The sequence below is a fragment of the Cannabis sativa genome, chromosome 2, assembly GCF_029168945.1.
Source record: "Cannabis sativa cultivar Pink pepper isolate KNU-18-1 chromosome 2, ASM2916894v1, whole genome shotgun sequence".
Classification (NCBI taxonomy): domain Eukaryota; kingdom Viridiplantae; phylum Streptophyta; class Magnoliopsida; order Rosales; family Cannabaceae; genus Cannabis; species Cannabis sativa.
This window is the reverse complement of record NC_083602.1, coordinates 65,462,916-65,535,004: the sequence shown is the minus strand read 5'-3', so window position 1 is coordinate 65,535,004 and position 72,089 is coordinate 65,462,916. Positions and strand designations below refer to the sequence as shown.

The 72,089-nt window shown below is 32.8% G+C and overlaps 3 protein-coding genes and 1 pseudogene across 3 annotated transcripts in view; 2 read left to right on the top strand and 2 right to left on the bottom strand.

Moving 5' to 3' along the window:
- The window catches only part of LOC115721364 (uncharacterized), a 3,664-nt gene extending 2,587 nt beyond the window's left edge, over nt 1-1,077 (bottom strand). The window contains exon 1 of the mRNA XM_030650649.2: nt 412-1,077. Within this exon, the coding sequence (XP_030506509.2) occupies nt 412-957 (546 nt within the window). The 5' untranslated portion in view covers nt 958-1,077. The remainder of the gene's footprint in view (nt 1-411) is intronic.
- A 38,558-nt stretch (nt 1,078-39,635) lies between these two features.
- On the bottom strand, nt 39,636-43,393 carry LOC133035079 (putative vesicle-associated membrane protein 726; annotated as a pseudogene).
- A 4,171-nt stretch (nt 43,394-47,564) lies between these two features.
- Nucleotides 47,565-48,506, top strand: LOC115703749 (protein ALP1-like). The gene is made up of 3 exons (XM_030630983.2): nt 47,565-47,648; nt 47,730-47,955; nt 48,058-48,506. Exons 1-3 carry the CDS (start codon nt 47,565-47,567, stop codon nt 48,504-48,506), a joined length of 759 nt encoding a protein of 252 aa, XP_030486843.2.
- Nucleotides 48,507-48,737: 231 nt separating this feature from the next.
- On the top strand, nt 48,738-49,912 carry LOC133034450 (uncharacterized). Its single transcript, XM_061109538.1, has 2 exons — nt 48,738-48,985; nt 49,119-49,912. Exons 1-2 carry the CDS (start codon nt 48,738-48,740, stop codon nt 49,777-49,779), a joined length of 909 nt encoding a protein of 302 aa, XP_060965521.1. The 3' UTR covers nt 49,780-49,912.
- The last annotated feature ends 22,177 nt before the right edge of the window (nt 49,913-72,089 follow it).

The window sequence follows — 72,089 nt, the reverse complement described above, 5'->3', positions numbered from 1 at the left end:
TTGATATCAGTTATAGTTTTTTTTTTTAAAAACATGCAATATATAATTAATTAAATCTGTTAATTAATAACATAACGTATATATATATATATTTTTGAAAATAAACGTTTATCTTTTTAATACATGACGTCTAATTTTTATTTTAACCATATCTATAATTAATGAGCGTTGTGCATCTCGTGAGTGATTATATATTTCAACAGTTATACTACCTCTTATTATAAATCTATATATATATATATTCTCAAGGAATATTCAGATATATAGCCCCATAAATCACGAGGAAAAAGTTTCTAGTTAATGTACATGGATGAACGTGCATAACTATAGTGTTCATCTAAACTTTAATAATTTTTCATATAATTCAGATTGGAAAGAAAAAATATCAAATTAATCAATATATAAACGTACCTCCTTGAAAGCTAGTCTAGGAAAAGGAAGCAGCAAAGCCAAGACACAAGCGGAGAGGCCAACTCCAGTGCTAGCCGCCACGCGGAGGGGGTGCATAACAGCCTCGTCTAGCTCACCATTAATAAACCCAACAACGTACACAATCACAATCTGGCCCAGCGCTATTCGCTTCGAGATCAGATGAGTCGATTCAGGCAGGGCCACAACGAAAGCTCCAAGCGCAACGGCCAGGGCAGTCACGCTTTCTGAGAAACGAGATGGACCTATCAGCCAGAGGCTGAGCATGGCCGGCCCAAGGCTCTGGACCGTGGCATGGAGACCTAGCCAGCAGCCGCGCAACGTGTCACCCAGAGTGGCGTCTGTCACGACAAGGATCACCGTCACGTAAGAGAATGCTGGGAAGCGTACCACGCTGCGGAAGGATTCTGGGCCGTACAGAGTTGTACAAGCCACTATGGAGCAAGCGATTGCGGTTCTGAAGGCTGCGGCTAGGCATGTTAACAAGGTGGCTCGGGCTCGGTCGGTGTGGTCGAAAAAAGAAACCATATTAATTATTTACTTATCGTTAGAATGAATATATGGTTTTTCTTCTTGGGGATGAGAGAGAGGAGAGTGTGAGTATTACAGTACTGCTATGAAATTAATAGAGATGGGGGTTGAGGAGTGTTTATATAAGAGGCAATTATAATGTGAGGTCGTAATCGAAACTATGTGGAAGGCTCCAGTGGGCCCACGTTTTGTTTATAATGGAATACTCGACCATATATATATATATATGGTACTTTATTAATTAATTTAATTTAGTTTAATTGTTAGTTATCATTACATATGAAGAGAAGTTCTTTATACAAAATTGAATAAGAAATATATTGTAATTAATAAGTGTGATTTTATTTGGAGAAATGGTAATTGGGCACCAATGGTACCTAGTACCTTTTTATATGTCAATATTGATATTGGTCCAACTAAGTATCGAATCTCATATAATTTAATATAATAGCTTTTAGGGAGTATCGCTAATCAATCGCAACGCGACATGTCGAGAGGTGCTAGGCACACCATCGTGCTTAATAACGATGCTCTTTTATTTGTTTTGGAAAGAATACTGTTAAAGTGTGAAATTTATAGATATGCATCTAATTATATATTTTTTATGTATTAATATGCGCGCGGTGACGTTACGTAATGTTTATACATGCATTTTAACAATATTAACGTGTAATAAGTAATAGTGGTGATGAATACATCATGTTGATGAATTTCATTGGCAATTAAAATGGCTTATTTCCATCCAAAATTGTTCCATGTGCTACACGTATTTAGGTGGTGTTTGGTAACACTTTTTTAATCAGTTTTTTGTTTTTAAAAGTAGAAAAGTAAAAATATTTTTCAAAAACATGTTCTATAAAACTGTTTTTACTTTTCAATTTTATAATTAGAATCAAAATTTTAAAAACAACAAAAATCACTTTCAATATTTTTTTAAACAGTTTTTTTTTTCTTAATCAATCTTTTGGATTACGACCAGACCCGGACCCAAATCCCCTCCCCACGGCCCTGGCGCTGAACCCGGCTTTTGACTTGAACCCGAATCCGACCCCGGACCTAGACCCGACTTAAATAAAATCAAAAAATAAAAATAAAAATGAACTTTACAGAACACACTTTTGTTTTCTGTTTTTAAAATTGAAAAACAAAAGTAGTTACAGAACGCATTTTTGTTTTTCAAAAATAAATTTTTTAAAAATAAAAATTTTACTTTCATTTTTTGATTAAAAAATTAAAAAACAAAAGTGTTACCAAACGGCACCTTAATATAATTAAATTTAGTAGTAGTAATGCTGATTACTAGTATTTTCATCCTCATTGATCTGTTCATCGTTATTATTATTATTTATTTATTGTGTGCTTCAATATTGGATGAAAATATAGATATTGCAGGTTTAAGTTTTGTTTTATAAATATTGTGAAATACACGTCAAAAAAGAAAAATATATTGTGAAATATAATCATAAAGGAATTAGTGCGTTTTACAAAGTAGAACATTTAATTCACTAAAAAGATTAGAATATACATTAATAATCATCTGTATATTACGTAAATATAATGCTGACGTACGTTAAAAAAAATCAAGTTGATGAATGTATCTAACACATTGGATATGCATACAAATATATATTTCTTTTGAATATGTATTTATCTATACATGGTTTTTGCATGATAGGTATATATTTATTCTACTAAGAGGATATGTAAAGGTATATATATATACAGGATAACTCTTTCATATATTTTTTTACTTTGGCACTTTCTATTACCATCTAAGTGGACCGCGCGGCGCCGCCACGCGCGGGGATGTACTTATCGATAAAGGAATTTAATGAATATTAGACCAAGTTCCTATATTACTCTTACTCAGAATAGTAGGCTTTTTCCCTTTCTTTATTGGACATAACTTTTCGATCGTCGGTTTTATGTTAATTGTTTATCAATTTATTTCCCCCTATATATATCCTTTAATAAGAAAATAGTAAACCAATATTCAGCAATATTTAGGTCAAATTACTTCCTTTTCCTTTGTCTTTTTCTTTAATTTTCTAATAATTTCTTATTAGCTAGTGCAGAGCATGGATTAAGGATGATGAGATATGCATACATTTAGTGCAAGTTCTTTTTGACTTAATTATTATTTTTATTTTTATGCATATGCACTAAAATGATACATTGTTGATACTGTACGTCTTGTAGTTATAATATTCTGGTCTGTATTATCGTTTTAATGCATGGTGCTTCCGCAAGTGGAAGAAATTTAACCACTTGGGTTACATTGATGAAGAATACACACATGACACATATATATTTATGTTTATATATAGATATATATTTATATATATCCAATTAACGTGTCATGTGATGGTCATAAAAACAGTTGTAAACTAAACCAAGTGTGTGCCTTTGGCATTATATATTTAGAGAGATAAAAAGACACACATGCATGCACACACTTTACAACATTTAAGCCAGCCTCCATGTTTTTTGGCGTCGTTATATAGTAATGATCTATTCATTAATGTCAGTCAACCTTACAAAGACAGACTATACATTATAGTTTAAATTAAAGCAGCAAAATTAATTAAAGATTATTATAACCCAATTACTGTAAAGTCTTTGTAGGAGCTTTTATGTGGCCAAGTTGTGCATGCGCAAAAAAGAAAAAGAGAAAAAAAAGAAATGTTCCAATTCCGAAAGATATAGATAATATGATTATTAAAAATATATGATGCAATTTTTATTTTAATAATAATAATATTAAATATATCAAACTTAATGTGGATATAATTTTTATTTTTAATTTTTTTGGGTGATATATATAAATGTAAGCATGTATGTATATTTATATTAAATTTTCTTTAATTAATTAAAAAAATACTTTTTAAAAATGTTTAAAAGTATTTATGGTGTACTAGTAATATTATTATTGAGGTAATTTAATAATAAATAATACACATATTTTACTTTAATAAAATTTTATTGGTGTTAACAATGCTCCTAAAATATAGAAGAAAAAGAAATTAATAGAGAATGGTGACTCCTAGACTAGTATTACTATTGAACGGATGATCCAATCCGGAAAACCAAATAAGATTGATAATATACTATTAGTGGAGATTAAAAACAATTAAATACTATATATACTAAAGTTATTCATCTTATTTGCAATTGTTTTTTTGAAAAGGATCTTATTTGAAATTTAATGTTACATGAAGTAATTAAAAAGCTAATAAATTAAATGACGAATAGGGTGTTTCAGATTATATATATAATAGAATCTAAGTGGAATTTTCCTAGATTTCCACCCATTAATGTTTATGTCCTAATATTTGTACGAATGTGTGTTCCTTCAACCGATGGAAGGGTCAAGTGAGAAGTGAGAAGCGATTCAGATGTTCTAACTCAGCTACATGAGTTTATATTGCGCTTATCAATAATATATAATATAGTTCGAAAAAAGGTTAGTTGAAAAGCAAGAATATCGATCCCTCTGTGTCCCCTTTCTCTTTCATTTAATTCGTTCGACAAAAATTAAGGAAGAAAAAAAAAATATTTCCAATATATTCAAATCAAATCATTGTTTAAAATTCTACTGTACATTTTTTTTTTTAAAAAAAAAAACGGAAGTGTACCGTGCACTCTCATTCATAGGCGGATGTTTTTTTTTTCTTTTCCTTTTCTATTCTAGAAATAGAAGAATCATGTATCCCTATATTTTATGTAAGATTTCACTTTATACTTTAACTGTAATCTTAGATAATTTTCTGTAGTTATACAATTTTATTGTATTTTACTTATTTAAAATATTTTATAAATTTTTCTAAATCCTTAATTAGCCGCTTGAGGTTGTTTTTTTCTACGTCTCTTTCTTTGTTTAGACGTGCCTTGTTCGGGATTTATATTTTTGCTACTGCAATTATTCTTATCTCAACGACATACTTTTGAGTATCTTTTGTTTAGATTACTATGATTAGTCTTGTTCTCTGTGACATGCATGGTTTTGTTTTATTTTATAATTCGTGGTTGGTTTGTCTTTTTATTTTTCGATGCTTTGCGATTAAATTGCTGTTAGTAGTTGAGAATAACGAGTTTTCTGCGAGTAAAGAGATTATTAGTGGTGCAGTTACGTACCTTGCATAGTAGTCACGAATACAGGTTGAATGAACCTATTGCAACATATCTACTGTTGTGTTTTTTGAGAGGTAATATAGGTGTTTTTAAGATTAACTATGATGCTGCAATCTTTTTCATTTGATTTTATTCTAGTTTTTTTTTTTTTTTTTTTGTAAAACGATTTGGGAAATCAATCGCTCGATCAGTTTGCTTGTTTTTCTGATTCTCATTCTAGTTGTATTTTCAACAGGAGAAATGCACACCGATTGTTTTGCTGATTACTATTAATAAAATTGCATTATTTTTTCAAAAAATAAATATATATCTATTTTGTATTTATTTTTAAAAGAATACATGTATAATTTACTAAAGAAAAAGATCCATATAGCATTTGTTAATTCTTATTTTTATTTTATACGAGATAATTTGTTTGAAGTCTATCTACAGTATAGTAAATTATTCATATATTTTGAAAACATTTACGAAATATTTTAAATAAAATAAAATTACATTGTAAGCTAAGGAGCACAATGTCACGAGAGAGGTGGGGTTTATTACTATTAGTACCTAATTTGCTTACGTAGTTGAAGTAGCACAATGTCACGAGAGAGCTCATCCTCTCTAGTGCTTAATTTGGGAAAAAACAATAAGTAATTGGGGTTCCACATGCACCCGGAAACCCACTTTTCATATTGTATGTGCGCTGACATCAAAAGAAGCCTTAAGAAATTGAAACCTTTTTTTCTTGTTCTCGTGAGAATTTGAAGCAGCCCTACGACACACATCATAGGCCTCATATGGTGGGATCCTATGCATGAAATTGATCTTTATTTGTCGGGATAGTGTGAAAATATATAGTTTCATCAGTGGTGCCTTATGCATTAACTAAATGTGATATATCCCATTTTTAATTTGTTTCTCCCATTTCGGTAGCATTATTTGTTATATCAACATTTCATATTGTCCGGCATTTTAATTTTCTGATTGAATTATATATATGGTACGTCCGTATGTTTTATATATACAAACTAGTAAATATGCCGTACTTAACGTGCAATTGTTTATAAAAATTTGAAATTATATGTATAAATATTAATTGAATAATAAAATTATATGAAATAATTTCAAACATATTTTTATGTATAATTTTTTTAAAAAAATAATAAATCTATATAAAATACTCTAAAGATTTTTTTTTATTAAAAAAAATCATCATACAATTTCTTTTATATGAAGAAAGCATACAAAAAAATATCTTCAAAATAACTGTCATCACCATATCTCATTTGTAGTCACCACTACATTTAAAATCGACATCATCACTGTATCTCACATGTAGTCATCATTAATATCATTTCCAGTAGATTTGTTCTGTAAATAAATCAAATAATGATCGGTAAGTATTTATTTTTATACATAACGTGAACCATTAGTTATCATATACAGTTATATATTTCGTTTAATTTTTATTTAATTAATAATTTTAATTTTTTGATAAAATTAGTGATCTTTAATTGAATAAAGTTAAATAAAAAATAATTAATTAATGATCTCTAAATAAATAAAAAAGAATAAAAATAGAAAAATGAAAGGAGAGAATTTAAAGTAGAATAAAAAAATTAGAAAAATAAGAGAATTAAGGAGAAATTGATAGAATTATTTGAAAAAAAAATATATTGTATATATATTATTCAAAATAATTAGTTATTAGAAAATATCTAATTTATGTTTTAAATCTATAAATAATTTTATTACAATACCCATCAGGTTCAAGGGCTTTGTTTCCAGGAATCTTAAATAAGACCTGCCTCACTCCCTCCTTAGTGAATTTCTGTATTAGTATAGTAGCTTGAGACTTAGATAGAGCAGGGCCTCTATTGATTGTTTTAGTTGAAATTGTTCTCCTTCCTTCCATCTAGGACCCCAATAAGGACTTATAGTAAGTAACAAAAGCTTCAGTAATCTAATGTGTTTCATGTACTCTGGTCCCATCTTATTGTTCTATCGAAAAAATTTGGTTTTGCCTTATTCTTTGCTTAATGCTTGCGTGGAACAAGGTAGTATTGGAATCACCATTTTGAATCCAGGATGCCTTAGCTTTTTGCTGCAGAAAAGATGAATAATCTTGCTTCCTGTTCAGCAGCAATCAAATCATGGTTCAAAGGGTCATGCTGCAATTTCTCCTGAATATCTTTAAGATCAAGTTTGGTTTTCAAATCAGCAGAATGTAGGTTAGAAAAACCTTTCTTATTGACCTCCTTGAAAACTAACTTTAGAGCTTTAAGCTTGCTAATTGCCTGATACATTTTTGTTCAAGGAATTCGCTGTGACCAAATCTCCCTGAGTTTGTTTCATACTCAAGATGATTTTTCCACATCCTGAAATACTTGAAGAGTTTCTTCCCCCCTTTCCATTGAGGATATAAAGTAAAAATCACATGAGAGTTATCAAAAAGCCCTTCATTAAGAAAAGCAGCTTCAACAGTGGGAAAATCATCAAGCCAGGATTGATTGGCCATAATCCTGTCAATCTTGGAAAAGATACGATCATCCCCTTGCTGCTTATTTATCCATGTGAAGAAATTACCAGTTGCTTTAACATCCTCCAATTAGCAGTGTTGAACACAATCAATGAAATCTGTATCAGGATGATACTTTACTTTGTGTCCGATTCTTTCTTCATTGGCCAATATATCATTAAAATTACCCATCAATAACCAACTATCCTTTGTTGCAATCTCACATAAGTCTTTCCATAATTCCACTCTTCCAATTCGATCATTATATGCATACACCACTATGAGATAGCTACTATAATGAGAATCATTACTTTTAAATGCATAAATTGACTTGTGCATTTAATAATGTCAACGTTGTAACTTAGAGGGTTCCAAGCCATTACTATTCTTCCACCTTTATGCCAAGCGATGTTAGATGAAAACACCACCCATCAAAAATATTTAGGTACAAGGCTCCATGTTTATGAGCCTTGACCCTTGTATCAAGGAGACCAACAAACCCAACCCCTTGTGAGTTAGTAAATTGCTTTATTAGTCTTTGTTTTGTTGGTTTTTGGCTCCTTGAATGTTCCAACAAAGAAACTTATCCATTGGCAAGAGAGGGAACTCTCCCTCTCTTGTTTTGGACCTATTACTACTAAAAGGCTCAACCTATTCCTTAGCATGTTCACCAGTTGTACTAGTATCAGAAGTACTAGCATCTGCAAGCATACTGAATGCATTCTCTATTTTTGTTTCAGCAAGTTTCTCCTTGTTGGAAATTATTTTACCAGGATCTTAGATCTACTCACAAGTATGTTGATTAACACCCTAAATATGAACTTTCTAAAACGATGAAATAAACACATATAAAGTTTAGGAAACCTTACATTGGGTGCAGCGAAACATAATGACTCCTTCCGTTCAGATATCTAGCCATTGATTCCTTTCTGTAGCAGAGCATTATCAATATCTGAACCTGGATCTCTTTCTCTGAATCTTTGATGCTGAAACTCCTTTGCTGATGATCTTTCTTCACGATCTTCCTCACTATGATTGAGGTATGACTTGTTGTGTGTGGGCACTACTCATACACTAAGGATTTCGAAATTCAAGAGGGAAGAGAAAGAAGAAGTGGCAGCTAAAGATAGGGAGAGAGAAAGGCTCAGGTTTTTTCTGAATCAGAAGTGTAGAAAATTTAGTGTAATTTTCCTGAAGCCTTCACTATCTATTTATAGTATTCCACTAGGGTTAGGTTTGAATTATTTGGCATTAAAATAATGAAAATATCAGTTTAAATTTCCTACAAAAGTGGCTGGCCCTATACTAGTGGATTTGGGCCTCACTTTTTGCAATTTTGCAGTTTTACCTTTTCTGCATATGATTTTCTCAAAAACGCCAATTTTCTAATTCAACCATTTAAATGTCAATTCTAACTATTTAATAACTATAAATAATTATTAAATAATATTGTCATTTATCATATTTATTAATTGAACCATACAAAGTATCATAATTAACAAATATGCCCCTATAAACTATTTCTTTACAATTTCGCCCTTACTTAGTGAAAAATTCACAAATAGACATAGTCTAATTTGAGAATTATAATTGATTAATCAAAACCAATTACATGAGTCTTACAAGCAATATTATCTCAACTAGTGGGGGGACCATGGGTCTATATAACCGAGCTTCCAATAAGTAGATCAAGAATTTAGCACTAAAATTCACTAACTTATTAATTCTTTGTTGAATCCACGCATAAAACTTAGAATTGCACTCTCAGTATATAGAATGCTCTATATGTTCCACCATATAGACACATCATTAGTTATCCATTGTTATAATCCTAATGTGATCAATGATCCTCTATATGAATGATCTACACTGTAAAGGGATTAGATTACCGTTACACCCTACAATGTATTTATTCCTTAAAACACTTGACCCCATATAAATGATATTTCAGCTTATGTGAAATGAGTACTCCACCATTTATGTTCGTTTGGTCAAGCTCGAAGGAGATCATCCTTTGCTTACTATTCGCCAGATAGAAGCTATAGATTCCATGTTTATGATAGCACTCCCACTCAATTGCACTACCGTGTTCCCAAAATGTACGTATCACCCTGACCTAAAAGTAGGCTTAACTAACAAATCAAAGAACACGAATAACCTTTCAAGATTGAGCCTAATCATAAAAGGATTAAGAACATTTGATCTAGGATCAACTAGGCGATATTGACTTGAATAGATTTTACGGTAAGTTTAATAAATCTAAGTCAAAGTTCAATATCGGTCCCTTCTGATGCATACTCCATGCATCCAACCTGAGCTTTACTTTAACAAATGCTCTGGAAAGAACATAGCACTTCTCCAAATGCAAGTAAACTCTGTTGTAGATTATCGTATCAGTAAAACCCTATGTCTGATAAATCTAGGAAACTTTATTCACATAGTCATGTTTACTTTCCAATGTGTTGACGGCACAATAAACAGGATCAAGTATGTGAAAAGTGTTTCAGATGAATTTATACATTATGTACATATAATCATGAAATAAATCATGTGAACCATGCAACATTAAATGTTATTTCTGATCTATATTAATAAGTAAATCTGATTATATTGAAATGAGTTTTATTTAGGGCATAAAACCCAACAAACTCCCACTTGCACTAATATAAAACAAAAAGTGCGTTTCAAATAATCTCAACACCTTGATATACAAATCAAGTGTAGTAGTAGTAAACTCCTCGTAATAGGATCTGAAAGGTTGAATTAACCACAACCTTTTCTCCACCATTACTCTTCCTTAATCACAAAATCATTGATAATGTGAAATTCCTCTCTATATGTCTACTCTCTTGGGATACTGGATTCTATATCTTTGGCAACTACTTTTGGTTAATCAGGAAATTAACACTAGTAGTTTAAGGCAATTTGGAATGGTGCCAAAGATGTATAGAACTTTCCTTAGGCTGAATAAGTACCTTTCCTGCAGCTTTAACATTCAGTCTCTCTCTGGTAGACCTAGAGAATTCAGATAGGTTTTTACACTTCTCCAAAATCACTATTCCACCCCCAGAGTAACCACCATCTTATCAGAAAGATTTACTAGCACAAAGGCAAATTTCGAAATCTGATATGGTGTAGTCTAAGAGTTTTAAACATACCCTTATAGACTAACATATAGTTCCTCTTCTTAATCTTAGAATTTACTTGATTGTCTTCCAATGTTCTTCTCCTGGATTAATCTGATACCTACTCATTACTCCCACTCAACAGCAGGTGTCTGGTCTAAGGCATACAAAAGCATATCCAAGACCTCTCACTGTTGATATAAGAAATTCTTTCATGGCTTTATCTTTTCCGGAATAGTTAAGACTTTTCCTTAGATAAATAAAATCTATGCCTAAGAAGTTGTGAAACTTCTATAGATTTCCATTAGAAAGAAAATGCTTCAGCATCTTACTAAAATAAGTTGCTTGCATTAGAGTAAGTAATTACCAGGTATACCACAAGCCATAGGTTTAGATAAACTCAAACCTATAATACTAGGAACAGGAAGTTTTGTTAAGTCCATTGAATAGACTTATTAACTAAAATTTCCTTTTATGTCCTTGTAATAGAAAACTTTAGGTTATTCCATGTGAATGGATTAAATTATAGTTCTATTGGCTTTTCTTCTTAGTTTCTTATCTTGACAATCCATTACTTGTTTAAACTCACAATGGATTTTAATCACTAGTGTCTCCCAAGTCATGAGAAGGTGAGTTCCTAGAAACTCTCCCACTACGACAAGGTACCGTGAATTATGTCGAAGAAAACTAAATGGTATTAATCTCTTCGGTTGTGACAAGACAACAGAGGCAGTGGGATCATCATATATCAAATAAGATGATAGAACACTTTTGGAATCAAGAATTAAATATCTCCTTTATTTGCTACTTGTTTTCAGACTTAGTCATTATCTTAGAAAAGTAGTATTTGTTTGAACAAACACTTTCTTATCTATTGACAATGGGATGGTCCACCCCTAATCACTTAGAATAGCTAACAAACCATGGTTAACAGTTCTAGCTTTTCTTAAGATTTTGATTAGGTCATCCATGAATCTAGTAATGATTTACATTAAGTATACAACCATTACATCATTCTGAAATTGTATTACCATAGAAGGAATTAGGCAACGACTAGTAACTAATCATCAACTTGCAACTCGAAATTTCTGGGGAGGTAAGTTTGGATATAATTCAAAAATCAATTAATGATCTTTGAACTGCATATCTACTAACTATTTCTCCACCCCTATCAGTTCGCAAGATCTTTAGCCACTTACCTTAATGGTTTTAACCATTGCTAGAAATTAATGAAATTTTTCAAACATTTCAAATTTCTTTGCATAAGGTATAATCTGGAGTTATCGTTTTAAGAATACAACAAAAAACTCATATCCACCCCTGAGTGTACATCCATCTGCGAATGAGATGAACTACTTTCAGTGGATATAGGCATATTAACTCTTTGCAGAGATTGATCTTGTCAAATCCACTATGAACAAGATACAAATGCCATAGATTAAAAAAAATGTGGTAGTGTCTTTTGATGACTTAGGTTTATAAAAGAATTCTTAGAATAGTGCAAGTGGATTCTGGTCACAGAATACCTAACTCATATTCCATACAGTTTGAATCCATTAATAAAAGATGGATATTAAACACTTGAGAAAGTGTAACTGTATTGTATCTGGAATTAGAAATATAAGAAAATTTCTGTTTGGATTCTAAAATTAAAGTCAAAGACTTAAATTCAACCAAATATAATGAGTAATTCTTTCTTGGACCACCACTACTATTTAAACTCTAAGTCAGATTTGCCCATACAAGTAGGAGATTTCTAAGATTGAGGATTTATATCAATTGGGAATAGAATTTCGGGATTATAATCATATGCGTCATATAAAATGACATGAAATGATTTATAGACTATTCATCCAATGATATGTTTTTAAAGCTAATTCGAAATGAATAAGCTAAGAGGAATTAGGATAATTTCGTTTAAAATAAGAATCCAACGATGCTTCGATTATCGAAAGTCAAAGTAATCTTATTTATACGATCTTCTTGTTTCATATCGTAAAAATACTAGTCTAAGGTGTCATCAATTGATGAACAGCTAGAAGTCGCATATACATTATTTATCTTTCGAGATCTAACACTATTATGTATGTCTAATGGTGAAAATCCACTAGGAATTTATTTCATTAGATAAACAAGCCAAGTTAGACCAACAATGAAGATTCGAAATTAAACTACAACTTAATAACAGAAAATAACATGGTTCAATATAAATTCATACACAATTCAGAAATTATAAGCATATAGCAAGTAGGAATGACAAGTGAAAATACTAAAACATACAATCCTAAATAATTTCCAAGGTTTTCAACAAACTGATATCAGTGTCCCGTTTAGGCGAGAGTCAAAGCTACCATTCATTGAATAGAGTTGTCAGCTCGTCTAAAATGTTAAACATTCTAGCAACCTTTTATTCAATCAAGATTGGAATCCAGCGTTGTCCCGTTTAGGCGAGAGTCAAGGCAATTCTATCTTATGAGCTTCCACCATTGTTTCGCAATTTGCAAGTCAAGTATGGTCGCCACCATTAGGGTGATCCATACCATACAAAACACTTACAAACTACTTATCATGCGAGGTTAAACGGTGCGAAATTGCTAATGAACGTTCCTCCATTAGGGAGGATTACTCACTAAAACAAACGCGGTGTAAAACCCACAATGGAGATCGAATATCTTAATAATAAAGCTCATTATTTAAAAGAGTTGTATTTTCTTTGATTCTCTTTATTTATTCTATTTATTTTAAATATATATTTATTTAATTAAAATTTCCAATTTAGAATGAAAAATTCTAAATATAAATTTTAATTTAATATTTATAAATTTTACTTAGATGGATATGAAATAATATGAATTATTTCCATCTTAGTAATAATTTCCAATAAATATTTAGAAAAATATTCAATTTAAGTTGTTACAAAATTAATTTAAATTAATTTACAACTCAAATTGATTTTCTATAAATATATATTGCATTTCGAAAAATTAAAGTATTTAAGAATACAATTTTCGAAAAATGCATGTTAAAATAAAAAATAAATCCTGGAAAAATTATTCTAATTTAATGTTGGCCCAAAATTAATTAATAAAATTAATTTACAACAAAAAATATAATTTTCCTATTTAATTAAATATATATAAGAAAAATTTCAAATATTTAAGTATGATGATGAAAATCAACTTAAATATTAATTTTCTATTTAATTATATACATTAGAAAAATACTTCAAGCAAAAATATCACCTATCTAGATTTTCCTTTGACTAATTAATTCAATTTCTAATAATATACTTTAATTCAATTTACTTTAAATTAATCAATAAATGAAAAAAATCATTGATTTAAGTTGATCCAAGAATTAATTAAAATAAATAATTAGTTTACAACTTAATCTATTTTTCAAATAAAATTTGAAATTCCAGCATTTAAGAAATGCAATTTCGAAATTTGATTAATAAAATAAAGAAAAAATATATTTTGAAAATTATTTAAATTTAGTTGAAAAAATAAATTTCAACTAAAAATAATTTTCTATTTAATTAAATGTCATGAAAAAAAAATATTTAAGTATGATGATAAAAATCAACTTAGATATTTAATTTTCAAATTAATTAAATGTATTAAATTCAAGAAATAAATAATTAAGTGTAGAGAAGGCTTAATTATTAATCTCTAGTTTAATAATAGGAAAAATATACTTAAAATAAATTGTACCAAAATTAATTAATAAATAATTAATTTCACAATGTATATTAGAAATAATAAGTAGTCTAGAAATAACTATCTAGAAAATATCTTATTTGACTAAGTATCTTTTCCACAAAATTTGAAAAAATATCTAATTTAAGTTGTATTAGAAAAAAATCTAGAACTTAAATATTTTCAAATTTAAATTTAATTAAATATCAAAAATTAAGTTGTAACCACTTAATTCTAAAATATTCCATTTTAAGTTAATATTCGAAAAGATATTAACCTAAAAAATATCTAAAATATTCCATTTTAAGTTAATTTTCGAAAAGATATTAACTTAAAAAATATCTAAAGAATCTTAATAACCAATACTTAAAATTCCTCAACTTAATTTTGAAATTTGAAATTCAAAAGATATTCAGATTTAAGTTGGTTAGTTGTAGATAACTAAATATCAACTTAAATAGGAATATTTAATGAAAAATTTAAATTAAGCTCCAAAAAGAATCAAGATGGTTATAATTCTATATTTAATTAAATACAAGAAAATACATATAGTTTAGCTTAGAATAAAAAATTCTTTAAACTATAATTTTCTTAAATTAATTTCAAAATAAATGAAATTAATTATGTTGCTAATCAATTTTATTAGGTTAAACTAGTTTAATTAACCTAGTACAGTTGTTCAAATCAGGCAAATGGGCCTTCACAATTGGGGTGGTTCATGTGAGGGGGTGTTGGGTTCAGTATGTCGTACCCACTACTATGGCTCCCAACTCTCACACAAGGCCCAAAAGAGAGGAATTTAACCTTAATAAGAACAACTGTTATTAATTGAATAGGCCCAAAAACTAAATGAGCCTAAATAAATTCTATCAAAAACTATGATAATTTATTTTAGCAACAAGAACCTATATGCATCTACAATGAAATTAAACACATAGGCTCACACAGGCACACTTTGGATGGGTCCTATCATGTTGCTAGGTCATACACAGATGAAAGAAGATTGTAAATATACCTGTTACAAATTATTAACTTGACCAAGGGAGTCATCAGATCATTAGATCTGGCAAAAAAGTAACCATGGCTATTTGCAATCAAGTAATAATAGGTTTTGAAAACTTACACACAAGCTAAAACACATACTCCTGCAACAAGGTTAGCTGGATAGTTGGATGTAGGATTTATTTAATTTTAAATTAAATTATTAATTTCGAAAATAATTAATTAAATAATAAAAAAAAATTCGAAAAATTTAAAAAAAATTTGAAAAATTCGAAATTTTTAAAAAATTTAAATTTAAAATTAAACCTACAATTTTTGAAAAATTAGGTTTCAACCAACCTAAATATCATTTCAAAAATTTGCTAACTACTTTTAAATTTTAAATGTTATTTTATAAATAAAAATTAAATAAAAAATTAGAAAAGATAAATAAATATCTTTTTCAAATTTTAAATGTAATTTAAATAAATAAAATAACAAAATTTTAAAAATTAGCAAAATATCTTATATCATTTAAAAATTACATGATTATAAATATCTTATTTTTAAATTTAAAATAAGATAAGATATAATCAAATTTTAAAATAAGATAGATTTTTAAGCAAGAAGATAGATACTAATTCTATTCAAATTCAAATTACACTAATATCTTGAATTAAATTTAAAAAATATTAAATTAATTCAAAAAGATAATTAGAATTGAATTAGGAATAGTAATAGTATAAATACAAAACTATACCAAAAATCGGAAGTTAATTCCATGAAAAAGCATGAAAAATCGAAGAAAAACAAAAAAATTGTGAACTGTACGGACAGTTTCGCGATCGCAGGAAAATTTCAGCACAGCCTTGATTTTTTAAAATCTTCAAAAATTCATAACTAATTCAAATAAAATCGAAATTGAGTTCTGTAAAAGGCTAACTTGCTTAATTTTTCCCATACTATCCAATAAAAATAATTCCAGAAATAAAATCGCAATTATTTTTCACGAAAATTTATAAACATCAATCAATCATCAAATAACACTCAATACAACATGATACCATCCAAAGAACATACAAACAATCGTTTTAAAGTCCAAATTTCTTGCAAGTAAATCAATTACCATGGCTCTGAGGCCAGTTGTTGGAAATTATTTTACCAGGATCTTAGATCTACTCACAAGTATGTTGATTAACACCCTAAATATGAACTTTCTAAAACGATGAAATAAACACATATAAAGTTTAGGAAACCTTACATTGGGTGCAGCGGAACATAATGACTCCTTCCGTTCAGATATCTAGCCCTTGATTCCTTTCTGTAGCAGAGCATTATCAATATCTGAACCTGGATCTCTTTCTCTGAATCTTTGATGCTGAAACTCTTTTGCTGATGATCTTTCTTCACGATCTTCCTCACTATGATTGAGGTATCACTTGCTGTGTGTGGGCACTACTCATACACTAAGGATTTCGAAATTCAAGAGGGAAGAGAAAGAAGAAGTGGCAACTAAAGATAGCGAGAGAGAAAGGCTCAGGTTTTTTTTGAATCAGAAGTGTAGAAAATTTAGTGTAATTTTCCTGAAGCCTTCACTATCTATTTATAGTATTCCACTAGGGTTAGGTTTGAATTATTTGGCATTAAAATAATGAAAATATCAGTTTAAATTTCCTACAAAAGTGGCTGGCCCTATACTAGTGGATTTGGGCCTCACTTTTTGCAATTTTGCAGTTTTACCTTTTCTGCATCTGATTTTCTCAAAAACGCCAATTTTCTAATTCAACCATTTAAATGTCAATTCTAACTATTTAATAACTATAAATAATTATTAAATAATATTGTCATTTATCATATTTATTAATTGAACCATACAAAGTATCATAATTAACAAATATGCCCCTATAAACTCTTTCTTTACAATTTCGCCCTTACTTAGTGAAAAATTCACAAATAGACATAGTCTAATTTGAGAATTATAATTGATTAATCAAAACCAATTACATGAGTCTTATAAGAAATATTATCTCAACTAGTGGGGGGACCATGGGTCTATATAACCGAGCTTCCAATAAGTAGATCAAGAATTTAGCACTAAAATTCACTAACTTATTAATTCTTCGTTAAATCCACGCATAGAACTTAGAATTGCACTCTCAGTATATAGAATGCTCTATATGTTCCACCATATAGACACATCATTAGTTATCCATTGTTATAATCCTAATGTGATCAATGATCCTCTATATGAATGATCTACACTGTAAAGGGATTAGATTACCGTTACACCCTACAATGTATTTATTCCTTAAAACACTTGACCCCGTATAAATGATATTTCAGCTTATGTGAAATGAGTACTCCACCATTTATGTTCGTTTGGTCAAGCTCGAAGGAGATCATCCTTTGCTTACTATTCGCCAGATAGAAGCTATAGATTCCATGTTTATGATAGCACTCCCACTTAATTGCACTACCGTGTTCCCAAAATGTACGTATCACCCTGACCTAAAAGTAGGCTTAACTAACAAATCAAAGAACACGAATAGCCTTTCAAGATTGAGCCTAATCATAACAGGATTAAGAACATTTGATCTAGGATCAACTAGGCGATATTGACTTGAATAGATTTTACGGTAAGTTTAATAAATCTAAGTCAAAGTTCAATATCGGTCCCTTCCGATGCATACTCCATGCATCCAACCTGAGCTTTACTTTAACCAATGCTCTGGAAAGAACATAGCACTTCTCCAAATGCAAGTAAACTCTGTTGTAGATTATCGTATCATTAAAACCCTATGTCTGATAAATCTAGGAAACTTTATTCACATAGTCATGTTTACTTTCCAATGTGTTGACGCCACAATAAACAGGATCAAGTATGTGAAAAGGGTTTCAGATGAATTTATACATTATGTACATATAATCATGAAATAAATCATGTGAACCATGCAACATTAAATGTTATTTCTGATCTATATTAATAAGTAAATCTGATTATATTGAAATGAGTTTTATTTAGGGCATAAAACCCAACAAACTCCCACTTGCACTAATATAAAACAAAAAGTGCGTTTCAAATAATCTCAACACCTTGATATACAAATCAAGTGTAGTAGTAGTACACTCCTCGTAATAGGATCTGAAAGGTTGAATTAACCACAACCTTTTCTCCACCATTACTCTTCCTTAATCACAAAATCATTGATAATGTGAAATTCCTCTCTATATGTCTACTCTCTTGGGATACTGGATTCTATATCTTTTGGCAACTACTTTTGGTTAATCAGGAAATTAACACTAGTAGTTTAAGGCAATTTGGAATGGTGCCAAAGATGTATAGAACTTTCCTTAGACTGAATAAGTACATTTCCTGCAGCTTTAACATTCAGTCTCTCTCTGGTAGACCTAGAGAATTCAGATAGGTTTTTACACTTCTCCAAAATCACTATTCCACCCCCAGAGTAACCACCATCTTATCAGAAAGATTTACTAGCACAAAGGCAAATTTCGAAATCTGATATGGTGTAGTCTAAGAGTTTTAAACATACCCTTATAGACTAACATATAGTTCCTCTTCTTAATCTTAGAATTTACTTGATTGTCTTCCAATGTTCTTCTCCTGGATTAATCTGATACCTACTCATTACTCCCACTCAACAGCAGGTGTCTGGTCTAAGGCATACGAAAGCATATCCAAGACCTCTCACTGTTGATATAAGAAATTCTTTCATGGCTTTATCTTTTCCGGAATAGTTAAGACTTTTCCTTAGATAAATAAAATCTATGCCTAAGAAGTTGTGAAACTTCTATAGATTTCCATTAGAAAGAAAATGCTTCAGCATCTTGCTAAAATAAGTTGCTTGCATTAGAGTAAGTAATTACCAGGTATACCACAAGCCATAGGTTTAGATAAACTCAAACCTATAATACTAGGAACAGGAAGTTTTGTTAAGTCCATTGAATAGACTTATTAACTAAAATTTCCTTTTATGTCCTTGTAATAGAAAACTTTAGGTTATTCCATGTGAATGGATTAAATTATAGTTCTATTGGCTTTTCTTCTTAGTTTCTTATCTTGACAATCCATTACTTGTTTAAACTCACAATGGATTTTAATCACTAGTGTCTCCCAAGTCATGAGAAGGTGAGTTCCTAGAAACTCTCCCACTACGACAAGGTACCGTGAATTATGTCGAAGAAAACTAAATGGTATTAATCTCTTCGGTTGTGACAAGACAACAGAGGCAGTGGGATCATCATATATCAAATAAGATGATAGAACACTTTTGGAATCAAGAATTAAATATCTCCTTTATTTGCTACTTGTTTTCAGACTTAGTCATTATCTTAGAAAAGTAGTATTTGTTTGAACAAACACTTTCTTATCTATTGACAATGGGATGGTCCACCCCTAATCACTTAGAATAGCTAACAAACCATGGTTAACAGTTCTAGCTTTTCTTAAGATTTTGATTAGGTCATCCATGAATCTAGTAATGATTTACATTAAGTATACAACCATTACATCATTCTGAAATTGTATTACCATAGAAGGAATTAGGCAACGACTAGTAACTAATCATCAACTTGCAACTCGAAATTTCTGGGGAGGTAAGTTTGGATATAATTCAAAAATCAATTAATGATCTTTGAACTGCATATCTACTAACTATTTCTCCACCCCTATCAGTTCGCAAGATCTTTAGCCACTTACCTTAATGGTTTTAACCATTGCTAGAAATTAATGAAATTTTTCAAACATTTCAAATTTCTTTGCATAAGGTATAATCTGGAGTTATCGTTTTAAGAATACAACAAAAAACTCATATCCACCCCTGAGTGTACATCCATCTGCGAATGAGATGAACTACTTTCAGTGGATATAGGCATATTAACTCTTTGCAGAGATTGATCTTGTCAAATCCACTATGAACAAGATACAAATGCCATAGATTAAAAAAATGTGGTAGTGTCTTTTGATGACTTAGGTTTATAAAAGAATTCTTAGAATAGTGCAAGTGGATTCTGGTCACAGAATACCTAACTCATATTCCATACAGTTTGAATCCATTAATAAAAGATGGATATTAAACACTTGAGAAAGTGTAACTGTATTGTATCTGGAATTAGAAATATAAGAAAATTTCTGTTTGGATTCTAAAATTAAAGTCAAAGACTTAAATTCAAACAAATATAATGAGTAATTCTTTCTTGGACCACCACTACTATTTAAACTCTAAGTCAGATTTGCCCATACAAGTAGGAGATTTCTAAGATTGAGGATTTATATCAATTGGGAATAGAATTTCGGGATTATAATCATATGCGTCATATAAAATGACATGAAATGATTTATAGACCATTCATCCAATGATATGTTTTTAAAGCTAATTCGAAATGAATAAGCTAAGAGGAATTAGGATAATTTCGTTTAAAATAAGAATCCAACGATGCTTCGATTAGCGAAAGTCAAAGTAATCTTATTTATACAATCTTCTTGTTTCATATCGTAAAAATACTAGTCTAAGGTGTCATCAATTGATGAACAGCTAGATGTCGCATATACAATATTTATCTTTCGAGATCTAACACTATTATGTATGTCTAATGGTGAAAATCCACTAGGAATTTATCTCATTAGATAAACAAGCCAAGTTAGACCAACAATGAAGATTCGAAATTAAACTACAACTTAATAACAGAAAATAACATGGTGCAATATAAATTCATACACAATTCAGAAATTATAAGCATATAGCAAGTAGGAATGACAAGTGAAAATACTAAAACATACAATCCTAAATAATTTCCAAGGTTTTCAACAAACTGATATCAGTGTCCCGTTTAGACGAGAGTCAAAGCTACCATTCATTGAATAGAGTTGTCAGCTCGTCTAAAATGTTAAACATTCTAGCAACCTTTTATTCGATCAAGATTGGAATCCAGCGTTGTCCCGTTTAGGCGAGAGTCAAGGCAATTCTATCTTATGAGCTTCCACCATTGTTTCGCAATTTGCAAGTCAAGTATGGTCGCCACCATTAGGGTGATCCATACCATACAAAACACTTACAAACTACTTATCATGCGAGGTTAAACGGTGCGAAATTGCTAATGAACGTTCCTCCATTAGGGAGGATTACTCACTAAAACAAACGCGGTGTAAAACCCACAATGGAGATCGAATATCTTAATAATAAAGCTCATTATTTAAAAGAGTTGTATTTTCTTTGATTCTCTTTATTTATTCTATTTATTTTAAATATATATTTATTTAATTAAAATTTCCAATTTAGAATGAAAAATTCTAAATATAAATTTTAATTTAATATTTATAAATTTTACTTAGATGGATATGAAATAATATGAATTATTTCCATCTTAGTAATAATTTCCAATAAATATTTAGAAAAATATTCAATTTAAGTTGTTACAAAATTAATTTAAATTAATTTACAACTCAAATTGATTTTCTATAAATATATATTGCATTTCGAAAAATTAAAGTATTTAAGAATACAATTTTCGAAAAATGCATGTTAAAATAAAAAATAAATCCTGGAAAAATTATTCTAATTTAATGTTGGCCCAAAATTAATTAGTAAAATTAATTTACAACAAAAAATATAATTTTCCTATTTAATTAAATATATATAAGAAAAATATCAAATATTTAAGTATGATGATGAAAATCAACTTAAATATTAATTTTCTATTTAATTAAATACATTAGAAAAATACTTCAAGCAAAAATATCACCTATCTAGATTTTCCTTTGACTAATTAATTCAATTTCTAATAATATACTTTAATTCAATTTATTTTAAATTAATCAATAAATGAAAAAATCATTGATTTAAGTTGATCCAAGAATTAATTAAAATAAATAATTAATTTACAACTTAATCTATTTTTCAAATAAAATTTGAAATTCCAGCATTTAAGAAATGCAATTTCGAAATTTGATTAATAAAATAAAGAAAAAATATATTTTGAAAATTATTTAAATTTAGTTGAAAAAATAAATTTCAACTAAAAATAATTTTCTATTTAATTAAATGTCATGAAAAAAAAAATATTTAAGTATGATGATAAAAATCAACTTAGATATTTAATTTTCAAATTAATTAAATGTATTAAATTCAAGAAATAAATAATTAAGTGTAGAGAAGGCTTAATTATTAATCTCTAGTTTAATACTAGGAAAAATATACTTAAAATAAATTGTACCAAAATTAATTAATAAATAATTAATTTCACAATGTATATTAGAAATAATAAGTAGTCTAGAAATAACTATCTAGAAAATATCTTATTTGACTAAGTATCTTTTCCACAAAATTTGAAAAAATATCTAATTTAAGTTGTATTAGAAAAAAATCTAGAACTTAAATATTTTCAAATTTAAATTTAATTAAATATCAAAAATTAAGTTGTAACCACTTAATTCTAAAATATTCCATTTTAAGTTAATATTCGAAAAGATATTAACCTAAAAAATATCTAAAATATTCCATTTTATGTTAATTTTCGAAAAGATATTAACTTAAAAAATATCTAAAGAATCTTAATAACCAATACTTAAAATTCCTCAACTTAATTTTGAAATTTGAAATTCAAAAGATATTCAGATTTAAGTTGGTTAGTTGTAGATAACTAAATATCAACTTAAATAGGAATATTTAATGAAAAATTTAAATTAAGCTCCAGAAAGAATCAAGATGGTTATAATTCTATATTTAATTAAATACAAGAAAATACATATAGTTTAGCTTAGAATAAAAAATTCTTTAAACTATAATTTTCTTAAATTAATTTCAAAATAAATGAAATTAATTATGTTGCTAATCAATTTTATTAGGTTAAACTAGTTTAATTAACCTAGTACAGTTGTTCAAATCAGGCAAATGGGCCTTCACAATTGGGGTGGTTCATGTGAGGGGGTGTTGGGTTCAGTATGTCGTACCCACTACTATGGCTCCCAACTCTCACACAAGGCCCAAAAGTGAGGAATTTAACCTTAATAAGAACAATTGTTATTAATTGAATAGGCCCAAAAACTAAATGGGCCTAAATAAATTCTATCAAAAACTATGATAATTTATTTTAGCAACAAGAACCTATATGCATCTACAATGAAATTAAACACATAGGCTCACACAGGCACACTTTGGATGGGTCCTATCATGTTGCTAGGTCATACACAGATGAAAGAAGATTGTAAATATACCTGTTACAAATTATTAACTTGACCAAGGGAGCCATCAGATCATTAGATCTGGCAAAAAAGTAACCATGGCTATTTGCAATCAAGTAATAATAGGTTTTGAAAACTTACACACAAGCTAAAACACATACTCCTGCAACAAGGTTAGCTGGATAGTTGGATGTAGGATTTATTTAATTTTAAATTAAATTATTAATTTCGAAAATAATTAATTAATTAATAAAAAAAATTCGAAAAATTTAAAAAAAATTTGAAAAATTCGAAATTTTTAAAAAATTTAAATTTAAAATTAAACCTACAATTTTTGAAAAATTAGGTTTCAACCAACCTAAATATCATTTCAAAAATTTGCTAACTACTTTTAAATTTTAAATGTTATTTTATAAATAAAAATTAAATAAAAAATTAGAAAAGATAAATAAATATCTTTTTCAAATTTTAAATGTAATTTAAATAAATAAAATAACAAAATTTTAAAAATTAGCAAAATATCTTATATCATTTAAAAATTACATGATTATAAATATCTTATTTTTAAATTTAAAATAAGATAAGATATAATCAAATTTTAAAATAAGATAGATTTTTAAGCAAGAAGATAGATACTAATTCTATTCAAATTCAAATTACACTAATATCTTGAATTAAATTTAAAAAATATTAAATTAATTCAAAAAGATAATTAGAATTGAATTAGGAATAGTAATAGTATAAATACAAAACTATACCAAAAATCGGAAGTTAATTCCATGAAAAAGCATGAAAAATCGAAGAAAAACAAAAAAATTGTGAACTGTACGGACAGTTTCGCGATCGCAGGAAAATTTCAAGACAAATTTCCGATTTTTTTAAAATCTTCAAAAATTCATAACTAATTCAAATAAAATCGAAATTGAGTTCTGTAAAAGGCTAACTTGCTTAATTTTTCCCATACTATCCAATAAAAATAATTCCAGAAACAAAATCGCAATTATTTTTCACGAAAATTTATAAACATCAATCAATCATCAAATAACACTCAATACAACATGATACCATCCAAAGAACATACAAATAATCGTTTTAAAGTCCAAATTTCTTGCAAGTAAATCAATTACCATGGCTCTGAGGCCAGTTGTTGGAAATTATTTTACCAGGATCTTAGATCTACTCACAAGTATGTTGATTAACACCCTAAATATGAACTTTCTAAAACGATGAAATAAACACATATAAAGTTTAGGAAACCTTACATTGGGTGCAGCGGAACATAATGACTCCTTCCGTTCAGATATCTAGCCCTTGATTCCTTTCTGTAGCAGAGCATTATCAATATCTGAACCTGGATCTCTTTCTCTGAATCTTTGATGCTGAAACTCTTTTGCTGATGATCTTTCTTCACGATCTTCCTCACTATGATTGAGGTATCACTTGCTGTGTGTGGGCACTACTCATACACTAAGGATTTCGAAATTCAAGAGGGAAGAGAAAGAAGAAGTGGCAGCTAAAGATAGCGAGAGAGAAAGGCTCAGGTTTTTTTTGAATCAGAAGTGTAGAAAATTTAGTGTAATTTTCCTGAAGCCTTCACTATCTATTTATAGTATTCCACTAGGGTTAGGTTTGAATTATTTGGCATTAAAATAATGAAAATATCAGTTTAAATTTCCTACAAAAGTGGCTGGCCCTATACTAGTGGATTTGGGCCTCACTTTTTGCAATTTTGCAGTTTTACCTTTTCTGCATATGATTTTCTCAAAAACGCCAATTTTCTAATTCAACCATTTAAATGTCAATTCTAACTATTTAATAACTATAAATAATTATTAAATAATATTGTCATTTATCATATTTATTAATTGAACCATACAAAGTATCATAATTAACAAATATGCCCCTATAAACTCTTTCTTTACAATTTCGCCCTTACTTAGTGAAAAATTCACAAATAGACATAGTCTAATTTGAGAATTATAATTGATTAATCAAAACCAATTACATGAGTCTTATAAGCAATATTATCTCAACTAGTGGGGGGACCATGGGTCTATATAACCGAGCTTCCAATAAGTAGATCAAGAATTTAGCACTAAAATTCACTAACTTATTAATTCTTCGTTGAATCCACGCATAGAACTTAGAATTGCACTCTCAGTATATAGAATGCTCTATATGTTCCACCATATAGACACATCATTAGTTATCCATTGTTATAATCCTAATGTGATCAATGATCCTCTATATGAATGATCTACACTGTAAAGGGATTAGATTACCGTTACACCCTACAATGTATTTATTCCTTAAAACACTTGACTCCGTATAAATGATATTTCAGCTTATGTGAAATGAGTACTCCACCATTTATGTTCGTTTGGTCAAGCTCGAAGGAGATCATCCTTTGCTTACTATTCGCCAGATAGAAGCTATAGATTCCATGTTTATGATAGCACTCCCACTCAATTGCACTACCGTGTTCCCAAAATGTACGTATCACCCTGACCTAAAAGTAGGCTTAACTAACAAATCAAAGAACACGAATAGCCTTTCAAGATTGAGCCTAATCATAACAGGATTAAGAACATTTGATCTAAGATCAACTAGGCGATATTGACTTGAATAGATTTTACGGTAAGTTTAATAAATCTAAGTCAAAGTTCAATATCGGTCCCTTCCGATGCATACTCCATGCATCCAACCTTAGCTTTACTTTAACCAATGCTCTGGAAAGAACATAGCACTTCTCCAAATGCAAGTAAACTCTGTTGTAGATTATCGTATCAGTAAAACCCTATGTCTGATAAATCTAGGAAACTTTATTCACATAGTCATGTTTACTTTCCAATGTGTTGACGGCACAATAAACAGGATCAAGTATGTGAAAAGGGTTTCAGATGAATTTATACATTATGTACATATAATCATGAAATAAATCATGTGAACCATGCAACATTAAATGTTATTTCTGATCTATATTAAGAAGTAAATCTGATTATATTGAAATGAGTTTTATTTAGGGCATAAAACCCAACACTCCTGTTCCATTACTTTCTTTCCTTTTGTGACCTTCTAGAAACCCTCATCATTAATTAGTACCACATCGGTAGTCTTCCTTTTGTCTTCTTTAATAATCCATTCTTGCTTGGGTTTTGAATTCTTCTTATAATCAGCAACCAAATGTCCCATACCAGAACAAGTAGAGCATGTTGTTGGCTTCCATTCATACTTAACTCCCACATGAGTGTTCGATCCGAATTCATTTTCAAATTCCAACATACATGGAAACTCCTGATTCATCTTAGCTTCAACCAGGATTCAAGTGTAGTTAAGTCTATCTCTTTCTTTGGTGAAAGATCATCAACCATGATGGGATTGCCCAATTGACCTACTATCTTGAATAGGGATTTCTGCCGGCAGTATTTGAGATCAAGATCTTCAAGTTGTATCCATATTGGAATGACCTTGACATCCTTCTTCTTAAAATTTGTATTAGGGTCCCATGACTTCATAATAACAGGTCGCCTGTTGAAGAAGATGTAACTTCCATTCAAGACAGAGTCTCTATCATCAATAGAGTTAAACCTGATATTGAAAATACTATAGGCAAGCATTCGAACCTTATCCACTTTATCTTTCCAGATTCTCTTTGTAAAACCCTCTAAGATATGCAATGGGGGGTTCGATCCCAGAACATAACATACAATAGAAGGCTTCCATAAGTTCACTTCCTCCTCTATGTCTTCCAGCTCAATTTTTACTTTGCTACCCTTACTAGAACATTTAAAAGAGTTCTCCAGGTTACGAAGTACAGAAGCAGAATGAAGAATTGGGGGAGTCGAGTTCATAACCTGAGCAAGTGCACTGTTACATTGCTCATTAGCTCGGATGAACATCTTGAAGTTTTGTTGTGCATCCTTTTTAGAAACAAGTAAAATACTCAAAGAAATAAATTCCACGGTATTAACTATAGTGCCTAAAATAAAATGTCCTAATATTGTTTAGAATTTTAGACTAATAGCTTGTTCTAATGTTGTTTACAAAGTTGCAACTAAGCTTTTGTGTTCTAGAATCAAGGCTATTTTACCTGGTTTAGTCTCTCAGAACCAGGGGGATTCATCAAAGGGAGATTTATTGGACATAACATTATGATATGCTAAGATCTAGTTAGACACTATAGTAAGAAGTCTAACAAAGCTAGTTGCATGATTAAGCTCGACCTTCAAAAAGCTTATGACACTATTGAGTGGGATTTCATTGAAGAAATGCTTCATGGCTTATAATTTCTTAGTGCTTTCATTAATCTGGTGATGAATTGTGTTCGCACTCCTAAATTCTCACTTATGTTCAATGGAGCTTTACATGAATTTTTTGAATCTAAAAGGGGCCTTAGGTAAGGGGATCCCATGTCCCCTTTGCTCTTTATTTTAGGCATGAAATATCTCTCAAGAATAATGGGGAAAATTGGAGAGAAACAAGGCTTTAAATTCCATGACAGATGTGTTGGAATCAAGCTCAATCATCTTGCCTTTGTAGATGATGTGCTCTTGTTTTGCAATGGAGATTTCAAAAGTGCTTATTACATATTGCAAGGCCTTAAATTATTCTCATTAACTTCTAGTTTGCAGCCTAATCCATCCAAATCCGCCATATATATCAGTAACATGTCTAGGACTGAACTTGACAGGATTGTTGCGGCCTCTAGTTTTTCTGTTCAACAGATGCTATTTACCTACCTTGGGATACCTATATGCCCAAAGAGAATTTTAGGGAAAGAGTGTGCTATTTCGGCTGACAAAATGACAGTCACGATCAAGGTTTGGAGCTCTAAAAACCTATCATTTACTGGCAGGGTTGTACTCATCAACTTAGTGTTGATGTCCTTCCATGCCTATTGGAGTCAAATCATCATTTTGCCAAAGAAAGTGATTCAGAACATAGAGGCTATTTGCAGGAATTATCTATGGAAGGGTCAAGTAGTATATTAAGGGCCAAGGGCTATTGCATGGGAAGATATCAGTCAGCCTAAGTCAGCTGGAGGTATAGGTTTCAAAAAAATTACAGCTTAGAACAAGGCTGCAATAGGGAAATACATATGGTTATGGCAAACAAAGAAGATAGTCTGTGGTTGAGATGGATCAATAATGTCTATCTACAGAATGAGGACTAGTGGAATTACAAAGTGACAAGTCAAGTTAGCTGGTATTGGGGTTGTCTAGTTAAGCTCAACGACTAATCTAAAGCTACTCTGAATGGCAACATGGTTCTGCAGAAAAAATACAATGTATCTCATGGATACAAGCTGTTCTGTCCATGCCAAACAAAGGCTCACTGGAGTAAATAGGTATGGGGGAGATTAACACACCAAAGCACAGTTTCTTGTTTTTGTTGGCTATACAATAAAAATTTAAAATAAGAGATAGGTTATTCATGATGGGGATTATAAATGATCAGACTGTCTGTTGTGCAGCTCACATAGTGAATCTGCTACACTTATTTTTCGAATGTGCAATATCCAGCAGTGCTTGCAAAATATTAAAGACTGGCTTCATTGGAATGCTGGAAGTATCTCTCTGTCTGGTCTTGTTCGATGGATTGGAAGAGCAAAATTGAGCAGCTTTAGGAAACTGGTTCTTGCTGCTGCTATGGCAAGTCTAGTTTACCATCTTTGCGGAATGAGGAATAGATGTCTTTGGGACAAAGAGCTACAAAATACATCTTATGTGTGTAAAGAAATCAAGGCTGGAGTTATTCTAAGAGTTGAATTATTTTGGCCAAAAAATATTAAGAATGATGATAAAGCTTGGTTTTTTACCTTGTAATTCAGCATTATAATTTTCATATTGTACAGAATACAAATGTGTAGTTACATAATTTAGGCCCGAAATTGGGTGCTTTTAGGATGTAACAAGTTTGTGAGCTAATACACTTTCTTAATTCATCAAAAAAAAAAAAAAAAATCTTACAGTAGATATCTTAATTGATATTTATAATATTTTAAAATTTAAATTCAAATAAAATTTATATAATAAATTTTGTTGTTATAAATATTTTTAATTTAGTGTTAGTACATCTTGCAAAATAAATTCATGATCACAACAAATTAATTTAAATATTTAAGTTTGACATTATTAATTTATTTAAAAAAATTATTAAGGATTGATACATAATTTAGTAATAGTTATTTTACTTTTTCTCCTTTTATAATAATAAAAATTGAAATTAATAGATATATTAGTTTTTATTTATGTATTTATTAATGTATATATATAACGAAGAGACATAAGTAATAAAACAAAATTAGTAGAAATTATCATTCATGAATTACAAAATATTAAACTCAAATAAGAATTTAGATTAACATACACGGCTAAATTAAACTAAAGAATTACACACACTTATTAAAAATTTGTTCATAAAAAAATATTTATTACGGTGTACTTTCTTACTTTTGTTACAACTTTGTTATATAACAGAAATGCTAGAACAATTATTTATAATTTAGTTAATAACCGCTATCGATAGTTCTCCCTACAACATCAAAAGATTATTTTTCTGACAAATTTGTCCTCACCAAATATAGTTCTTCCCTAATTGGCTCCATCTACAAACAACATGTCTTTGTTTTCTTTGAATTGCATGCATGAGAATGTGAAAAATAATATTAACAATATCATGGCATATATACATAAGAGTTACTAAGAAATTTTTTAATAAAAAAATACTACTTAGATCACGAATTGAAACTTTAACAGTGCATTCTTAAATATAACCTCTCATGTTAAATTATATTTTTATTTAGGGCACAAAGCCCAACAATTAGGGGTTCAATTTTTGTTTGAGTTTGGTTCAATTGAAGATTATAGAGTGATTATATGTGAATATTGGATGTTTGCCACAATTGGGAAAAGTTTAGTGTGCAAGAACATTATAGTCAAATTTTTGGATTTTTGTGCGCATCGAGTGTTCGATAAAAAGCCTCAACAAAATTTGGTTGGAATTTGGGAGTGAATTTTAGTTGGAAAGCCTTGAGAGTTATTATTGGGGTTGTGTAAGTCTTTGTTTAGGGTGTATTGTTGAAAGAAATACTGAAATTAAACCATTCCATGATATTGAAGCGAAGTAGAAAAGATAAAAGGTCATCATCTTCCCAACCCTCCTATGATGCTAGTATTTTCAATTCAGAAGAGGATTTTAAAAGCTATCAGAATGCCATCGCTCGGGATAGGAAGATGAATGCAGAACGAGGATTTGATTATGACAATCTTTCAACTTCCTTCTTCCAATTTACAACAATTATTAGTGATCGAGATTGGTTTAAATTTTGTACTCAACCCGATGCTGCAGTTATTCCCGTGGTCATGGAGTTTTATGCCAATGTTGTCAACCATGTTAACCATGAAGTAAAAGTTCAGGGCAAACAGGTATCTTTTTCAAGCTGGGAGATCAACAAGTTCTATGGCCTCAAAGACATTGAGGATGATGATTATGCGAAGATAGTTCAAGAGCCTGATTATGATCTTATCATCAAAAGCCTTTGCAAATCGATCGCTCAATGGGTTCAAACTGAAGATGGGAAATTACGGTACTTTCATCAGAGTGACATGGAGTGTGAAGGTCGTGTTTGGCTCCAGTTTATTGGAGCTAAGTTACTCCCAACAAAACATTTTTTTTACTTTTGACACCACAATGGCCAAACTCCTATATGCCATTCTTCATAAGAAGTCCATTGATGTGGGCAGTATCATCCAACACTCGATTATGGATAATGTTCGAAACATCAGAAAGGGATTTGCTCATATGAATCTAATTACATCGCTGTGTGCTAAAGCTGGGGTACAATACTCTACTTCAAAACAAAGTCTGCAATCTAGCACATTTTTGACAAAAATGTAGTGGCTCAACTTATGGATCCAAAAACAAAGAAGACATTAGCATCCTCATCTAGGGAAAAGCCACCAAAGGAAGAGGAACCTAGTCAAATGATTACGCCACAACGCCTTGAGCGAATAGAGAATAAATTGGCCTCTGTTACTGAAGACATGAGGCAACACTGACTAGAGATGCAAGAGTGGGTAATGTACCAGGATGCCTGTGCTAGGATGAATGCCATGCACTTTGGGGGTTGACATGACGATTTATCTCCAGCCAGTACCACAATGGATAGTACAACCCGTATGCAACTCAGGGGACTAATGATGAGGCAACACATGACATGAGAGATGAACATGGAGATGCCATGGAGTGATCGGAAGCGTTGTTCAGGGAGTTTTTTTTCTTTACTTTTTTTAACGTATTTTTATTAATTTATTTTTCCAATAAGTTCCATTGGGGACAATGTCATGTTTATGTGTGTGTGGGGGGGGGGGGGGGGGGTGTACCTCGCAGTTTACTTTATATTTTGCTTTTTTATGTCGAATTTATTTTGATGTCTTTTCTTATTGCTTTCATGTTTCGTTTTTTTTTTGGTTTTATGTAGTAGTTATTTTTTATTATGACTATTTATGTGATGGATTTGAGCAATGGATTTAATTGGCGGTAATGAGTCAATGATGAGACTTTTAATTGATCTAAAAACAATGCTAGGAAGATGATAAATTTCTAATGAATTGTGTGCTTAACTATGGTTAATGATTGCTCAAGCTTAGTTTTTTATGGCTTTTTTGAGTTTTAACTAAAAAAGTAACAATATTACAAAAATTCTTTCAGTTGGCCAAATAAACAAATATACAACTTAAATAAAAAAAATTACATAAATACCACTTACACACACCTTCAACCTAGGATCCATGCTTCCTGGGCAACCATCGCATAACCACGCAGCAACCCAACGCAACTGAAACAAAAATTCAACCAGAAAGAGAACCACCATTAATTCCTGCAACTTCACCTGAGAAGACGATCAGAATCAATCAAAATAGGGGCTGTTTTAAATTCATGAAAAAGTGTAGAAAAACTACTACGAAACTAAAATTCAACTGAAAATCTAGTTTAATTTGCATAAAACTAATGTCCTGACTACAATTTTAAGATCCATGAAATGCAAATCTCAAAAAATTGAACTGGAGTTCCCAAAAAATTCAACTCAAGTGTAATCCAAAAAAAATTACATCAATACTATAGTAAAATATTTATCCTAGTGGATTTTTGTTGTTTTCTAAATTTTAAATGGTGAATTTGTTCATATTAAATCATAAAGAGACATGTAGATAGAGTTACGTACGTGGAATCACTGTTCTAATTTTTAATGATTCATAACAGTTACATTACAGTTGCATAAATATTTTGCTAACAGTTATTTTATCTGATTAAAACCTTCGATCGTCTAATGCAACCTTCCGTCAACCACCCAACAATCTTTGTCTGATTGAAACCTTCGTCTGATACAACCTTTGGCCAACCACTCAGCAACCACCCTACAACTATTGTCTTATTGAAACCTTCACCTGTTGTAACCATCGCGCAACCACACAGCCACCATCCTGCAACCAACGTCTGATTGTGTAAGTGATAATGTAAGAGGTATTTTAGTAATTAAAATCACATAAAAGGTATAAATATTGTCCACACTTATGGAGGTATTTATGTAAATAAAGTGTCAATTTATATTTTTTATATAATGATTCCTTTTTTTAATTTTTTATGATAATTGAATTATCAACTTTGCTAATATTTGAAAAGATAAGTGCATGTGTAATTCTTAATTTCTCATCTCAACCACTCTAGAACTTATTTTATAATCATTTGAGGCAAAATCAATACATTATACATGATTTTGAGATATGATTTAGGTGATTTTGTTGGATCGATTGAACCTTTCAAGCCTTCCCCATTTGTCAATTCCCTAGTGTTATCCAATTTGAGCCTAAATGTTAAAATCTTATTTTTCTTTAGACCATATACAATAACCTTTGAGCCTAAATTTTTTTTACCTTATTCATCCTTTTTCATGCCATAGTATATCACTGATTTTTGTATTTCTAAAGGGGTGTGGATGTTGTTAAAAAATAATATTTGGTTATGTATGAGTTAAGAAAACAAAATTGAAAAGCAATTCCCCTAAAATAAATACTTGCAACAATATAATTGTGGGAGAATTAATAAGTTTAAGTTGAAATAAAAAGAGTGCAAGATTGAATTATTCAAGGGAATGAGTGAGGAATACAAATGTGAATACTTGGAGAGGAAGATATATGCATATGCTATGGTGTGATTTGAGCTTAAAAACAACCTTCTTACCCACCTTAACCTCTAGCCCATCATTATGAGCCTATAAAGTCCTATTGATCTTTAAATTATGTGTGATATGATTAGTGGAGAATGAGTTTGATAATTAAGCATCTGGAGTGGAATTTCGTTGAAATACATATGTATTTAGAGATGAGTATTAATGGTTACATGCATGATTTGATTTGGATATTATAATGAAATGATTGAATTAAGCGCACACAGACACAAAAAAAAAAAAAATTAAGCTTGAAAAGTTATTATTCTATGTTGAAATTCTAAAGAATGTGGAGTTAAAAATCTTTATAGCATTATTTATTTGAATAATTTTTTAGACTAAATTTACTGTCGACAAAGCCATTGTTTAATGTTATTTTCTTATTGAGTCATTTACTTGTGTTAGTTTAGTTAGTGTTTGCTTAGGGACTAGCAACATTTAAGTGTGGGGGAATTTGATAAGAGCATTTTAGGCTCTAAATTTTTTGATTTCTTCACAGTTAAAGGATGTTGTTACTTAATAATTTTAGTATTTTTTGTCATTTTTGGAATAACTCGGGTTTTGGAAGAAAATTGATTTTTATGTGTAAAAAGTAATGGATTTGGTGTTTTTTATGCTAGGTGAAGTTAGTGGATGGAATGACGTGCCAAAACAATATTTTTCTAGAGTTTTAGAAGTCCATGAGGAGTAAAAACCCATGGGTTGTCGATACAGCGAAGGTGGAAGCGAGCAAAAATATGAAAAAAAAATAAAAATCTTGAATCAGGCCTCGTCGCCGCGGTCACGAGATGGCTCGTCGAGGCGAGGACCCTGTCACCGCGGCGAGCCGTTTCGTGGCCACGACGAGAAGCCAAATTTCTGCACTACGATTTTTTTTAAAGATGAATTATCTTTTTTAGTGAGATATTTTCTAGTACTATAAATAGGATCTTTTAGGCTGTAAATTTTATCATCCTAAAGCTACAAATTTGAGAGAGAAACTTGTAGAGAGAGCAAGGAAGAGAGAGAGAGAGAGAGAGATCGCAACTTCGAAGTGTTCTTCATTCTAGTTGTTTTCTTCTCCTTAAACTTTTACTAATTATTACGATTTTTGTTATAATGTCTAGTTCTGAGTAGTTTTCTTTTAGTTAAGGGTTATTTCAAAACCCGAGATATGAATTTTTAATTTCGTTATTGAATGTTAATTTCTAGTTTCCATTATATATCAAATTGCTTTCATTCTTCTATGTTCAATGTTATGATTATTATTTTATTCTTGTTTAGATGACCACTAAATTAAGTTTTACTTTAATCAACCGTCATCTTAGGATTACTATTCACCTAATAGTCTAGGATTCTAAGTGTTTGCGATAAATTATAATTTTTAATTGTGATGAAGAATAGAACCTAGGTTAAATGAATTATATGCTTCATTGATTTTTTGCCTAAATTAATCTATCTCTATAAATCTCAAAACTTTATCTAAGTTAAATAAATTGCATGCTTCGTGGATTTACTGCTTAGTTAAAATAGTTAATTATTGAGCGCTTCGCCTTGATTACATACAATAAAGAGATTGAGATAATTGATTCCTCAGCTTTATCTGTGGGATTAATAGTTTGAAATTGAAATTACCTTCATTAATAAGAATTAAGAATGATTGTCAAGGGTGAAGAATAACCTTTAACTAGTTTCGCATATCGTAGTCTCAATTATAATTTATTTTTATTTTCTTCTTATGCTATTTAATTACAACTCAAAACTCCCTTTTAATTTCTGTTTGATACTGAATAATAAGTTAATCATAGTCCTTGTGGGATATATCGACGTGTACTTGCTTTCATACTGAAATAATTAAAAGTATTGGAATTAAAAAATAGTAAATTTGATACGGTATACGACACCCATCAATAATATAATATATGTTCAATATATATAATTTTTTTTTTATAGGAAGCATTGGGTGTGCGCTATATTGGTACCCTAGGCATACCACGTATATTATTTGGACCCTGTTCATACACCCATAACAAATTGTCCTATCATTTTAAAAGCAATTAAGGAAGCATATGACACATACTTAATGAGAAAGAGTATGAAGATCCCAAAAAGCTTAATAAGTATTAAGGAGCTCGTAGTAAATATATGTAAATTTTAATGAATTATTAATTTAATTATTTAAATAATAAATTATTGTAGTGTCCTCATCAACTAAGTAATGTAGAGCGGCTACTATGTTATGAGGATAATAAAAAACCTAGTTCAGTCGCCTAATTAACGTGACTACTTTAAGAAAGATGTACGAAATGAGGGAAGATTGGGCGGCAGATATGCTTTCACACTTGGAGAGTTATCACATTGTGGATCATTAGTTATTATTTTTTTTTTTGAAAAAATAATATTTATGACAAATATTTAGTAAACAATATCAGTTAAATATATCTCATTTTCCTCTAATACAATATTTATTAATTTTGTTATATATATATATCTTTAATAAATATTGTAAACTTTGAGAAATCTATGATAGTTGAAAATTTGTTTTTTTCTTTTTTTTATATCACTCTTTTTTATGTGTATTAATTGAGTTAAGTTTATCATAAATAGTTTGTTGGAAAAAATGTATTATATACTATAAATAATTATTTATAATTTAATATAAAAATAAAGAAACAAAATTGATTTTACAACATTTAATTTAGAAAAAAAATAAAAAAAAATCTTGTTCCAAGTCCAACTTACCAAGACTAGAAAGGGGTTCCTAGCTTGGGATCGTTTTTCAAGTCTAGCATTGTTGGACTAAAAATATTTTTTTAGTCCAACAATTAAGTTTCATGTTGTGGGACCGCTTTTTAAGTCCAATATCTAGAAATATTTTTATAGTTTAACAATATTGGAATATAAATATTTTTTTAGTCCAACATTATTGGACTAGATATATTTTTCTAGTCTAACAATGTTGGACTATAAAAATACTCTTTTTATGTCCCAGGCTATTATGTCTAACACAAAAAGACTTTGAAAAATTTATCTAGTACAATGTATGGACTTACAGATTTTTCTAGTAGTGTAGGGCCGGCCAGCACCCTTGAGGTGACTGGTCTGTCACTTGCTGTCCCGTTTGAGTGCTGGTACCCCTGTTGTATTGACTTGTCCTCCTTGGTGAGCTAAACTCCACGTGGTGTCGATATTGTTCACGTAAGCATACCATGTCAAGTGAACAAAAAATAGAATAACATAAACAAAAGTTGGTTCAGGGGTCTTTGTGTCTAAAATTTGAGTTTTTGCCTATGTTTCTATTTGAGTTTTATTCTATTTTTCTTAGAAGCTCTGGTATGATTGTAATGAGGAATATGATAAAGTTGAAAAATCAATGAAAATTTATTATTTATCAAAAAAAAAAAAAGATTTACATCCAGCGAAGTTAATTTTTTTGGACACGTCTACATATTTTTCATGTCTAACAATGCTAGACATAAAAAATAGCCAAGGAAAAATTTTCATATTCAACTTTGATAGCCATAAAATGGAGCTTTTGTAATAGTTTTAACAAAACAATTATTAAAGAGAAAATTTTCCCACTAATCATTTTGAATGAATTTGTTGTCGTAAATTTATATTTTTTTGACGTAGTGATTAGAATCACACATGAATTTACGATTTAGATATCCGCAAACTGCACAGGAACCTCCTCGAACGAGGATAGCTCATCGTTTAACCGAAAGTCATGCTTATCAAACCATGAACTGCTAATGTAAGCGAGCAACATGAGACAAACTGCCCTTGAAAATTTAGACATGAAAGCTATATATTATAACGTCATCAAACAGCACACCAGAAAGCTGGTCTACTTGTAACATTGAAAGCTACACGCCAACTCATTAACATATCAAAATGTTCCACAAAATATCTACAAAACAAAAAAGTTAAAGAGAAGTGGATTAATTTCTCACGATAATATTAAAAACTAATAAAAGAAAATCTCAATAACAAAAAAATGACAACTCTCAAATAAAATAAATCCATATTTAGTAAGATAGAAATCTAATAGAGATTATTTGACATCATAAAATAAAGTCTGAACACTACATATATAATTAATTATATAGCATTTTTTGCTCTCGTGTTAATGACAAAGTCGATCATATCAATCTTTCTTATTTTACTACATGTTTTATTGAATTTTTACTCTTTTATTATTACGACCGTAACTTCTTATAATTATAGCCAATATATGTTTATTAACATGTTGGAAATATGTTAATCCTAAAAGATGTTATCGTACATTTAGCATAGAAGGAATGTCTACATTCTAGCTAGCTAGCTAACTCTTTGGAAAAGAAAACACTTGAGTTCATGTGTTGGTCCTGTTTTAATACTAAAGTAAGACCAATAAACATTCAAAAAAGTTAGCCATTACTCAATATAAGCCAAAGATAACACAAATGTTTAAAGTACACTCAAAGTGTGTCTAGCACTTTTTGTGCATTGTAATGTTGCAATTAGTCCAATTTAGTATTTTGATAAATATTATAAAGACCATTAACCAATTATATAGAGTAGTTGCTAAGCAATTTGATATATAAAGAAATATACCACTAATTTGCTATTAGTATATTTACGTATATATTTAGTTCTATATAATATAAGAAAATAACTTTTAGAGACTATCACTTATCAATCATAACACCACCACTGTCCAACAACAATTCTCATATATATATATATATATATTATTTATATATATATAAATCAATTATGAAAATTGTGTGGTAGCTAGCTCTCGCTCTTGATGACATTACGTATAGCAGTCCAATGATTAAGAAAAGTATCTTTACATTTTTAAAGGTTAAAAATGCAAAGAATAAAGATATTATTTGAACCTTGTAACCGGTTCTGTTTCAGGGGTAGTAACTTTCTTAAATAAGTATTGAGAAAGGGCCAGCCAGGCCAGGTCAATTTCCAACCGTGACATGTTTGTGTTTTATAGAGAGGTTGATTGAATTTTGAAGACTTTTTGCTGTTGTTCATGGCAAAGATATTTGGATTTGGGGTCTCATCAATGGAAGTTGAAGTGACACAAAGAAATAATGCCAACTTTAACTTTGCTCGGGTAATTATTTTCCTCTACCTAATTGAAGACTTTGATTAGTAACTCTGTTTTGTTAACTTATATTATAGTCTTGAGTGTTTCCTTTCATAAATATATTATATATGTAATGTTCGGATATAGAGTTGTGGTGATAATACATATAGGAACCCCTTTGAGTGAGAGTACTCTAAAGCTTGGTTCATCGATTGGCATCGCAATATCCGACCTAACAAACTAACAAATATATATATATATATACACACGTAAATATATATATATCACTAAAGAATACTTTTCCATAAAATGGTGAGATCGATCCAGAACTCACCGTATTTGGACCATTTGTTTTGACACGTAACCTTGGTTCTTTGTCGACGTTTACAAAGCGAACCTTAATTAAGTTATAGTTTTTCTCTTTCCATCGACGAAAAGTCAAACTAATTCAGCCCACACTATAGTGTTACTAATTCGTCAAATTGCACATGTACTAGAATTAATTTCAATAAAACCTTAAAGTTGTTTCGTCATATATAATCTTCTCAACGGTGAGCCACTCAAAACTTTATTTCGACGAAAAGTTGAGTGGTTCTCACATTCGATTCAATTACTGCGCTCTTCCTAGCTAGCATGCATTATTTATATATATATATATATATACTAGATGAAAGTTACGTGGCGAGCCACGTAAATATAAGTTTTATTTAAGTTCTAGTAAATTTTGTTTAAGAATTCAGTAACAAATCAAATTGTAAATTATTTATTAAACAATATGTTTTATAAAAGTAAACTTGTTAAGAATGTCATAATTGTATATATAAACCTATAATACACATTGTTATTCAAATGTTATAATATGGATTTCAATCCGTCCTGCTATACATCTCTCACACACTCACACACCCAGCCACTTGAGCTATCCCCAAGTGGCTACACATTTAATTATTGTATTCAAAAGTCATGTAATTATAAGTGGATACAAATAAATATAGCTTATTAATGCTAATCAAGAGTGATAAAAGAGAATCATGCAATCGTAACAAGTGCTCCTATTAGTAATGTCAACCATGCTATACTTCATTACCTCTGTCACGTTTTCATCAATTAAAGTACCATCACTACAACATGTAATGTAAGAGTACAAGGGTTATAGTCATGAATAAATAATACACATAAAATTTTCCAAAAAAATTAACGAAGAAACATTTATGAAGAGAGATCAATATTGCAATGATACGTAATAGATTAGATGCCATAATTTTGATTTCAAGAACCAAAAACTAAATTTGGTTACAATATTCACATACCCTCAAGACATTCTTTAAGTTTTCCAAATTCTTTTCTAGTTGTTGCTCACCGGGAATATGCTTTAATGTAACGATTATCCATATTGAAGGCCTCTGTGCAGTCATCCTCAACATCCTGGAATCTAAAGAACAAAACTGAATTATCAGTCAAGTATTGAAAGACAAAGGAAACTTACTCCAAAAGAAAAGCAAATGCATAATGAATGTTAATAGGTTATGCTTAAACGTTTAAATAACCTGATCTTGAGCAAAATGTCAAGTTAAACTAACAGTAATCTGAAAAAATAAAATTCAACAATCTAATTTATGTTGATGAACTTCGCAAGCTTGCTTAGTGTAGCAGATCCAATGCTGATATCCAGAGGTACTTAAAAAATTAACCTGTGAGGCCTCTGGGACCCAAATAATTAAACCATTCTCTTATATTGGTCTTGGTAAGAATGGATGGAGTACATACTTTTACACCAATCAACATACAAGGTACGCTGGCCCATGTAAATTGAAAAGAAATTAATATTTTACTCAATATAAAGCAACTTGTCAATTTTGTAAGTACTGTAATGCCTAGTAAGATTTATCATGTCAAAGTAATACACGAATGATTCAATCAAGTTTTAAGAATCAAAACAAGGGAAAAGTGAAACTAAACAAAACCTTACTCTGTGATGACCAGCCTAAAAGAATAGAATGATAATCAAGCAATTGGACTCACATGGGCTGGTGAATGCCCGAACCTGCCATTCGGCCCATTCCCTATTTTAGAATATACTGCATACTCTTACCAATCAATCACTTTATTAAATAATAACAAAAATAAATCAGAGGACTCATATCAAATTTGTCTACCAGCTTTGTGGACTAATGAGATGAGCTATAAAATTATCAAAGTTCAATACAAGAGGAGCAATCAGTATCTAGGCATCACATTTCTCCCCATACACATGACACATAGACACATATAATAGCCAATCTTCCTTAAAAGATGCTAAAAATTTAAAAACAAAACAGGAATAAAGCATTCTTAAAAAAGAAAGGTCAAATTTATTGGAAATCTTCGTAATAAAACAAAATAAAGTAAGGGTGCAAGTAGCTGCACCCCTGCACCTTCGTAAGATTAATACATTTCTATGTATGCAACAGACTAAATTATGAATTTCATGACATCAGCCAGTTGTGCACCACTATTTTTTATAAAAATAAAATAAAATGTCAAACATATCATGAAATTACCGAAACATGTGATTATTGTATCTTCACCAAAATCTAAGGAGAAAGGTTGAGCTATATAATTGTGCTACTTCTAATATTTAATACCTTCAACTTCTTTATGTTTGCAAAGTGTGATGTCATGTAGCTACTATGCTTAGAATCATGTATCTAAATAATCATAAGATTAAGAAGAGGAAAAAAACAACTACAAATTTTGGTAAAATAACAAATGAAACTCTGAATTATCAGTCAAGTATTGAAAAATTTAAAAAGATTTTTTGTAATAAAAGAAAAGTAAAACTCTTAAGCAAAATTTGGTTTTATTAAAGTGAGGCATAGAATATGTCTTGACCCCCAAAAATCCTTCCTTGGTGCAGCCAAGATATCATAGAAATGTAAATGATTAATAATTTTCAATAAAAATAATATGACTAATTGCGTTCTTCACCTACTCCAGGTCAGCATCCAAAGATGATTATTCTAGCTATTAAAACTATCAATAAACAGGTAGACATAAACAAACCTTTACGTATGCAAAACAGTTCTTTATTTCCGGTTGATCACCAACATAATAGGAATGAGGGCGTCGCCATCCACCACAATGTATTTGCAAGACCTGCTCCAATGTGAACTACATTCAGGCACTAATAAAAGTAAAAGTAATTTATGTTTGTTATAATATTTATATATATGTATATACATGTATATATATATAAATTTATATTATACGTGCCTCGTGGGTTGCAATTCACTCTTTTTTCTAAGGTCAGATGAAATTGATAAGAAGCTGTTTTATTACCTTCTCAATATTTTCCATCATAACACCCTTAACTTTAGACACTTGAGCCTTAACTTTAGATCTCTTCAGGATGGTCCACACAATACTGCATATGCTCCTTCAGCTTGGACCTGCAAAACTAAAATTAATTGAAAAGTTAGCATGTTGGGTAGAACATAATGCTACATTTTCAGGAAGAAGGATGAATTTTAATACCCAAACTCCTAGTAAAGGCCATGAGCAACAACAGTGGCTGCTTTTCCTCCACCATATCTTTTGTTAAAATCCTCATTAACTCTTTTCAGGAAAGCAATAGGAATTTGTCTACTGGCAGATTCAGCTGCAACTACACAATAGGCTGCAAAAACCAACATGGTAAAAAATTAGAACTGTCTTATAATATAATAGGCATGAAGATTGTCAATTAATTGACAGCCACTATAGAAACAAATCTGGGAAACAAAATCAATAAATAATCTAATGAATTAATCCCACATTTCTTATGACATGTACAGATACATAGGTTCATTGCTAGCACAATCACCAATTGTCAAAGCTAGCTCTAAAAGACCCTTTCAAGGTAAGCTATTCCTAAGCTTCACGTTCTCAAGATTAAACATAATTAATTTATCTAAGATGGTCCCTCAAATCGTTCATTGCTAGCAGATATGTTTGTTGTAATAGATTTTTTTTTAAAAAAAAAAAAAATAATACCCCATAATTTGTCTTTACATTGTGCTGAAAGAATCATACAATGTCATTGATTCAATTCAAAAGAATACAAAACAATTGTTTGGTATGAAATCCAATGAACCTTTCGTAAATAAATTTATATATATATATTTATATCCAAATCAAAGATTATCAGGCATGGATTGTAAAGAAAGAAAGCTAATCAAATAACCAAATCTGATAATAATAACACAAACAAACATTCAGATTCGGATAAAAAGATTCAATTCAGAAACACAAAATTCACATATCAACTCAGATCATACATATAACATTATTGAACTCACTGAAGCCATTTTCGACGAGGTAATTGAAGGTATGACCGTCACAATTTTAAGTAAACTTATTTTTCGAAGCCGGAAGCTTCTGTAGACATTGAGAAGCGATGCTGGTAAAATTTCCTGTAAACTCCGTGTGCTCAGCGAGAACCACAGTACCTCGAGCAAAGAAGTTGTAATCAAAGACTGTTGCCCCATCTCCAACAACAACAAAAATACAAACAAACCCTAACCTTATAAACAACGAAGATAAATCAAAATCAGGCAAATTAAAAAACAAGAATTTGAGATCGCAGAAAAAAAAAAAAAGCTGCAGGATTTGCGTTTGCGGAGTCGTACCGCAATTCAATGTGGTTATATATTGAAAAAAAAAAAGCATAATCACCAAACTCTTACAAATTTTCTGTTCATCCAACCTGAAAAAGAGAATGAAGCCCTAAAAATTTTGAATGAGGGCTTCGCTGGACAAGACCGCACGAATGAGGGCTTCGCTAGAGTAACGCATTCTAGGACGATCTGAATCAGCTTCAGGGATGAAGAAAGAAGATACAGTAGCAGGGATGGAGAATTATTGGGATTGAAAATCGCATGGTTTTGTTAGAGAAGAGAGAGGAATCGCAATATGGTTTGAATGACATTAATTAAAGGAAACGATGGTCTCCGTTAAAGTTAACGGAATAAAAAATAACAAAACGTTAAACCAAGAATTGCCATTAGATAGGCACTTTTAATATATAAAGATATATATTTATATATATTCTTATTTACGAAATGAACAAGCCAAATTCTCAGTTTGTTATATCAAACTAAAAGTTAGAGATATTCGAATAATGTCAGAAGCCCATTTGCCAAAAGTAGTATGTGAGCTAGTAAAGTAAAATCTTTGTTTTATTATTTTAAAATGAAAACGAGATCAAACTTTTACAATCAAGATCGGAGAAAATTTAAATTATGATGAAAGAATAAGGAAATGGGTTACCACTTACCTTACCACTCATCAATTTAGGAAACAAAAACTAATTATATTAATTAGTAATAATAATTCTACTTGCTAGGTCACTTCCTCTCCACCCACTCATAACCATAGTTGGGGTCGGCCGGGCTTTTTAAGGACATTTTAATTTTGTTACTACATATTAATAGCAAAAGAAAAAAAAAAACAATATTAGAAGAAAATAAGTGCCAAATTCCTCTGGTATGTGTGAGAAACAGAAAAGAGAAAGAGTAAAAAAAAAAATAAGCAAAAAGTAAAGAAGAAAGAAACACCTGAACGAATTGATGAGAGTAGATAACTTATTTTGGTTTGCAAACGTCAGCTGATCTATTCGATATTCCAAAGGCCACCCTAACAAGTTTCCACAAAAAGAAAAGAAGCAAAAAAAAGAAAATAAATAAATGATAGAAAAACGACAACGAAGTGCTCTTGATGAAAATCAATCATGGTGTGGCGGGGCATGCATTTTATTTTTATGTATATATGCTGGGGACAAATCACTTTATGCAAACTTACGTGCTTCAATATAAAGATTTATTTGGCCCAGAGTTTGACACACCTGAATATATATCTTAGTGTGTATAAAACTAGGTACCACTATATAAAATCTGTTTTAATAAACTAGTGGATCACATAAACTTGCAGAAAAGAAGGTAGAGAGACATGGATTTGAAAGCTGTACTGGCAATATAAAAATATATATTTAGATAGAGGATAACTTATAATAGTGTTCTTCATTTTTATGTATATGAATAGAGAGAAAAAAATAATAAAGTCAAAACATAAATTATGTTTCTCTGTTCATATTGGATTTTAATTTTGAGAATCACTTGCAACAACCACACCTCTTGTTCGTGCTAATAATTTAATTAATTTAGGCAAACAAAATTAGATCCCTAGTGCTACGAGTTTGCCTATACCCACCACCATCAAGTAAGTGTGTACTCTCTATTCGTACTCTTTTCATTATCACTAATATGAAATCATCATTGCCTACAGTGATTTTCTTTTCACTGGAAGGCTTGACTGTTCTCTTTAAAAGCAACAAAGGCACTTCAAAGGCTTTTATTTTTTACGGAAAATCTTTTCGGTTGTTTAGTTTGCACTTTGCGATAACAAAAGTACATACAGCATGTTTATAAACGTATATTCCTTGCTTTAGCATTTCCTATCCTATGTCAACACTATAGGTAGCTTGACAGGAGCCAATGGTTTGCCAATTATCCAATATATATTATACAGATAACATGTATACAGTATATATGTATATCAAATATGCGAATATAGTAAATCTCATATATTTGGACTGTTAGTGACTCCCAAATGATAGGCCCAATTCAACTCAATTTTGTAGTCCAGGAATAAATAAGGGGCTTGGAGAGGGACTCGGCCCAGTTGGAAAAGAATACTTGAGCTTGTATTTGAATTAGTTCTACAATATGGCTAATGCCATAATGTGTGAAAATAAATTATCATATATATAAGATGAATAAATTACTCCTCTTATGGCATGTTTACTAATCAGGATTGGGAGTGATAGGTATGGTAATCACTCATTTTCATTTGTTTACTTTATTTAATGGTTGGAATACTCTAACGGAAAGGCATAAAATTAGGAGAAAAGAATGGGAGAAGTTTTCCTCCCAATTTCTTCAGGTATAAACCATTACGGGTAATGCTACTTTTTAGTTTTTTATTTATTTTTTATTATTAAAAACAAAAAGACACTTTTGCCACCAAATATTATATACCCTATTATATATATTATATACCCTAAACCCTAAACAAACCACTTTTCTATTCTCTTTCGTTTCTTTTTTTGCAGCAGCCATTTTCTTCTTCTTTTTTTTTCTGAGAGAGGAACAGCCACATATCAACATCAAGGTGAGTTTTAATTCTTTATCATTCATTATATATATATATATATATATATATAATTTTTGATGATGCATGTATGATGCATATATTGATGGTTTATGTTTATTATCATGTTTTATTATTATTTTAATTGAAAAACATCTTCTATAATATAAATCTGACATTGACATATATATTTTGGTACAATTGAATAGTCCAACTCAATCACCATCATCATATTTAATTTTAATTTTTATATTATTTATTATATTTTATATTATTTATGTATAATTGAAAAGTCATAATCTATTATTCTCACAACTTCTCACGCTTGTGATATATTTCATAATATATATATATATTTCATAACCTATATATATAGGTCTTCTCTATCTACCCATATATATATACATATATGTCGTTTTTTTTTTTAAAGATACATATATGCCTTTGAAAACTGGTAGAAGCTTGGTGTAGCATAACAAATTCTCAGAAAACACAATTACACTGCGTAAATTACCAAACAAATTCTAGTCAAAAACACAATAACATAATAAAACTTTGCTACAAAAAAAAAAACATAATAAAACTTAAATCCAATGAAAAGCTTCAATAAAAAAAAAAAAACCAAGACAAATAATCTGTTCTTATTTTCTTTAGAAACATATACTGTACCTTTAATAAAATAATTATACAATCTAAATTACCATATTAAAACATACACAAATAAATTCAACAAACTCAAAACATATCAATATTTATTTTCAATAACAAAAATAAAATATAATTTACTTTTAACATTCTTTAGATGCCACTCTCTTATAATTATTAGAGTATATATATTATTATTTTTAAAAGGGAAGCCTTTTCTTTATAATATAATATATGTATAATTTAAGAATCATATATATACATAGTTATAATTAGTCACTGAATTAAAAATATGCTATATGTATATATATGTTTACGGATCATATGTATATATAATTGAAAAAATATTATTCGTCATGTCAATATTGTCATATAATTTAGTTTCTTAATTATTTTTTTTTACTTTGGTTTTTTTTTTTTTTTTGTAGATCAATGGCTCGTTTAAGTTTAGCAAGAAAGCAAAAAATAATTATTGTAGTGCAGAATTTAATTGTAATCTTAGATATTATTTTAGCAGTGTGTGCTATTGTGAGTGCTTATGCATTAATAAATTCTAAAAGACGTCTCAATCGACCATTATCTATAATGAGAGTCTACAAACAGTTAGAAAACTTACATGATTTAGTGTATGCAAGTGATGTCAATTGTGTTTCACAATTAAGAATGGATAGACAAACATTTCAAAGGTTATGTCACATACTCAGTACTAGGGGAAATTTAAGAAAGACACGAAATGTCTCTATCGAAGAGATGGTAGCAATGTTCCTATATATTTTAGCACACCACCATAAGAACCGAGTTGTTGGTTTTAGTTTCAAAAGATCAGGAAAAACCATAAGCAAATACTTTCATGAGTGTTTAAAAGCAATGATTCGCTGCCAAAAAGAATTTTGGAGAACACCTCAGCCAATATTAGCGACCTCAATTGATCCAAGGTGGAAGTGGTTTAAGGTATGAATTGAGGATTTAAAATTATAGTTAGTAATTGTTAACTTTAAATAATTTTTAATAAGTATAATTAATTTGGTGTAGAATTGTCTGGGAGCATTAGATGGAACATATATAAGAGTGCGTGTACCTGAAGCTGACAAACCAAGGTATAGAACAAGAAAAGGAGAGATTGCAACTAACGTTTTAGGAGTTTGTTCACAAGACATGCAATTTATATATGTTCTACCAGGCTGGGAAGGTTCAGCACACGATGGGCGTGTATTAAGAGATGCTTTAGCTAGGAGAAATGGTTTGAGAGTCCCTAATGGTAAAGTTAATTATAAAAAACTTATCAGTGTTTGAGATTAGACTACCAATATATATAGTTTTCCATTCAATTATAACATCATTTATTTATTATGTTTGATAGATTATTATTATTTAGTTGATGCTGGTTATACCAATGGTCAAGGTTTTCTTGCACCTTTTAGAGGAACACGATATCATCTTAATGATTGGAATGATGGACACCTTCCAAACACAGCAGAAGAGTTCTTTAATATGAAGCACTCAAGTGCTAGGAATGTTATTGAGCGTTGTTTTGGATTGTTGAAAATGCGATGGGCTATTCTCAGAAGTCCATCTTTTTATGACATGAATACACAACGGCGTATAATATCTGTTTGTTGCATGCTACATAATTTTATTAGAAGAGAAATGAGCATAGATCCAGTAGAAAATGAGATGAATAGTGTACAAAGAAATCACCCCACAACAGATAATAATTATATTAATAGTATCGAGTCTTCAGATTTATGGACTACTTGGAGACAAAATTTGGCAGAAGAAATGTGGAATACATGGCAGGGAACTAGATGATTAAAGTATATATGTTGTTAACCTTTACTACTTTAGTATTTTTTTTTTGGTGCATTTTTCAATTATGATTTGATGTAATAAGAACAGATGTCTATATTTATTTGATATATATGTTTATTTTTGTTCAAATTTTTTGTGTTTAATTTTCAAAGTATTAATTTATGTGTTCTTTCAAGTTTCAAAATTTATACTTTTTTATTAATATTAAAAAAAATTATATGAATATATATGATGAGTTCAAGCTCTAATGCAGATCAAAGAGGGAGAGGTAAAAATAAACATTATTGGACACCAACACAAGACAGTGTATTGATTGAATGTCTTCTAGAGTTGAGTCAAAATTCAACATGGCGAGCTGATTCTGGATTTAAGAATGGATATTTGCAACAAATGGAGATTATGTTAGAGGAAAAATTACCAGGCTCGAAGTTGAAGGCCTCACCTCATATTGAATCTCGTATTAAAAATTTGAAGGGGAAGTATTCTTGCTTGGCAGAATTATTATCTTTAAGTGGTTTTAGTTGGGACAATGAACATTCTTTATTATTGTGTGAGAAAAGTGCATTCGATGAGTATGTGAAGGTAAATATAAAGTAATTTTTATAATACAAGTATTTATATATATTTATATTTACAACAACATGGACTTATTATATGTGTTTTTGTGAATGTACAGAAACGAAAAGATGCAAGTGGATTATATGGGAAACCATTTCCTTATTACAACAAGCTAGCAGAAATATATGGACGAGATCGAGCTACTGGGACAAATGCTGGTAATGCTGATGATGATGAAGAAGAAATACGCCAAAATGATGCAACTGGTGTAAAATTTGGAGTTGATGATAATATAGATGACGGTGAGGATGATGAAGAAATAGATGAATTTGATGGTGTCTCACATACTCAACAATCAACTAATATGCATCGTAGATCTACTGAGAGTACTACTAGTAACCAACAACGTGGTAAGAATAAAAAAACTAAGGTTATGGATGAAATTTCTACAAATGTTGGTGCCTTAGCAGATTCTATATCTAATATTGTCCCGAAATTTCAAGGATTAATTGATGCAATATCTGATAAGGATGTAGCTGAGATGCAAACCAATTTATTCACAGAAATAAGCAAGATTAATGGCCTAACTCCAATGCAGTGTATTCAAGCAACCAACATATTGGCTAAAGAACCTCCATTGATGCGAGTGTTTTATGCAATATCAGATGAGATGAAACTGCTATATATCCTGAATATGTTGCAAAATGATGCATAATTTTATAATTGCTAGATATTTGGGATTTTGTTTATCTTTATGTTTCACATTAGAATATTTTCATGTGGAGATTTTATTTATGGTTTGGTCAGATATTGTTTAATTGAATAATATGAGGATACTTTTTTTAGCAGTATTATGTTAATTTTTTTATGTAATCATTTATGAATTTATTTATTATTATATAAATTAATTTATTTAATAAATAAAAAAAATATAAATTTTATATTAAGGGTAATATGGTCAACTTAAAGCATTCCGATTACCTTTCCTTATTGATGTAAACAAAATAAAGTGATTCCGATTCCGTTTCCGGACAGTTTAGTAAACAACATGTTAAAATAATTATTTTTATTTCATAACATTTTATTCCCTTTCATTTCTCCCATTAATTTATTCCGATAACGATTACGCTTTAGTAAACGTGCCATTATAGTTAATTGGTTTTGAGATGGAACCTCATACATCTTATCCCAAATTCTAACATGGTAACAAAGCCGCTTGTTATCTGTTGTGAGCTTAATAAAGTATTGTCGGTCTAAAAAGACGAGCTATAAAAGAGTTGTTTATGATATGTTGTGAGCCCAAAGTACCGACTGTCCAAAAAAAGATGAGCCAAACTTAAAAACTTCCGTAGTCTCCCCTTTAACTTCCATTTGAGACCTTTTAGCCAATGTGTGCCAGATTTTAGTGTTGGGTCTTTGACCTGTTTCAAAAATCCACAAATTTTCTCACATGTACACCTACAAATTTCTCAATATTTAGCATTGTGGGATTCTTTCAAATGTCACATTCAGCCATGTGGTCTCTTTAAGGTTGTTCCTGATATCCACACTTTTCAGGCCCAAACATGAGAAAGGTGTATTAGAATTAGTCTCACATTGCCAATGTGTGGAAATAAATTACCATATATAAGATGAATGGGCTACTCCTCCAATAGCCAATTGATTTTGAGATAAAACCACATGCATCTTATCCTAAATTCTAATAGCTTGTGAAAGGCTACATGAAGAGACTTGCAAGCCGATAACTGAAAAAGAAACTCTACTAGACAAACAGAGGAGATTGGGGCTCAAAGCAAGTGTGGACGCGTGAGACCCAGATAGCTGAAGCTCGATCATTGAGAGAGTGAGATTCTGTAACTAAATTTTCTTAGACTTTGAGGAAAACTAGAAAAATATATAAGGGAAATTGTAATTAATTTGAGATTATCATGAATAAAATTAGCATTTCATTTGTTGTGGCAGATTAACCTTGTCTCGAAGAAGGCACTTCAATGACATTGATTCTTTCATTGATTTCTTCTTTCCTTAGGATGAAGAACGAAGAGATCGTGCAACTATTCCAGAACATGAGTAGGGAATCAAATCTTAAGCTAGAGCAGAGAGATACATCACAGATGGAGAAACCCAAAGCTATTCTTGACGAGCGCTTGTCTCACCTTTCACCTCCACCGTCGCTTGGCCGTGGTGGTGAGAATAGCCCAGCTTTGTCTACAACTCGAGCAATGGGTCGACACTCAGATGCTGAAACAGATTATCGTTATGAGAACCGAGAAAACAAAAGACAATAATAATATTATATTAGTGGTGGGACCCACATAAGTCAAATGACTCTTTTTCTTCTTCCCTCCTCCACAACCTTTTCTTCTCCTTTTACTATTCATAAACACCATATAAACCACCCGTGCCCAAGCTCAGAGCCACCACCCTCCATGCCACCAATTATGAAATGCGTTTGAGCTGCACGACCACCGACCAGTAGTTATCTCACACCTCAAGTTTGGTGGCAATCGGAGCTGAGACACACACACACACACACAAGGTGCAAATTTTTGATGTCAAAACTTTGAGTCGACATTATGACCAACTCTAGTGACCATTTGATGAATGGTTGGTACCATTGGAATTAACGTCATGAGGAGAGCATCGCCCACTAAGTTTTGTCAACTCAATGCTTTTCTGTGATCAAAGCATCTCTGCCCTTTAGAAGCATTTTCTGGCAAGGTCGTGCTTCTTTGGGTTAATGGGTTGTACCACCACCGATTGTCATTATACAGTGCTTAGACAAGGTTTCGGAACTTCAAACTTCAAATATAGTCATATTATATGTCATGGACTCAATTTGAAGAGTAAATTACAATGATAATAATTATTTATTCAATTGGGGAGTGTAGGAAAAAGTGACTTTTGAAGTCACTAAGCTTATTGGAGCTTAAGATTGATGGTTTAAAAGTGTCTCCTTTGCAAAAAATTTGACGATTCTAAGGAGGTAGGGACTCAACTTAATTGTAATATCCCAATAAGCCTAATAGTTAATAATTAGGGTTTATAATTATATTATGGGTTAATCAAGTAATAAGTGGGATTATGATCCTACTAATCTAGTTGAACACAACACAAATTTTAAATTTGCTATAAGTGGATAAATAAGCATAATTTATAAATTATGGAGATTTATATGGCATATGTGAATGTAATATGAGTTACTGGTGTAATAAAAATATTTTCTGTTTTGGCGACTTTGGAGACTCGATCGGGGGCCAAAAATATCATAACAAGCTTAATTGATAGAATTAATAGGAATATTGTGAAAAGTTGATAATGTAAGTATTAGGATAATTAAGAGTATATGAGATTTTAGGTAGTGCCCTAGAAGTAGAAGTTTCTTAGTAGCTAAGAAATGATAAGATAATTATTAATAATAAAGTTTGAATTATTATTATTATTATTATTATTATTATTATTATTATTATTATTATATTATTTTAAAAGTTGAATGTGAAGTATTTATATATATATATATTATATAAGCTATATTATATAAGTCTGAAACAGAAAAAGAACGAACGAAACCTCGTTCATTTTCTTTCGATAAAACTTTCTCTTCCTATATCTAATTTCTTTGATTTTCAATCTGAAATCTAGTGATCTAAACTCTGGTAGTAGTAGAATAGTGAATTCTCAGAGCAGGGAAGCTTAAGGTAATGTTTAATATCATTTTAATTTTAATAAGAATTGGTTTCGTATAGGGATTTTCTGAATTAGAGTAATTATAAAGGTTCTAACCTTATAGGATTGTTCTCGGGTAGTCATGGGACTAGTTTTGATGTTTTCTTGCTGAAATTGAGGAATTTTGGGTTAAAAATTGAGTTTGGAACTTTTTAAAGCTTATTCCGAGTGTTAATGGTGTTTTCTGTTTAAGGGGTCGATTTTAATTTCTGTTACGTAAGAATGGTATTATTCATGGTATATATTTGCCCTGTGAATATTGGAGTGATTTGGATAAGTTTTGGTAGTGTTTTGGAGAGTGCGAAAATTAAGATTTTCGTATTTCATAGTTTTTAGAAATCCATAGCAGATCAGAAATCGTATTTTTATCATAACTTTTCACTCGGGTGTCCATTTTAGATGTTCTATATACCATTTCGAAGCTTGCGACAAGATCTACAATATGGTGTATGTTCTAGAGCCAAAATATAAGTTTTATTTTAGTGTATTTATACTACGAAGTTTAGTAGAAAGTCCTAGATTATCTTACGTGAGTGTTAAGTGGTGTTTTGGGATAAACACTTATTGATTAATTATTGTTATGATATAGGGCCCGAGATTATCGATCGTTCTCCAAGTAGTTTGGCCAATGTACCTAATCCGGAACTTAAGGTAAGAAAAGTATAATGTACCACATGGCATGACAAGTTCTGAAATTATCAATTGTGTGATTAGGCAATGATAATGTAATGATACTATGGACAAAATATATGGGCTCACCTGATTAGGTGATGCAATATACATGGCGACGTAATAGGCAAAAGTACGGTCGTTAGTGACATATGATAAGTACCGAGCATAGGTACGAGATCGTCTGATTAGACGATGGGATATATTAGTGTCAAGTTGTGGCACGGGCTCACCTAATTAGGTGGTGCAATGATATTATATATGATATTGCATTATGACACGGGCTTGCCTGATTAGGCAATGCAAATATATGAGCATATCTATTTCTATGCATATGACTGGTTACATTACCTACTGTTGAATGTTATAGTTTAATCATTTTTTGATAATGAAATGTATAATTAGCTATTTAATGTATCCTTCTTTATTACTTTTCTTGCTGAGTCTATGTGACTCACGGGTGCTTTGTGGTGCAGGTAAGGGCAAGGCAAAGTTACAACAACCATGAGATGACGGTCTTGTCCAACAATGTACATATTGACCCCACCAGCCTGCGTGTTGAGTTGCCAGGAGTTGTTTTAGACTAGCTGTGTCTGCTGTATTTTGAATTGTTATTGTATATCTTCTTATGGATAAATCTTTTATAATAGGGATCCCTAGAACTCCTTTTTACTGTCGTTATAATGTCCGTTTTTAGTGTTTTATTTTAGTCAAGTTTTTATTATCCTCATAGTTTTTAATAATTAATTAATATATTAGTATTAAACTAGTTTTATCCAATCACACACATGGCGTTCCTATATATTAGGGCGTTACAACTTGGTATCAGAGCCAGGTTTTGTTTTAAAGGTCCTGAAGACTGGTCGAATATGTACATTTGCTGCGAAGACAGGTCGACTTATGGTATAGTAAGTGTTTATTGTATTTGCTATGTCTTACCTGTTTAGACAATTATAGTGCATGATGGGAAGAAGTAGTGTGTGAAGAGCATATGCATATTGATGTTGGTATTGTTTGAATTCTAAATGGTTGAAGGTTTTGGGTTACAGGATATTGGATCATGCAACGGCGATCTGGCCGTTTAAACTGCAAGCTGGAACTCGGGGTAGGTGGTGGCGAAGAGCATCCTCTACCCCCTTAGAATTGGGAACAACTGTTTATTGCCATGCAAGAGACGATTAGGCAGCAAGGGAGCAGATTCGAGACCTGAGAGAGCAACAGGCTCGTCCTGCACCTATACTGGAACCTCAGGTAGTGCCACCGAATATGGGGGATCGTATGGAACCAATTTATGAGCGGTTCAGGAAACAAAATCCACCTGTGTTTGAGGGTGGCCTAGACCCACTGAAAGCAGAACAATGGATGACTATGATTGCTTCTATCTTTGATTTCATGTGGGTAGAAGATAATGACCTGGTATGATGTGCTATTTATATGTTATGGAATGATGCCCAGATATGGTGGGAGATTGTTTCCCAAGGTAATAATGTGAATACTATGACCTGGGATGTATTCAGGGCACTATTTTATAAGAAATATTATAATGAATCCATTCTTGCCGCTTAAGTTGAAGAGTCCGCACGATTAGTTCAGGGTAGCATGACTGTGACTGAATATGCTACCAAGTTTGATAGGCTGGCCAAGTTTGCTTTTGATGAAGTGGCTAGTGATGCTACAAGAAAGGCTAAGTTTATCAGAGGAGTTGAAGAATATATTCCTAGAGATGTGGTTATGGTAGCCAAACAATCAGGGGTCGTGAAGGCTTATCCTCAGATTGTGGACTTAGCTCACACTGCTGAGGGGGCTGAAAGCCTGATTCGTAAAAAGAGTACTCAGAGGAAGGACGTGTGGAAGACCTCATCTGGTATTGGAGTGAGTAAAAGCTTTATCCCCAATGACCGTAAAAGGAAACTAGATGGACCACCAGTTGTGGGTCCAAACAAAAAGTTTCAAAATAGTCAGGGCTTTCGTCGGGGCAGAAATAAGGTTTGGCAGCCTTACCCTGAATGCCCAAAATGCAAGAGACATAAGTTGGGTGAATGTTGGTCTAGAGTTTGCTACCAATGTGGAGTAGCAGGCCATTTCAAGAACAATTGTCCACAGCTACAGAAGCCCGAGGCTAAGAAAGAGAGTCATATGGTTCTTGCTAGGGTGTTTGCTTTGATCCAAGCAGATGCTGAAGCTGGCCCTTCGACTGTTACAGATGAGATATCTATTTGTGGTATTATGTTTACTATTTTGATTGATTCTAGTGCCACACATTCATATATTTCTAGTAGAATCATTGAGAAATTGAGTAGGCCATGTGATATCATGTCTAGTGGATTTGGTACCTTGTTACCTACTGGAGAAGTGGTAATCTCCAGGAGGTGGGTAAGGTCTCTCCCAGTGTTAGTAGAAGGGAGAGAATTGTCAGTGGATCTGATTGCATTAGACTTAGAAGATTTTGATGCAATCCTGGGAATGGATTGGTTGACTAAGTACAATGCTACTATAGATTGTAAGAGAAAGATGGTGACTTTTGAACCAGAGGGTGAGATCCCATTTTTTTATGGGAACGGTGCAGGGATCTTGGATTCCATTGATATCGGCACTTAGGACCAGGAAATTATTACGAGAAGGATGTATGGGATACTTGGTTAGTGTGTTTGATACCACAAAAGATACACCTGAGGGACCAAAAAGGTTCGAGTAGTATGTGAATTTCCGAATGTATTCCCGCAAGAGTTACCGAGATTACCACCAAAGAGAGAGATTGACTTCGAAATTGAATTAGTACCTGGGGCTGAGCCAATTTCTAAGGCTCCATATAGAATGGCACCAACAGAATTGAAAGATTGAAAGTCCAATTACGAAACCTACTTGATCTACGATTCACGAGGTCGAGTACCTCTCCTTGGGGTGCACCAATTTTTTTTTTATCAAGAAGAAGGATGGGTCGTTACGTATGTGCATTGATTATCGTGAATTGAACAAGTTGACAATAAAGAACAAATATCCTTTGCAAAGGATAGATGATTTGTTTGATCAGTTACAGGGAAAGACCATCTTCTCCAAGAATGACCTTTGATCTGGTTAACACCAGTTGAGGATTCGGGAAGAGGATATTCCCAAAACTGCTTTTCGTACTCAATATGGGCACTACGAGTTTTTAGTGATGTCCTTCGGCTTGACTAATGCACCAGCAGCATTTATGGACTTAATGAATTTGGTATTTAAGGACTTCCTTGCTAACTTTGTGATTGTGTTCATTGATGACATTCTAGTCTATTCTGAATCGGAAGAAGCTCATGAACAACACCTTCGTATGGTATTACAACGTCTCCGAGAACACAAGCTTTATGCAAAGTTCAAGAAGTGTGAATTTTGGTTGTCCCAAGTGAGTTTCTTAGGACACGTGGTAAGTAAGGATGGGATTCTGGTAGATCCAGTGAAGATTAAAGCTGTTTGGGGTTGGCCACAACCTAAGATAGCAACTGAAGTTAGAAGTTTCTTGGGATTGGCTGGGTACAATAGGAGATTTGTAGAAGGTTTTGCCAAGATTGCTACTCCTTTGACTGAGCTGACCCGAAAGAGTTATAAGTTTATATGGACTTATAAATGCAAGAATAGCTTTTAAGAATTAAAGAAGAGATTGATTAATGCACAACTTCTAAGCCTGCTAGTCAGTGATGAAAAGTTTGTGATATACTGTGATGCCTCAAGACAAGGTTTGGGTTGTGTGTTAAAGCAATCATGGAAGGTCATTGCCTATGCCTCTAGGCAGTTGAAGGATTTTGAACAGCGTTACCCCACTCATGATCTAGAACTGTCACATGTGGTTTTTGCCTTGAAGGTTTGGCGTCAATATTTATATGGTGAAAAGTGTGAGATTTACACCGACCACAAAAGTTTGAAATACTTTTTCACTCAAAAAGACCTGAATATGAGACAACGACAATGGCTAGAGTTAGTCAAGGATTATGACTGTGAAATCCTCTACCATCCCGGCAAAGCAAACGTAGTGGCAGATGCACTTAGCCGGAAAGGCCAAGGGCAGGTTTATGAGTTGTAGGAAATCTCTCCAAGATTGGATGAGGATATGGCAAAGGTTGAGATTGAGTTTGTAGTTGGGAAGTTGGCAAATACTACATTGCAGTCTGATTTACTTGAAAGAATAAAGATTGACCAACAAAATGATCCTAAATTGATTGAACTCAGAAAGAAAGTTGAGATTGGTGCTACAAAAGATTTCATTGTGACTCCAAGTGGACTACTAAGATATAAGGTAGAATTTGTGTTCCGACAGATGATCAGATCAGAAGAGAAATCCTTAATGAGTTCCATACTACTCCGTATTCCCTACACTCGGGGACAACAAAGATGTATCATGATACCATGGCAATATATTGCCGGCCGAGAATGAAGAGTGATATTGTTGAATACGTTTCAAAGTGTTTAACCTGTCAGTAGGTTAAGGCTAAACATTAAAGGTTGGCAGGTTTACTTTAGCCCTTGAGAATATCTGAATGGAAATGGGAAGACATAACTATGGACTTTGTAGTGGGGTTTCCTAGGACTACTGGGTTATATGATTCCATATGGGTGATAGTGGATAGATTTACCAAGTCAGCGCACTTTTTACCTGTGCGAGTGACTTATACTGTGGAACAGTATGTTGAATTGTACATTAAGTAAATAGTGAGACTCCATGGTACCCCAAAGTCAATTGTTTCAGATCGTGATCCCAAATTTACTTCCAAGTTCTGGGAGAGTTTACAGAAAGCTATGGGAACTAAGTTGAGATTCAGTACAACTTTTCACCCTCAGACAGATGGTAAGTCTTAGAGAACCATTTAGATATTGGAAGACATGTTGCAAGCATGTGTAATAGATTTTAAAGGATCTTGGAACAAGTTACTATCTTTGATTGAGTTTTCATATAATAACAGTTACCAGAGTACCATTGGTATGGCACCTTACGAGATGCTGTATGGTAGGAAATGTCGATCGCCTATCCACTGGGATGAGGCAGGAGAGAGACGTTATCTTTGACCTGAATTGGTCCAAAGGACCAGTGAAGCCATTGAAAAGATTTGATCTCTTATACTTGCTTCGCAAAGTAGACAGAAAAGCTACGCTGATCCAAAGCGTAGGGATATCGAATTTCAAGCGGGAGACTCTGTATGTCTTCGAATATCACCTATAAAAGGGGTGCGTAGATTTGGAAAGAAAGAAAAATTGAGCCCTAGATACATTGACCCTTTTGAGATACTGGACCGGATAGGTCAGGTGGCCTATCGATTAGCTTTACCACCCGAGTTATTCGGGGTGCATAATGTCTTCCATATCTCTATGTTGAGAAAGTACGTGTTAAATCCAACACATGTTTTCAGTTACAATGATATTGAGCTCCAGACAGACTTATCTTATGAAGAACAACCTATCCAGATCTTAGACAGAAAGGAGAAAGTACTCCGAAGTAAAACGATCCCTCTAGTGAAAGTCCTATGGAGGAATAGTAAAGTTGAGGAAGCGACTTGGGAATTAGAGTCTTTGATGCGGGAGCTGTATCCCGAGTTATTCAGGTAAATTTCGAGGATGAAATTCTTATAAGGAGGGGATGGTTGTAATATCCCAATAAGCCTAATAGTTAATAATTAGGGTTTATAATTATATTATGGGTTAATCAGGTAATAAGTGGGATTATGATCCTACTAATTTAGTTGAACATAAATTTTAAATTTGCTATAAGCGGATAGCTAAGCATAATTTATAAATTATGGAGATTTATATGGCATATGTGAATGTAATATGAGTTACTGGTGTAATAAAAATATTTTCAGTTGTGGCGACTTTGGAGACTCGATTGGGGGCCAAAAATGTCATAACGGGCTTAATTGATAGAATTAATGGGAATATTGTGATAAGTTGATAATGTAAGTATTAAGATAATTAAGAGTATATGAGATTTTAGGTAGCACCCTAGAAGTAGAAGTTTTTTAGTAACTAAGAAATGATAAAATAATTATTAATAATAAAGTTTTGATTAATATTATTATTATTATTATTATTATTATTATTATTATTATTATAATATTCTTTTAAAAAAGGAAAAGTTGATCGTGAATGTGAAGTATTTATATATATTATATATAAGTTATATTATATAAGTCTGAAACAGAAAAAGAATGAACGAAACCCTCGTTCATTTTCTTTCGATAAAACTTTCGCCTCCTATATCCATTTTCTTAGATTTTTAATCCGAAACCTAGCGATCTAAGCTCCAAAAGTAGTAGAATAGCGAATTCTCAGAGCAGGGAAGCTTAAGCTAATGTTTAATATCGTTTTAAGTTTAATAAAAATTGGTTTTGTATAGGGGTTTTGTGAATTAGAATAGTTATGAAGGTTCTGACCTTATAGGATTGTTATCGGGTAGTCATGGGACTAGTTCCGATATTTTCTTGCTGAAATTGAGGTAATTTTGGGTTAAAATTTAGTTTGGAACTTTTTAAAGCTTAGCTCGAGTGTTAATGGCGTTTTTTGTTTGAGGGGTCGATTTTAATTTCTGTTACGTAAAAATGGTAGTATTCATGGTATATATGTGCCCTGTGAACAGGGCCGGTCCTGAAAATATATAGGCCCAAGACAAATTAAATTTTGGGGCCTTAAAAAATATATTAAAAAGAATATCAAAGAAAAGTGTTATGGGATTTGAACCCATAAGCTTAGAAATTATGCCATCCACCTCAACCAACTAAGCTATGAATATTTGTTGCTTATAATATACTTAAATTTTACTTAAATAAAAGCGTAATAATTTTTTTTTTATTTTGGGCCCCCGAAAAGTGTGGGCCCTAGGCACGGGCCTAGCCCGCCTATGCCTAGGTCCGACCCTGCCTGTGAAGTTTAGAGTGATTTGGATAAGTTTTTGTAGTGTTTCGGTGAGTGCAAAATTTGAGATTTTCGTATTTCATAGTTTTTAGAAATTCATAGGAGATTAGAAATCGTATTTTTACCATAACGTTTTACGCAAGTGTCTGTTTTGGATGTTCTATATACCATTTCGAAGCTTGCAATGAGCTCTACAATATGGTGTATGTTCTACAGCCAAAATATAAGTTTTATTTTAGTGTATTTATACCACAGAGTTTAGTAGAAAATCCTAGATTGTCTTACGTGAGTGTTAAGTGGTATTTTGGGATAAACACTTATTGATTTATTATTGTTATGACATAGGGCCCGAGATTATCGATCATTCTCCAAGTAGGTCGGCCAACATACCTAATCCAGAACTTAAGGTAAGAAAAATATAATGTACCACATGGCATGACAGGTTCTGAAATTATCGATTGTCTGATTAGGCAATGATAATGTATGTTGGAAATTATTTTACCAGGATCTTAGATCTACTCACAAGTATGTTGATTAACACCCTAAATATGAACTTTCTAAAAGGATGAAATAAACACATATAAAGTTTAGGAAACCTTACATTGGGTGCAGCGGAATATAATGACTCCTTCCGTTCAGATATCTAGCCCTTGATTCCTTTCTGTAGCAGAGCATTATCAATATCTGAACCTGGATCTCTTTCTCTGAATTTTTGATGCTGAAACTCCTTCTTGCTGAAAGTCTTTCTTCACGATCTTCCTCACTATGATTGAGGTATCACTTGTTGTGTGTGGGCACTACTCATACACTAAGAATTTCGAAATATTGAAGAAGAAAAGAAGAGAGGGAGTGGTCAGCTAGATAGGGAGAGAGAAGGCTCAGGTTTTTCTCTGAAGGAAAAATAGAAAATTTAAGTGTAATTTTCCTGAAGCCTTCACTATCTATTTATAGCATTCCACTAGGGTTAGGTTTGAATTATTTGGCATTAAAATAATGAAAAATATCAATTTAAATTGCCTATAAAAGTGGCTGGCCATGCTTAGTGGATTTGGGCCTCACTTTTTACAATTTTGCAGTTTTATCTTTTCTGCATCTGATTTTCTCAAAAACGCCAATTTTCTAATTCAACCATTTAAATGCCAATTCTAACTATTTAATAACTATACATAATTATTAAATAATATTTTCATTTATCATATTTATTAATTGAACCATACAAAGTATCATAATTAACAAATATGCCCCTATAAACTCTTTCTTTACAATTTCGCCCTTACTTAGTGAAAAATTCACAAATAGACATAGTCTAATTTGAGAATTATAATTGATTAATCAAAACCAATTACATGAGTCTTACAAGCAATATTATCTCAACTAGTGCGGGGACCATGGGTCTATAGAACCGAGCTTCCAATAAGTAGATCAAGAATTTATTACTAAAATTCACTAACTTATTAATTCTTCGTTGAATCCACGCATAGAACTTAGAATTGCACTCTCAGTTATATAGAATGCTCTATATGTTCCACCATATAGACACATCATTAGTTATCCATTGTTATAATCCTAATTTGATCACTGATCCTCTATATGAATGATCTACACTGTAAAGGGATTAAATTACCGTTACACCCTACAATGTATTTAGTCCTTAAAACACTTGACCCCGTATAAATGATATTTCAGCTTATGTGAAATGAGTACTCCACCATTTATGTTCGTTTGGTCAAGCTCGAAGGAGATCATCCTTTGCTTACTATTCGCCAGATAGAAGCTATAGATTCCATGTTTATGATAGCGCTCCCACTCAATTGCACTACCGTGTTCCCAAAATGTACGTATCACCCTGACCTAAAAGTAGGCTTAACTAAAAAATCAAAGAACACGTATAGCCTTTCAAGATTGAGCCTAATCATAACAGGATTAATATCATTTGATCTAGGATCAACTAGGCGATATTGACTTGAATAGATATTACGGTAAGTTTAATAAATCTAAGTCAAAGCTCAATATCGGTCCCTTCCAATGCATACTCCATGCATCCAACCTGAGCCTTACTTTAACCAATGCTCTGGAAAGAACATAGCACTTCTCCAAATGCAAGTAAACTCTTGTTGTAGATTATCATATCAGTAAAACCCTGTGTCTGATAAATCTAGGAAACTTTATTCACATAGTCATGTTTACTTTCCAATGTGTTGACAGCACAATAAACAAGATCAAGTATGTGAAAAAGGGTTTCAGATGAATTTATACATTATCTACATATAATCATGAAATAAATCATGTGAACCATGCAACATTAAATGTTTTTTTTGATCTATATTAATAAGTAAATCTGATTATATTGAAATGAGTTTTATTTAGGGCATAAAACCCAACAATGTAATGATACTATGGACACAATATATGGGCTCACTTGATTAGGTGATGCAATATACCTGGCGACGTAATAGGCAAAGGTACGAGCGTTAGTGACATATGATAAGTACCGAGCGTAGGTACGAGATCGTCTGATTAGACGATGGGATATATTAGTGTCAAGTTGTGGTACGAGCTCACCTGATTAGGTGGTGCAATGATATTATATATGATATTGCATTATGACACGGGCTTGCCTGATTAGGCAATGCAAATATATGAGCAAATCTATTTCTATGTGTTGACTTCGCTTTTAGCCAACGACAATGAGTCTTTTTGATAAACGATAAACGATGTGTCGTAATAAGAATATATAATAAAGCAATAATAATAATAAGAAGGCACAGAAATTTTATAGAGGTTCAGCCTCGAGCAGTTCAGTAATAGCTTAATCCTCGTTAGTTGTATTGACTTAAGAATAAGGAAGAAGATTCCTTTTCTTATAGCTTTTACAATAATATCTTTGAATATATAATTCTTAGATAGCCTTAGCTGATAGCGTTTCGGCGTATAATCTCTATTTTTACAGTTTTTCGATCGATCCCCTTGCCCAGTGAACATTCCTCACTATTTATAGGGCAGGAAACTTGAGGAGGAAGAATTTCCTCTCTCGTTACAAAGCGCATAAACACAATGTTGTCGAGTGAATTTCGACAACACCAAATTATATGATATTATTAGTGACAAGAAGCAATTTACGTGGAAAGACAAGTGCGAGTATTCAACCTAGAGTGGCGAGTACTCAACTGGGAGTGAGAAATAGTTAACAAAAGCTGGAAAATAGCAGGAAGACAGAGAAGTATAGTTGTTCAGTCAGATTATGGTCTGCTTAGTCCACTGTAGCCAAAGATTCGTAGGTGCCATTTCACGGTGGATCACCCCTTTATATACAAAGCAGGTGTCCAATCGGTTATACAAGGATTGCATTCATTGTTAATCCGTTATTTACACATTGAATTACAATAATTAAACCCAAGCAACGTTAACATTAATAAATGAATGACAGTTACTAAGTCCATCAACGTATGCGTCTTCCGCATCTGCGAGTTAACTGTTCATGTTTCGATGTTAAACTTGCAGGGTTATTATTACGTTTGGGATGTATGCGTCCTTAGGTAGTCGCTTCTTGTAGACATCGCATGTCGAGCTGATAGAACCTAGACATGCGAGTCTATATTGTATTATAAAGGCTGCAAGGTTCTTAAGACCATTCCGTATTTACAGAGAATCGTTCTCCTGGTTTATATAAGGACAAGAGGGGGATGATCGCATATATTCGATATATGCAATCTACTCTCTTGTCTTGGATGCGATTAGACTTCGGTCATGCTCGCTACCTCTCGCTGATTCTATCTTAAGCGAGGTTTAAAACTTCGAGGAGTCCCTCAGGGACATCTCAGCTTTCTTTGGGAAATCTGAGTATACGTGTCCTCTAAATAGGGGTCTGGTCTCGAGTTTCTAGGTGAGAGAAATCTCACCATAACACATGCCCCTAGTTTCGCGATGTGACAGGTGCGGTCACAAAAGGAAACTATTACTCGAGAGACAGGTGAAAGGCTGTCACGAGGAGGTGACCTTTGGTTGTCCCTTCGAGGGTTTCGAAAAATGACGGCTATAATCATTACCTTTGTTGCATTGATGATGCCACGTCGCAAAACTCTTCGGTTTCTGTGTAGGCGTGGCATCTTTGGCCGTTGGATTGGGCGACCCTAGGCCTTCTAATTGCCACGTGTCGTGATCCCAATTAATTAGGGATTTGGGTATTTAAACTTCCTGATTCGAACCAAAAATCCCATTTTCCCTCATTTTCTTTAACTTTCTTAAACTTCCTTGTTTCTTCTCTTTCAGAGAAACCACCAAAAATATTTCCATAAATTGCCCAGTTTTTTCGCCTCTCTCCGTGGATTTTCTGTTGATTCTACAGTGCTGTCAAGGGCGAATCGTGGGAACAATTTCATCAGAAGCAAAAGGTCAGTTTTCGAATCTCCTCTGTGTTTCGTTTTCGATTTGAGTGGGAACACTGTTTTCTGGGTTTCTAATATGCATGAGGGGGTTTAAGAATGATCGTTTGTAAGGGGTATGTATGAGACTACGTTTTTTAGGTAAAAAACTGGGTAATTTCATAAAAAATGACTTGTAAATTGGCATAACCGCATACTGTATAAGAAATACTTGAATAGGCACTGTTTCATGCTTTGAATACTCGCGGGTATTCAGACGAACACTTCGAATACTCGCACATTGACAAAATTTACTTACTTCTGACTATTGGCTAGATCCTTTAGGATTTTATATGCTGTGAATTAAGTCGCGAGAGCATTAACCGAGTTTCCAAATGGTGGGTGTGTCACAGTATTCTAATGGTCATATACGCGGTTATATGCCCCTTGAGATACTGTGATACACCCAGCCATTTGCAACATGCGTTAATATTCAAGTAAGCGTACTCCTTGGCTGGTAGATATTCTCGGAACGGTGGGAGTACCTCAGTAACTTCAGGGTCATGCTTGAGAACGCATGCCCCTTGAGTCACTAAGTTTCTCCCAGCCGTTTCTGGAGGTATATCGCTTGGCCCAGGATGCGTGACTTATTCGCATTTTTAGTATTATCTCTACTCGCATATTGATGGGGTGGTCAGCATTCGCAAGGATGCACCATTCTATCAAGTGCGACTTTATAGTTTTAATGCGGGTGAGATCACTTATTTTGCTTTCACACATTCACCACGCTGAAAAGATCTTCTATCTTTCAGATGAGCGACCTGTCAGATAGTCAACTGCTCGGCTCGAGAGGCCACGCATTCGATGGTGACAAGGACCAGGAGGAAGATAGTTTTCTCCCAGCTTCGATTTTAGAAGAGGAGATTGCACCTACTGTAGGTATAGAGCTAGGTCCGATGTCTTCTACGGACATCGAGAGAATGGTGCAGGAGCTCGCTGAACCTGGGACCATCGATATTCGAGACAGCGAGTCTACGGTGTCAGCCCGTGACTACCTTATTCATTCGAGGCATGCTCCTGACGTCGAGGTCGAGGAGACGGATGACGATTGGACAGCCCCAGCTCGCGAATCAGGCGAGGATGAAGAAGAGGCAGAAGGGAGCGGGACTGACTCGATCGATGACGCCCAGCTGAACGAGCCTTTCTCGTGCGAGGATTTGATTTCAAGAGTTACCAAATCAGACCTCACTACCTTTACGAGGCTAAACCTGCTGGGACTTGCTTCTTTGCGACCTAAACCGACTCAGAGGGCGCACCTTCCTTTTACCAATCCTGCGATTATTCCCACAGAGGATGTGGTAATCTCAATACCCATTCTCCGATGTGGGGTACCAGTCCCTTTCCATCCCTTTATCACGGCTATCCTCAAATGATATGATGTATCACCTTTCCAGCTAACTCCCAATAGTTATCGCACCACCCTGGCTTTTTACGCGATGTATATGGAGTACGCTCATAGGGCTCCCTCGGTAGAAGAGTTCAGCTACTTCTACGATATAAAAAGCGTAGGCCTTCACAATGGTTTTTACTGCTTTAGCAAATGGGCGACTTCTGAAATTAATGGGGTAGAAGGAATGGTATGTAATATGGGAGATTGGAAATCAAAGTGGTTCTACATCTTCAAAGTCTCAGGGATTAGAACTGATTTTATTCGTAGACCTAGTACGTCGCATGTTTTCTAACTTAGACATTTTTGAATTATTTTAAGATCTTATGCTAACTCGCTCTTTTTTGTTTTCGCAGATAGACCAGCTCGACCTGCACTCGACGCAACTCGCAGAGAGACAGTTGAAGTTCTCGGGAGCCTTTCGGTACAAGATCGCGATTGGCGATTATTGTGTACGACGGCTAAGCTGCGAGAACACAAGCTGATTCCAAAGAACGCAAGTCTTCAAAGAGAGCCAGCATACAAGGAACCATCTGAGAAACAACAAGAGCGGATAGACAAACGCCTCTCCAGGAAAACTTCTCGACCAGCCTCAGGTAACATATCCCACGTTATAAACTAGTGCCTCAAAATTTATTCATACTTATCTTTTATTTGTCCTCGCAGAGATAACTTTTTGGAAGTCCGCGCCCATCCTCAACCGCAAGCTAAAAAGTGGAACAGCAACGACATCGCCCGTCATTGCCCTGAAGAGGAAGAGCGACGTTATAACTACTCTTGCCGCGGATTCTTTCAAGAAGCTGGCTAAGACCGCACAAGACAAAGGGAAGAAAGTTATGATCGAGCCAACTATCCGAGCCCGCGATTTTCTGGCTATGCAGGAGAAGTTTGTGGGCGAGGAGTTCATATCCAAGGCGGAGAGGATCCCTTCTGAAGAGCTTGTTTCGCGCTCTGTGGAGTTTGCTTCGCAATCGATGACTCTGTTCATGAAAGCCGTTGCCGCTGGTTCTAAGGAAGCTGAACTGCTGAAGAGGCAAAATGCTCAACTCCAGGAGAGCATAAAGAAACTAAAACAAGACGCGGCTGATAAGGACAGGGAGCTTGAAGACCTTCGCAAGTCTAAGGAGCAGGTCGAGCTCGAGGCCAAGAACTCTCAGATGAAGATTGAGGAGATGTCTCGCGACTTAGAGGTCGAGAAGGAGAATGGGAAGAAACAGTATCACCAGACAGTTTCTGACTATATTTACACCACTCTTTCTAAAATTCCAGATTTTGACTTCTCAATCCTCGGAGCAGAAGCCGTTGAAATGGCTGAGGCTTTTCGCGCCATGTCGCCCACACAAACTCAAGGCGGTGGAGGGAATCTTCCCGAGGAGCCTGAGGCTGCGGATGCTGAAGAAGTCGAGAATAAAGTCGTCATCAAAGTCGCGGATGGATCTGCTCCTGCTGCTCCCAATGCTTGACTTTTCTCTTCTATGTTTGAACTATTTTTCTTTTGAATTTCCTAGTTAGTTTTTTATGCGGTACAGGGGTACTCACACTCTGTACTTAGACATATTTGCAATTTATTTTGGACAAATTCATATCCTCGCGGGGATAATTAATGTTTAACATTTTTGCAGTACACGGGTACTCGCGTTTTTTAATATATATATTCGACTTTAATTACAGCTTGGTGTAATAAGTAGAAAATCTTACAAGACTTGACAAAATTTGTTTAAACTTAAAGAATTAACAAATATGAGGCATTTCCTTTATATAATCAATAGTACATTATGGCATATATACCCCCCTATACTTAGGATTTTTTTTTTATAAAAAATGTCTAATTATAAGTACAAAGCGAACATAATTTAATAATGCGAGTACTATTGATAATATAATTTTAAGCTTTCACCATTCCAAGCTCGTGGAATCGCAGTACCATCGAGTGCTGCGAGTCGGTAAGTGGCGTCACCTATTTTTTCCGCGATGAGATATGGTCCTTCCCAATTATCTCCAAAGACCCCATGCGTTGGGTTCTTGGTATTTGGCATTACTCTTCTAAGGACCAAGTCTCCTGCTCGCAAGACTTTTACTTTTACCTTAGAGTTAAAGTATCTTGTAGTTCTCCGCTGGTAAGCCGCATTTTTTAAGTGCACTTGATCGCGTTTTTCTTCCAGAAGATTAAGGTAGAGTGACTGCTTCTCTTCGTTCTGCAAGATGTTGAAAACATCTCTGCGTAGGGAACCTGCCCCAATTTCAACTGGCACCATGGCCTCGCACCTGTAGGAAAGCGAGAAGGGTGTTTCGCCAGTTGTGGATCGAGGAGTTGTATTATAAGACCACATGACTTGCGGTAACTTGTCTGGCCAAGTCCCTTTGCGTTCTTCTAGTGTCCCTTTAATGGTGTGTTTTATTATTTTGTTAACAGCTTCAGTCTGTCCGTTGCTTTGCAGGTAAGCAACTGCGGAGAACGCCTTTTTGATTCCTAGATCGTCACATAGTTGTCGCATCTCTTTACAATCGAACTATTTGCCATTTTCTGAAATGAGTTTGTATGGAATACCAAATAGACAAATTATGGAGTTATAGACAAACTCGCACAATTTAGTTGCTGTGATAGTTGCGAGTGCTTTGCCTTCAGCCCATTTCGTGAAGTAATCTACTGCGACTACCGCATATTTGACTACACCTTTCCCTTTAGGTAGCTCGCCTATTAAGTCAATTCCCCATACTGCAAAGGGCCATGGACTTGTGATAGAATGGAGGTTACTCGGAGGTTGGTGGGTATACGTGGCTATTCGCTGGCACCTGTCACATTTCTTCGCAAATGCGAGAGCATCTTGTCGCAAGGTTGGCCAGTAATACCCTTGTCGCATGATTTTTAATGCAAGGGAGTTACCTCCGGTATGATTACCACAAATCCCTCCGTGTACCTCACAAAGTATATAATCACAATCTTCCCCGCTGATGCATTTGAGTAGTGGTTGACTAAAACTTCTGCGATACAACCTTTGATCATATATTACATAACGGGCGGCTCGCTGTCGCAGCTTTCTTGCTTCTATTTTGTCATCGGGCAATAGACCCTTTTCCAGATATGCGACGATATGAGTAATCCAAGTGACCTCCTGAACGGTATCTATCTCCATGATCATTTCACGATTTATAGTTGGGTGAGCTAACACATCTACCAGAATTACATCGAGCAATTCGGCTTCTCTGGTTGAGGCCAAACAGGCCAATGAATCTGCGTGTGAATTTTGAGCACGCGGTATTCGAGACACAATTACTTTTTTGAATTTCTGCATTAGCTCGCATACAATGGCTAAATATTTAACCAATATCCCGCCTCTTTCCAGATATTCTCCATTCACCTGACACACCACGATTTGGGAGTCGCTAAAAGCCTGAAGATACTCGACTTTCATCTCAAGAGCGAGTTTCAATCCTGCGATTAATGCCTCGTACTCGGCTTCATTGTTAGATGCAGAAAATTCAAAACGTAAAGCAGCATGTACCTTGAAATTACTGGGACTGATTAATAAAACTCCGCTACCAGAACCTTCGCTATTTGAGGCTCCGTCGACGTACAGTGTCCACAGTTCTCTATTTGCTATAGCGATGTCACTTTTGTCCTCTATGAGCGTAACCTCGGTGCTGGGGAATTCAAGGATAAAATCTGCTAGGGCTTGCCCCTTGATCGCAGTTCTTGGTTTATACTTGATGTCGAATTGACTCAACTCCATCGCCCACTTCAATAACCTCCCCGATGTTTCTGGTTTTGCCAGAACTTGCCTTAAGGGGTAGTTTGTCAAAACTTCAATACTGTGAGCCCGGAAATAAGGTCGCAATTTTCTTGACGATGTTATCAAGGCAAACACCAACTTTTCCATTTGGGGATAGCGCGTCTCGACATCCAGTAATCGGTTACTGACATAATACACCGGGTATTGCCGTCCTTGATCCTAGCGTACTAGTACTGAACTAATCGCATATTCCGACACTGCTAAATAGATGAACAAGACTTCACCGGTCATTGGCTTTGACAAGATCAGAGGTTGGCCCAAATGCGTTTTTAAGGTTTGAAAAGCCTGCTCGCATTTTTCAGACCAATGGAACCTTTTGTTGCCTTTTAAAATCTGAAAAAACTCCTTGCACTTATCAGAAGATCGTGATATAAAGCGGTTTAAGGCTGCGACTTTACCTGTGAGGCTTTGAACTTCTTTTGGCTTGGTTGGTGATGGCATTTCCACCAATGCCTTGATCTTCGCAGGATTGGCCTCTATTCCTCGCTGATTAACCATGAACCCAAGGAATTTCCCGGAGCCAACTCCAAAGACACATTTCAGAGGGTTTAGCCACATCTTATACCGTCATAATATATCGAACATGGCCTGTAAGTGGGCAATATGATCCTTCGCATGTTGAGATTTTACGAGCATATCGTCAACATATACCTCCATGGTTTTTCCAATGAGATCTACGAACATCATGTTCACTAGCCTCTGATAAGTCGCACCTGCGTTTATTAAACCAAAAGGCATCACTTTGTAACAGTATAGTCCTCGATCAGTAATGAACGAGGTGTGTTCCTGGTCGGGTTCATACATCAGGATTCGATTATATCCTGAGTATGCGTCCATAAAACTCAGGAGTTCGTGACCTGCAGTGGCATCAACAAGCTGGTCAATGCTAGGAAGGGGAAAGCTGTCTTTGGGACAGGCTTTGTTTAAGTCTGTAAAGTCAACGCATGTGCGCCATGAGCCATTAGGCTTAGGCACGAGTACGAGGTTCGCGAACCAGTTGGGGTAAAACGACTCCCGTATAAAGCCGCAGGCAAGGAGGCGGTCGACTTCTTCTTTTAGCGCTTGTTACCTCACAGGGTCCATTTTGCGGCGCTTTTGTCGGACACCTCGCACCTCGGGGTCAATGTTCAAGCGATGACACATGACTTGCGGAGATCTCCCGACCATATCTGAGTGTTTCCAAGCAAAAACATCAAGATTTTGCTTTAGAAAGGTCGTTAATTGTTCTCGCTGCTGAAAATTTAATTTAGAACCAATTTTTAAAACTTTGTTATTATCGACAGGATCTATAGGTACCTCAATAGTGTCTTCCGCGGCTTGTGCTGCGGCGGTGTGATCGAGGATTCTTGGATCCAAGTCTGGTTTATCTATGTGCGGCACCTCCTCGATTCTAAGGATCTCCTGGCGAGGAGGTGGCGCCTCCAACAGGTAGATAACATTTACCGTCTTTTTCTCGGCGAGTTTAACTACTGTGTTGTAGCATTCCCGCAAATCTGCTTGGACTCCCCGCACAGAACCTACTCCAGCGAGAGTAGGGAACTTCATTGTCAGATGATAGATCGAGGTTATGATCTTCATCTCTTTCAGGATCGGTCAACCAATCACGGCGTTATACGCAGAGTACTGGTCGATTACTGCGAAGTCAGCCATTTACTTGGCTGTCACCGGGGCGGTTCCCAAAGTGATTGGGAGTTTGATCATTCCTTTTATTGTTATGACGTCGCATGTAAAACCATAGATGCTCGACGTCACAGGCCGCAGGTCTTTCTCCTGCAATCCCATTTGTTTGAATGCTTGGAAGTTCAACAGATTCACTGAACTCCCATTGTCGACGAGTATGCGGTGGACATTATCCCTGCCAATATTGGCGATTATAACTAGTGCATCAGAATGCGGGTGATGGACCCATCTCGCATCACTCTCCATAAAGGTGATGTCGTCGCATTCCTTCTTAAATAGTTTCTCGTGCCGCTCACTAAGATTGTTGACATTGGTGAACGGCTTTTCTTTAGCTTCTCTGGCATACCGCTCTTGTGACTTGCGAGAATCTCCTTCGATATGGGGTCCTCCAATGATGGTTATGATGTTGCGAGGCATTTTGGAACCACTCGCATTTTGGTTTTCTCCTTTGTCATCCGCTTGGGGATGACTTTCCTCG

What these genes read in the sequence shown, in the direction of transcription:
- LOC115703749 (XM_030630983.2), top strand. Translation starts at nt 47,565, where the DNA reads ATGATTCGCTGCCAAAAAGAATTTTGGAGAACACCTCAGCCAATATTA. An exon ending in CAAGGTGGAAGTGGTTTAAG is followed by an intron (nt 47,649 to 47,729) that starts GTATGAATTGAG and finishes AATTTGGTGTAG; the next exon opens with AATTGTCTGGGAGCATTAGA. An exon ending in TGGTTTGAGAGTCCCTAATG is followed by an intron (nt 47,956 to 48,057) that starts GTAAAGTTAATT and finishes TATGTTTGATAG; the next exon opens with ATTATTATTATTTAGTTGAT.
- LOC133034450 (XM_061109538.1), top strand. Translation starts at nt 48,738, where the DNA reads ATGAGTTCAAGCTCTAATGCAGATCAAAGAGGGAGAGGTAAAAATAAA. An exon ending in ATTAAAAATTTGAAGGGGAA is followed by an intron (nt 48,986 to 49,118) that starts GTATTCTTGCTT and finishes TTATAATACAAG; the next exon opens with TATTTATATATATTTATATT.